The 72089-nt window shown below is 37.5% G+C and overlaps 1 protein-coding gene across 1 annotated transcript; it reads right to left on the minus strand.

Annotated features, from left to right (window-relative positions):
• Positions 1 to 13267: 13267 nt before the first annotated feature.
• Positions 13268 to 15817, minus strand: LOC143530564 (putative carotenoid cleavage dioxygenase 4, chloroplastic). The gene is made up of 2 exons (XM_077026059.1): positions 14387 to 15817; positions 13268 to 13673 (listed from the first exon to the last, which is right to left on the minus strand). The coding sequence occupies exons 1-2, from the start codon at positions 15790 to 15792 to the stop codon at positions 13313 to 13315; spliced, it is 1767 nt and encodes a 588-aa protein (XP_076882174.1). The 5' UTR covers positions 15793 to 15817; the 3' UTR covers positions 13268 to 13312.
• Between the last annotated feature and the right edge of the window lie 56272 nt (positions 15818 to 72089).

A 72089-nucleotide genomic window follows, 5' to 3' on the forward strand; every position in this document is an offset into this window, starting at 1 on the left:
AAACTTTGTGTACAATAATAAGAAACAGACACTCTGATTAAGAGTATACATGTGTCTGGATCCAAACATACATGGTGACTCGGCATTTCCCCGAGGCCATGCATATCATCAACATACCTCTGAAGGTCTACGAGACTATTTAGAGAAATGATATTTTGTATATAATTAATTGTACAAGGTACTTAGGGTAATTTGATCCCAATTTAGTTGAGTGCCTAATGAGTAGTCACAAAGGTATTATTGTTGGTTTCACAAAGGTATTGAAAAGAGATTTTAGAGTCAGCGTTATTCACCAGCTTTGTGTTGACGTATTTTTCCCCCATGTTACAGGGAAACAAGAAAGGTTAGAACAGACAAGCAAGAAGGAATAGAAGATTGGAGTTATAGTCATTAGATGCTATCTGATGGCTCAGATATTTTATTGAAAAATATTATAAAAGAGTTATGTTTTATAAAGAATTGTATTTGAAATATCAAGCGGGTATTTATACCCGACTTTTTAATAAGTTTTCAAAGTAATAATATTTTTTATTATAGACTTCCGCTGAAATAAAACCCGCAACTCTGATTTATTTACAAAACAGGTACCAACTTGTGGTCACACGCCTAGGCCCTAAAGTGGGGTGTGACACGGCGCCTCTTTTATAAATCGAAGGTGGGTGAGATGGTTAATGAAGCGAACGAGTTGAGTAAACAGATGAATACTCTTATTGTGCTTCGGATTAAAGTGGAAGATCCGGATTATTGTGGTTCGTCGCGTATATTTTATTCGCGGTTCATAGGTATTAGTGACATAATAGCGACATGATATCTTCGTATATTTTCTTCGTGGAAGATCTTGCTGATGTGTTGAGGTTTCTTTTTAGCAATTAGACCAAAAAAAATGACAACAATTGTTTTTTTATTTCTTTTCGGATATTCGGATATCCGAAGTTTCGGATTCGGATTGTGATTTTCACTATCCGAAAGGTTCGGATATCTAGTTTTGAACAGCCCTAGTATTTGATACTACATACAAGGTGAATTCATATGACATGCCATTTGGCATATTTGCGGGTATTGAAAATCATGGAAGAACCATATTATTTGGGTGTGCACTTCCCCGTAACGAAAAACTAAAGACATTCGAATGGCTCTTTAAGGTAACTATATTTATGTTTGATTTTGAAACTTTTTAGTATTAGTATATGACTTAAAATTTCTTAAACTTACTTTACTTTCAGAGTTTTACTCTATTGATGAAAAAGTCACCAAAAACTATATTAACCGATCAAGATCCTTGGATGAAACAAGCAATTGAAACAGAGATGCCTTATACTAAACATGCATTTTGTATATGGCATATCACCAATAAGTTTAGTAGTTGGTTTACTTCAGTATTAAAAAGTGAAGTTGGTGCACCGAGTTTTACAACTTATATAAGTTAGAGTCAGTTGAAGAATTTGAGCAAAAATGGCCGTTAGTAATTGCAAAATTCAATCTCAAAGAGAATAAACATGTGACAACGTTGTATCAAATTAAAACATTTTGGGTTTCAATTGTCTTCATGGCTTTTTCTTTGGTGACATGACAACTACCGGAAGATCTAAGAGTATAAATTCGTTTATAAAAATGTTTATATCTTCCTGTACATGTTTAAGAGAGTTTATTAGATAAGTGAGTACAAGTATTTAGTTTATTGCATTTTTTTAGCTCAAACATTTTTTTACTAATCTTTTTATTCATAATTTTTTGTAGGTTGATCTTGCCATTGAAGATGTAGGGCAGAAACAAATGCATGATAGTATGTTAGCTAAATATCAAGATTTGCATTTAAAATCATTATCACCCATGAAAAAGCTAGGGTACTGTTGGGTGTAGATTTTTTATCCTCGGGATTGACTATGATTCAAGGATTCTGAGCTATTCTGCCGACACGAATATTCTGAGGATGATATTTGACTAATTCAATTGTCCTATATTATTGTTCTTTGTTTTGCAGATAAGACCACGTGATTAATGTGATTATAAGAACGTGGGTGTGCAACGAATATTATTTGAACTTCGTCAAACTCGAACGTGGGCAAGAAAGAATCATGGGAGAATTAGTCTAAGTTTCCGTATTATTCGGAATTTATGTTGTAACTTTTTCTTATTTAAATGAGCTGATACATTTAGAACACACACCTCACTGCTTTAGCTACTAGCATTCACTGTAACACTTAGCTTACGATTCACTATCAGCTCCACCACTTGTAACCACCTTTTTGTTATTAATAAAAGTGACGGTAATAGTTTTCACCGTCCGGGGGTTTTTTGTGCCGGAGATTCTCACAATCAAGGGCTTTTTCCCTCGTAATCAAATCGTTGTGTTCACTTATTTTCTAATCACACACCATACCTCACGTACTAATTTGATCAAAAGTTACTTTGTTAAATTTTGACCGAAACAATTTGGTGCCCACCGTGGGGCAAATGGTGCTTTGATCATTATCAACTCTCAAACTAAACCCTACTTTCAATATCCACAACATGTCTTCCCAACCAAAAATTGTTTCTTTTTCTGTCGCGGCTTCAGATTCCTCTGTGAGGCCTTCTATGGCTCCTCCTCCTGCTGGTGGTATCCCGAAGAAACATGATAACGCTCAGAAGAAAGCTGCTACTCCGGTGTTCACGGGATCGAGGCCGTCTCCCCAGGATCCCATCATGGTGTCCAACAACGACCTTCTGTCTTTGTACAAATGGTTACAGGAACAGATGGAACACCAAAATAAGACCAATCAGATGATCGTGAAGGAACTGGAAGATTTTAGTAAAGCCAAGAAGCCGGAGAAAGAATTCACACCACTAGTCCCGAGATCTCTGGATTTCACTCCTCCAGGATCTTCAGGATTGGTGCGTCCAGAGTTGACCTTGGCATACAACTCTGGATCCTCATCTTTCCAGCACTCAGGGTCTGCGGGATTGCACTCGTCAAAATCCCAAGGATACTTGTATGCATCCTCTGCTGGACCGTTTCAACATGCAGGATCCTCAGGATTGTTCCATTAGACGGGATCGTCAGGTCCTTATCAGTAGGCAGTATCCTCAGGATTACCCACACCAGGGTTCCCTCATCCTCAGCAACCACTTGCTCAAGCTCAGCAGTTCACTGGATCCTCTGAGGTGCACCAGGGAGACTTTATCCCGATGCAGGCTAACACTTCGACCACTCCATTTGCCACTCCGGGAAACACAATGTTTAGGAATGCCAGCTATAACACCCAGACCGTTCCTCAGAATATTAATCAGGGTAACACTTTCAATACAATTCCATTTAATGCTAATCAAGGATTTTTGCAAAATGCAGGCATAAATTCAAGTTTAGCCCAGCAATTACAGAAACTTAAGGACATGATATCAAATGTTCCTGGTGTAATCCGTCCCATAGCTGAAGTTCCCACTTACAGTCACAGAATATCCCTATTTGTGCCATCAATTGGTGACGTACAGGTCCCCAAACGGTTTCAAACCCCAAATATGAAGCTATATGATGGTTCGACGGATCCTGAGGAACACGTTGCACAATATAGAGAGCGTATGGAGATCAACCCAATCCCTATGGAAATCAAGGAAGCATGTCTTTGCAAGGGGTTTGGGTCTACCTTGACCGGAGAAGCCATGAAATGGCTACTGAGTATTCCTCTTAATACTACCACTTCCTTTTCTCATTTAATTAGCTTGTTCAATAACCAGTTTTCTTGCAGTAGAACATTTGAGAAAATGACAGGCGATCTTTACATGGTTACCCAGAATCCTGGGGAATCCTTGAGAGATTTTATTACCAGGTTTAGTAAGGAATCACTGGAGATTCCAAATCTAATCCCGGCTTCGGCGGTGGAAGCTTTTAAGTTGGGGTTAGAAAAAGACTCATCTTTCTATGATGATCTTGTTATGACTCCATGCAGTTCATTAGATGAAGCAAGAAGCAGAGCCCTAGGGTTTATCAGGCTAGAAGACGATAAGAAAACTATAAAAAGATCGATATCCCAAAGTATGATCAGAAGAACAGGAAGGCCGAATCCCCAAGAAAATAATATCGATCAAAGCCTTACTATAAGCCTGATAACCCCAGGATCAATGCAGTAGATGATGAAGATGATGAAGAATATCCTAAGATTTCTGTATATTGTTTTTCTGTTGATAATGGTGGATTAATGTGTGCTATGCAGGATTTAGGTGAGAAAGCCAAGTGATCAAAGAAGATGGAAAAACAAGGAGCCTGGAAAGACAAATCAAAGTGGTGTGTCTTCCACGAAGACTTTGGGAACTTGACCGATGATTGCATTGCACTCAGAAGGGAGATAAGCTATGTTGTCAGCAAGGGCCACTTGAAAGAGCTACTTGGCAGGAAAAAGGGAAGAGAGCAAAATCCTGAAAAAGTTCCTGAAAAGCCGACTCCTCCACCAACGGATGCAAAAACAATCCTGTTCATATCCGGATGACCTGACATCTGTGGAACCTCTTATTCTGCTGCAAAAAGAAATGTTGACCAAAGAAAGTTAGAAGTGGTTGACAGACCAACAAAGACATACATCCTCACTCAATCAAAGACCATAACCTTTGATGAAAGCGATAGAGTCAATATTCAGGATCCTCACCATGATAGTTTGGTAATAACATTATATGTGGCTAACCATTATGTGCGCAGGATCCTCATAGATGGCGGAAGCTCTGTCAACATTATTCAACTAGATGTGCTGAAAAAGATGAATATTCCTGAAGATGAGATCGTTCCCAGTTTCTCAGTATTGGTTGGATTCAGCGTAGAAACTAAGAACACTATTGGGGATATCAAGCTCCCAGTATATGTCTAAGGGGTAAATAAAATGCAAAAATTTTGTGTTATTGATTGTTTATCTTGTTGCAATATTATATTAGGCAGGCCCTGAATACACGACATGGAAGCAGTCCCCTCAGCTTACCACCAATGTGTGAAACTCCCAAGTCCGTGGGGAGTTATCAAAATCATCAGTGATCAACAAGATGCAAAGAATTGCTACACCTCTTCTATGAAGTGTACTACCAAATCCCAACAGGCGTAGCAATTACAGAAACCAGCATGAGACGTAATGGAGGCCAGGGAACAAGAAATTAAAGAAGTACTTCCTTATCACGAGGATCCTGAGGTCAAAGTGCTGATAGGAACAAGCATTCCTGAGGATATTGAGTCAGAATTGCTCGATTCCCTCAAGTCAAGGCTGTCAACATTTGCATGGAAACATGAAGATATGACAGGTATTTCCAAAGATATTATAATACATAAACTTGGAATTGATAATTCTTTCAGGCCAATCCATCAAAAGAGAAGAAAGTTTGCACCTGAAAGAAACATAATCATTCAAGAAGAAGTAGAAAGACTCTTGAAGGCAAAAATGATTAGGGAAGTTGAATATCCCCGATGGTTAGCAAACGTGGTGGTTGAACAGAAAAAGAATGGAAAATGGAGGGTTTATGTGGATTTCACAGACTTGAATAAGGCTTGTCCTAAAAATCCATTCCCCCTACCACACATCGATTCAATGGTAGACGCTACAGCCGGCCACGAGATGCTGAAATTTATGGACGCATCCTCAGGATTTCATCAAATCCAGATGGAGCCCTCAGACCAAGAAGATACAACCTTCATGACTCCCACAGGTATTTATTGTTATATTGCTATGCCATTTGGACTTAGAAATGCAGGTGCGACCTATCAGAGGTTAGTTAACATGATGTTCAAAGAGAAACTGGGGGACACGATGGAGGTCTATATTGATGATATGGTGGTAAAGTCCAAGAAAGCTGAGGATCACCTCCAAGATCTCAAGACCGCATTCGATATCCTCGACAAATACAACATGAAGCTGAATCCTTCAAAGTGCCATTTCGGAGTAAAGGCTGGTAAATTCTTGGGATACATGGTAACAAAAGGGGGATAGAGGCGAGTCCGGAGCAGATACAAGCTATCCTGAATCTGAAATCCCCAGCATCAGTCAAAGATGTTCAAAGGCTAACTAGCAGGATAGCGGCGCTAAACAAGTTTATATCCAAATCCTTTGAAAAATGTAAAGAATTTTATGATATCCTGAGGAAAAACAAGAAGTTCGAGTGGACCAGTAAGCATGAGGAAGCTTTAACATCCTTAAAAGCTTATCTTTCTTCAGCTCCTCTACTGGTAAAACCCGAGGAAGGTGAATCTCTATCTCTATATCTAGTTGTATCAAATAATGCTGTAAGTGCAGTTTTAGCCAAGGATCTCGAAGGTCAACAACATCCCATCTATTATGTAAGTAAAAGTCTTTTGGATGATGAATCCAGGTATTCTTATCTTGAGAAATTAATTTTAGCACTTATTATGGCATCTACTAAACTTAGACACTATTTTGAAACACACCCTATATGTGTTAAAACTAATTACCCTATTAAGTCTCTTTTGAGAAAACCAGAAATGTCAGGTAGAATGGCAAAATGGGTTGTGAAGCTAAGTGCATATGATATAACATATAAACCTAGGACTGCCATTAAATCCTAGGCATTAGCAGACTTTGTGGCTGATTTCACCAGTGAACTTAAAGAAAAGACAGACTTGGAAGTCCAACAACTTGAAGAAACCAAAGATAAGTGGACTCTATACACTGATGGTGCTTCAAATGTTAGAGGAACAGGTCTCGGGATCCTGCTGAAATCGCCAGAGGGGGACATTATACCTCAATCCATATCCTGCGGATTTCAAGCCATAAATAATGAGGCAGAATATGAAGCTTTGATAGTAGGATTACAACTAGCAATCGACATGAAAATCAGGTTTATTCAAGTACATGTTGATTCATTAGTATTAACTAATCATTTTAATGGTTCGTATACTGTTATAGGAGAAAAACTAATGAAATATTTAGAGCTAGTTAAAAAACTAGCAAAGTGTTTCGAAATGTTTGATATTTCACAGGTACCTAGAGCAGATAACGTTGAAGCAGATGCCCTAGCATATTTAGCTTCATCCTTCAGGATGCCGGAAGATGTCAAGATCCCTATCATACATACCCTGAGCCCAGCAATAGAAAAGTAAGGTGTCAATGAAACATCGGAAAATAATGAAAAGAATCCTGAGGATAATGAAAATTCTTGGATTATCCCGATCAGGAGATATATTCAGGATGGAGTTATCCCCAAGGATGAAAACCCAAGAGCTTTTCGCACAAAGGTAATCCCATATACTATAATAAATGATATATTGTACAGAAAATCTCTTGCAGGACCATATCTTAGGTGCTTGGAGAAGACAGAAGCTCAAGAAGTTCTTCAGGATATCCACGAAGGAGACTGTGGGAATCACACTAGGGGCAGAACACTGTTCTCCAAAATCCTAAGGACCAGATACTTTTGGCCAACGATGAAGAAGGATGCTATGAATTATTCTCAGAAATGTGACGCATGCCAAAGACATAGCAACATTCTGCACCAGCCAACAGAACCCTTGTATCCTATTATATCCCCTTGGCCTTTCATGTAGTGGGGAATGGATATTGTGGAAAAGCTACCAAGAGCTCCGGGAGGAAAAGTCTTTATGCTGGCTATGACAGATTATTTCTCGAAGTATATTGAGGCTGAAGCTTTTGTTCAAGTTAGAGAGAAAGAAGTTATCTCATTCATCAAGCGCAATATCCTGACAAGATTCGGAATCCCAGCAGAGATAGTGAGTAACAACGGCTCACAATTCATCGGTAAGAGATAAACTAACTTCGGTGCCAGTTGGGGAATCAAAATGATCACTTCAACACCTGTCCATCCTCAGGCTAATGGACATGCCGAATCAAGAAACAAAATCATTATCAATAACCTGAAGAAAAAGTTGGGGTTTAAGAAAGGAAAGTGGGCCGAAGAACTACTCTTTGTTCTTTGAGCAGATAGGACCACTTCAAAGAATGCTACTGGTCAGACTCCTTTCTCACTAGTATTTGGAGCTGAAGCAGTTATCCCAACGGAGACGGTTATCCCTATAGCCAGAGTCAGTCATCAAAATCCCAAAGATAATACTCGAAGTCTACTTGAAGATGTGGATGCAGTAGAAGAACTCAGGGATTTAGCAAAGATCAGAATGGCCTCTTATCAGCAGAAGATAGCAAAGTCCTACAACAAGAATATCAGGGTTCGTAGATTTCAAGAAGGGGATTTGGTTCTCCGAAAAGCTATTCAGAATACTACAAATCATGCGGATGGAAAGCTCGCACCAAAGTGGGAAGGGTCTTACTTGATTGAATCACAAATAGGAAAGGGGGCATACAGATTGTCTACTTTGAATGGTGACTTGTTACCAAGGGCTTGAAACGCTATCCACCTCAAAAAATATTTTATGTAAGACTTATATCCCGAGGATAATTGCTATCCTGAGAAATTTAACAGTGATAAACGACTAAGGTATGTATTCGAATTTATATTTTTATTCATTTTCAATATTATTATACTTTTATCATGGTACTGACTTAAGCATCGGAGGGGTGTTAGCAAGGCTAACACCCACCCCTCACTTAGATTTGAGTGTTTTGTAGCCTGAAGACATGTGGTATCCCCACATGGTATGAAGTTAATTTGGGCCTTGTCGCCTGTATATTTGGGCCTTGTCGCCAGTCTTTTTGGGCCTTGTCGCCAGTTTCTTCGGCCTTTGTCGCCAGTTAAGGTATTGTTTAATGCCTTCTAAGGTTTAAGGGGTTTTCACCTCTTCTTAAGATCGATTGTAGCGCACGTTTATTCAGCCATAGTTCGAGAGGCGGGGCCAACACATGAAATATAGTGACTTGTTACCTCGTTATCCTCGGCTATTGGTTTGAATCTAAAGTTAATGGTAGACGTACCATCCCTAAGGGCCTTGTCGCCAGTTTATTCCTAAGGTTTAAGGGGTTTTCACCTCTTCTAAGGGCCCTGTCGCCAGTTTATTCCTAAGGTTTAAGGGGTTTTCACCTCTTCTAAGGGCCTTGTCGCCAGTTTATTTAGGCCTTGTAGCCAGATCGATTAGGCCTTGTTGCCAGTTTGTTTGATCCATGCATTATCAGAGTTAATCGCTATATGATTCTGGTATGATTTCATATTTGTCAATATCTTATATTTCATTTATAAGATGAATTTTATGACTTGGTATTGGTTTATTGACTTAAACTTAAACTGTTATTAAAAAATTCCATTACTAATTGATTTGAGTTTTTCTCTAAAACTTTAACAACACAAACAGGGAAAACATTACCAATATAAGTCATCAAAGGTTGTCATACTAACATCATAATGCAGGAAAAGATGATTCAGGTTTCGCTCAAAACAGAGCCCATCCACCTGAATCATCAGATTGTTCAAAAGCAGAAAATAAAAGTTAGTTTGGGCTTCGTCCTGAACCAAGATCCCTCCACCCAAACCATTGTCCTAGGCATATTATATTATCCATACACAACCAAAATAAAAATTGTTCAAACAACCATAAGAAGCACATTAAAACAACTTGGAAACCAGGTTCAAACCTTGTCACCTTCACCATGATCACCCTCCTTCTTCTCCGACTCAGTCACCTCACTAGCCTTATTTTCCTTCATCTCCTCACTAGTACCTGTCTCCTTAATCACCTTAGAGGTACCTGCCACATCAGCTTCTTCAACCTTCTCACCCCTCAGCATCTTCAGCTTCTTCCTCTAAGCCACAGAATTCCAGGAATCCATCACATAGCCCTTCGCTTGCACCTCCTCTGACATCTTGAGCATTGACTCCAGGATACTGGTGGCTGCAGATTTCTTGGCATCTTCAATGAACTCAGTCTTCTCCAACTCAAATGAAGTTCTGAGGTCCACAATCTCTTTGTCCTTCTTTTTGGGAAGCTTGTTCTTTATGTCAGCAGCATGTAGAAGATCGGCAATCTTAACCTTAGCCTCTTTCAGAGCCGATTCAGTTTCCTGGGATCTCTGATGGTAACCTTCAACTTTCTGTTATCCCCAAATTAACATAAGTTTTTCTGCAGATTACTATTTTCAGGATAAACAAAGATACTTACTGTTCCAAGAAAGTTGGCAAGAGCTTGCAACATCTCTACAGAATCGGTAGTGCTCATGTCGGCAAAGGGCTCGGTTTCAGCTGAGGTGGTGGCCTTCCTTTTCTTCCGGGCAGCGCTCTTTTGACGAGTTGTTGGAACCCTTACTTTTGGAGAAAGGGTCTTGAAGTGTTCATGTTTCACCACGGTCCTATCCTCGATGAGATCGTCCAGGTCAACTAAGCTAAAGGAGGATTTTGGCTTTGGTATCTCTGCACAATGATTTATCAAGTTATTCTCAAAAAGGTGAAATTCTAAGAATTTTGTGAAATACCCAAGATACTTACTAGAAGCCACCCTGTCAAGAGACTTCGCAGCGGTCACACTTGTTTCCCCTGTTTCTTCTTCTAACCAGAATTCCCAATCTTCTGCCGGGATTTTGAACAACGCCTTGAGCCTTCGATTTATATCTTTCCTATACCTTATTATATCCTCAAACACAACTGCAAAAAAGAAGTCGTATTAATACAAACTCTTTGCAAAAATAAATTCTATCCTAAGGATTTCCTACCCTTATGAACCCATTTAACAGGCAAGTTCACTCATCGGGAATAGAGTCACGGCGAACGAAAACGAATTTCTTCTTCCAATCGTGATCATTACTGGACACCTTGGGAAACATGTAAAGACGGCTGGATTTGGATTGAAGGCAGTAACGGCGAGACCCATGTGTACGGAGGTTATAGGTTGCGGCTATCTCAGGGACACCTATGGACAGCCCGTAGGTTCTATTCAATTGATCTACTTTGGCCAAGACTCTCCACACCATTGGCATGACTTGGGAGTAAGAGAACCCGGTGACATCAAAGAACTCTTGAATAAGTGGAGAAAATGGATACGAAAGGCCAATCGAAAAGGGGTAATGGAAAAAGCAAATCCAGGTTTTAGAAGAGAAGTCAACCTTAATTTTAGGGTCATATGGTCTAATGATGGCCTCAACGGGTAACAAGCCTGAATCTTTCAAAAACCTAATGTCGAGATCTTTAAAAAGACATTGGTCTTCATCAGTGGCAGGGATGTGACCCTGGTCAACGAAATCTTCCGAGGTTACGAATGAGTAAGGATTCGATGATCGAGGAGTTCTTTTCCTCATTATTATTTCGAATTAGAAGAAAAGTTTCAAAAAATTAAGAAGACAAGGAAGAGAGACTGACCTGGATAACGGAGCGAAGAAGAGAGTATAATGAATTAAAAATTGATTAAAGGTTAATTATAAACCACAAAGGCGGTTATAATTTTTCCTCGATCAGCGTGCACGTCCTTTAAAGCAGCAGAAGATATAATTATTTTTGAAATTTGAAATTTTTACAGCTGTCACGCGCTAACTGTAAAATTGAGGGCAATTGTTGGGTGTAGATTTTTTATCCTCCGGAATGACTATGATTCAAGGATTCCGAGCTATTTTGCCGACACGAATATTCTGAGGATGATATTTGACTAATTCAATTGTCCTGTATTATTGTTATTTGTTTTGCAGATAAGACCACGTGATTAATGTGATTATAAGAACGTGGGTGTGCAACGGATATTATTTGAACTTCGTCAAACTCGAACGTGGGCAAGCAACAGATCATGGGAGAATTAGTCTAGGTTTTCCGTATTATTCGGAATTTCTGTTGTAACTTTTTCTTATTTAAATGAGCTGATAGAATCATTTAGAACACACACCTCACTGCTTTAGCTACTAGCATTCACTGTAACACTTAGCTTACGATTCACTATCAGCTCCACCACTTGTAACCACCTTTTTGTTATTAATAAAAGTGACGGTGATAGTTTTCACCGTCCGGGGTTTTTTGTGCCGGAGATTCTCAAAATCAAGGGCTTTTTCCCTCGTAATCAAATCGTTGTGTTCACTCATTTTCTAATCACGCACCATACCTTACCTACTAATTTGATCAAAAGTTACTTTGTTAATTTTTGACCGAAACAGTTACCAAGTGTTGACTCCTTATGCATTCAAAAAGTTTCAAGATCAGCTTTCTCTAACGATTCAATACTTGGCTTGCAAAGAAAATGACACAAGTTTTATTGTCAAGCATTACAAAGCGGCTCAATGGCATAAGGTGGTTTGGGATGGTAAGAGCTGAATGCACTTGCAAAATCTTTGAATTTGTCGGGATACTTTGTCGCCATGTTTTGGGTGTTCTTCTCCAAACGGGCTGCTTTGAAATTCCTTTTAGTTATTGGCTATCACGATGGAGATGAGAAGAGGCTCAATTCAATAACATCTCTCAATTACGCCAAGAAGGAACTTTGGATATTACATCATCTTTGGTAGAAAACAGTGATCCTATAACTAATGCAATTGAGTTGGTTCAATGCCCTGTTATTTCATAAACAAAGGGACAGCCTAAGCAAACGCGAATGAAAAGTGGAAGGGAATTAGCGAAACAAGTAAAACATTGCAGACTTTGTAGATCTTCTAGTCACAATTGCAACACATGTCCAGAGCGACATGCTTCTGATGATGCTAATAATGCTTAACATCTGACTAAAAAGAGAAAACATGATATGAACAATGAAGTAGATGACAACCCCATATTTAATTATAAATGTTGAAAATGTATCTTCTTTTGTTATTGTATAATAATGAAATTACTTATTCTTTTGCTTTTTAAAATTTTATATTTTAATATTATAAAGTCAATGTTAGTTTGAGTATAAAAAAAATCACTTTTATATTTGAATATTTTTTACATAAATGAATAGAAAAATGATGGAAGATGAAATAGTAATTTTAAAGGGAAATATTTTATCTAGTAATCATCAATGAAGGAAAGATTTAGGAGGGGAAAAATATAATCTTAAATATGATAGTTATCATGAGATAATTGTAATGAATAGATAATTATAATGTCAACAAGAATATTCACCTAATTAATGTTCCTTACATGTGCCCTAAGGACACATGTTAGAAAATCACTATAGTTAACATCAAAAGTCGTTAACACATACTTAAGTAATAATTTCCATATATACTCGAACATATTTTACATGAAAAATCTAAGTGTCCGTGTTTTCCTTTATTGATTCGATCACAATTGCAATATATACTTATATACACATACATGGATATATGCATATATATATATATATATATATATATATATATATATATATATATATATATATATATATATATATATATATGTGTGTGTGTGTGCGCGCGCGCGCGCGTGTGAGAGTGAAAAATATCTATAGCATCTACTTTTTACAATAATTTTGGACCATTAATTCAATCATCTTTCACAACTTGTTAATGTCACTTTCCCTAACAAAGAGCCCATGGAAGCCATATGGCACCCGTTGCGGCAGCTTCACGGCAGCAACGATCTCAAGCGTCGGTGACTTAGCGTCCATCACCACGAACCTCGACTCACCGATGTTCTCGTTATGCACATAAGAGACCACATACCCATCATCCTCATCGGCATCAAGGTTGTCTGGCTCCCTAGCCACAAAAAATGGTTCACCCCCGAAACAACCAGGACCGAACATTCGGCTAGCGACTATGCATTCGCAACGGTCTACTTCTGACAGTGACACATCTAGCTTGACCACACCGGCGATCTTAGGCATTGGATCACCAACTCCACAGTAGATATACCTGAATGATTGGTATTACGTCTTATTATATTTTTATATATGGCGATATCATTGTAACGAAAGAATTAAGCGTCTAATTCGTTTTATTTTCATGCACATGAGTATGTTTCGTATATTAAACTAGCCATCATAGGATATTTGTGTTTTAGTTTTGTACGCAAAAAAACATTAATCAAACTACTTTGTTTTTGTGTTGTGTTAAAATTTTTTAAAGATTAAAAAAAGAAAGTGAGAGATAATAGCCGTTGTACAATTTTTTTCAATTTTATATCTTGTAACTAAGTGGAAAAAATAAATGATTTAGTTAATTTATTTATCCACCAATAACTTGGTGTTATTCATGCATACTTGATTTAGTTAATTTATTTATCCACCAATAACTTGGTGTTATTCATGCATACTTCAATATTTATTATTAAAAATATCTTCTAGGTAGTAGGAAAGATGGAAACATATCAACCATCCAAAAACTAAAATTGGAAAACATTCTCTTTATGTAAAAATATTTTCCACTATTGTCATTATTGTGCTACCTGTTTTCAAAACATTGATTTATATTCATTCAATATTTAAATAGATGTCTGCAATTTATCAAAACAATCAACAAACAAAAATAAATAATTTTCTGATTGATTATAGTACCAATTTAACGTTTTCTTAATTAACAATAATAATTTAAATATAGTTTTTTATAAAGTTTAGTAACGAATTAACCTGTTCTTTGAGGCAACAAATGCGGGATTAATGACAGCAAAATCAAGATTCCGGGTTGAAAGTGGGTGCCTAGATACCATCCCAGTTTTCAGATTAATCTTAACTTTCTCAACAGATGCATGAATCAAATCCATTGTTTCCAACGTATGCTCAACCGATAATATGTTCGGAGCCACCATCACCACCGTATCTCCGCCGTCCTCCTCCCACGCATTGATACAATGTATCACATTAAACCCCGGAACCTCGAACCACTTCATCTTGGACTCGTCCTTCGCGTACCGAAAGATCAACCCGAGCCGAGGGATCTTCCTGGAGTCTGCATTGACCGGGGACCCTCCCCCGAGCATCTCCATCGGGCTCATCCCGATTTGGATCTCGGAGAAAATGGCGTAGTTTTTGGATATGGCGAAGTCGTGAAGAAACGACGGGCTCGTCATTGAAAAGATCGGGACGTCCGCTTGTTTTTCTCCGTTCTTGTTGAAACGGAAAAATGTTAGGAACGGAGGAACGGGGCCGTAACGAAAGCTGAAAGCTTCTTTCGTTACAGGATCCACTTTCGGGTGAGCAGTCATGCTCATAAACAGCTTGCCGTCAAAATCTTCACGTCCAATGGTGATAATATCACCGTCAGGCGTGAGTTTGACGGCATATGGGAGATCAGACTCTCCAAGTGCAAAAAGCCTGTTGCCAAAATAGGCTAGACTGGTATTGGCCAGACCAATACCTTTTGTGGGGTCAAACTGTCCAGCCAAAAACCGGCCAGCTGTGACTGCCATGCGTGCAGCAGAGGCAGTCACACCATTAAATCCTGAAAATACATTCGGGATAATTGGGAATCCCGCTTCTTTCTCTATCGAATATTTATACGTTTTCACGTATCGACTACACAAGGTAGCCTTTCCATTTGATATACTAATCGCGTGGAGCATGCCGTCCCCGTCGAAGAGGTGGTAGGGCCCACGAGGGAGAAACTGCGGGTTTGGACTGTTACGAAAGTAGGTACCATTGAGGCTAGTTGGAAGCGTGCCCTCGATGACTTCACACTCAGTCGGGGGGAGCTCTTCCACGGGCGAAAAGTTATCCGACAAAACATGTTTCGGATCAACTGATACCCTAGTTGGCGGATCAATGAAGTTGTTAATAATGCTATCAAAAACATTGAAGAGAGTGGCGGGTAGTGATTGATCCGCCACAACCGGTGAACTTTCACGTTGTTTTCTAATATTCGATGAAGTTGTTGGCTTTTTAGCTCTAGTGGTAGCGGTGGTGACGACGGTTTGTGGTTTTTTGACAGCCGAAACCCTGAACGCAGACGGTGACAGCGAAGACGGTGATGGTGGGTGGGAAACAGTTGGATTTGGTTGAGGAAATATTGAAATGAAAGATGAGGAAAGAGAATCCATAGTGTGAAGTGAATGAGATTCCACATATTGTTGACACATGTTTTTATAGCAAAACCTTGAAAGGAACTCATCATAGTCTCATCAACCATACAAAATACTTCCTATTACGATATTTGTAATTATTCCTTCAATTATTTGTTGTATCCATACAAAATTCATGAAAATATTTATGATACAACTGATATTTTTGTATCAATTTTGTCTAGTTGTTTATATACCATAGATCTTAAATGTGGTTATCAGGTCGTATCTATAAAATGATATAAGTATATTATAATTTTAAATCGACTTTATTTGGCTAAGATGTTTCATTCATACAAATGACAAGATATTATATATGCAAGGATGTAAATAAACCAAATGCTCACTCAAACTTTATGTGAAAACTTCACTTATTTAATAAGTGAAATGAATGAGTATGAAACATATTTGTTTGTTTGTTTATGCTTGTTCATTATTATATGATTTATGTATGTTCATTTACATTTGTTTTTGTTTTACGTACACTTATATTCGTTCATTTACTTTTAAAATATAAATGAACAAATACGTTCACTTTCTTAACAAAAAAAATAATCAAGTTTTGGATTTCACATCTATAGGACAACTTTCTGAATCGTGTAATGAGACTATTCATATTAAAGTATTTCACATCTAACGAAATCAATTATTGACTAAGAAAACGAAGTGAGAAGAGTGTTAGAATAAATATATTTATATATTTATTTATGGCCCTTATGATTATTTATATTATTATAATTGATCAAATAATATCATAAGCCTTATTAGATAATAGGTAAAAGCTTGATGGACGCTTTTACCCTTAAGACTAATTAAAAGGTTTCCCCTTGGGTATATATATATAGAGAGATAATTAGAGAGTCTAAGGTTGGTTAATTGGCTAATCATAACACCTCAGAGTCACCCCACAACTCTCTCTCTCAAATCGTGTTCATCAAGAACACATAACTCCATCCTAACCGATACACCCTAAAGGGGAACCGAATCAGATTAAGAAGATGTCGATCTCCAACATCACTGGATTATCAGGTATTACATCCTTACTCGTTTCCATTATATCATCAAATAGAAGAAACTGATCAACATGTGGTATCAGAGCATGATGTTGATTAATCAGTTTCTTCGATGTCCATAAAACTGGAATTAAAATCGGAAACGAATTTTTGTTTAAAACCCTTATGTTTACGGTTTTGATCATCATCATAAAATTGATTGGATTTGATGTTCGTATTACTTCCAACGAATTGTCAGGTCTGATTAAAACCTGTTTATTATCAAAACCTGATTATTTTCGAAATCTGTTTTACAAAACGTTAAGATTTCGATTCCAGTGTTATTAATCTGATAAAATAATCGAATTATCAGTTTCATTATTTTTTGAAACTGTTCTTATTTTCGAAGATGTTCTTGATGAACATCATAATTTTCGAAAAAAACTAACACTAATTTGGATTAACTTGGGAAACTAAAATCTGTTAAAGAGATAATGTTATCTCTAAATTTAATTTCAAAATCTTTTAAATAAAATAAAAGATATTATTTTGAAATCTTATTAAATTTTGAGATAATCTAAAATTTTAACAGAATCTCCCAAATCCCTTAAAATTAGGAAATAGGTTATCAGGTTGATTAAAATTAATTTTTCGAATTCTGCTAATGTTGCGAATCAAGGCATCCATTCGCAACAAATGGACTCCAATCGCAACAAACAAGATGTTGCGAAATCGCATGATGTTGCAAGTACTCTTAATCGCAACAACTATGTTGCGAGTGCTTTAAATCTTGCGAGTAACATGTTGCTATTATCCACTAATTATGTTGCGAATCAGAACCTGGCATCACAAAAATGTTGCGAAAGGGACACATGTTGTGAAAGGTCACTAATGTTGCGAGTGCTTAAGATGTTGCGAGTATTACCTATGGATGTTGCGATCAGCCTTGAGATGTTGCGAGTATTACCTTATGTTGCGAGTACTCTTAATCGCAACAATTATGTTGCGAGTACTTCAAATCGCAACAATGCTGATTACATCGCAACAACATCATTCGCAACATCTCTTATAAAGCATCAATCGCAACATTACTTATGACCTCACTATCCGCAACATCTAAAATCCCCTAACCAAATTCGCAACATTATTTCGAAGTAATCGCAACTTCTCTTATATCTTAGATGTTGCGAGATGATCAGAAACCCTTATGATAACCTAACTGATTAAGGGGCCCTGTTTGTTTTTTTTTAGGGGTAGCAAGTAGGGGGCGCTGCCCCCCGCACCCCCCATTAAATTACTTAACTTAAATAACACTTCTAGTTCACTTCTGCCCAACGGTGATGTGTAACCTAATATTGTTATTTAAGTCTAATTAAGTATGTCACTTAAAAGTGTATGTCCTAACATTATCAGACATTCGCGTGATTTTAGTTTTGCCTTAAATACACAAAAGTTTTCACTTCTGCCCAACGGTGATGTGTTATACTTAGTGCATTGCGAACCTACTTAGTGCCTAAAATCTTAATTGTCTCACTTCTGCCCAACGGTGATGTGTTACAATTAATTTTGCACAAAACTTTAATTTTCATAATTGCTTGAATATATTCACTTCTGCCCAACGGTGATGTGTTTTTTTATTTAAGTAGAACTTAATTTAAGTCTGTTATTTTGGTGTTTTATAATAGACTATATCACAGCTTCCTTATATAATGGTCCTTACTTGTTTGCCTGCTTTAGATTAAGTGCCCTTAGATCACTCTAAATTCTTCCTTAAGTTTCCAACTAGATGCCTTATTTAGATTAGTATCTTATTTTCTCATCTTATTTCCATCAGCTCCCAACTGTGGGATTGAAACCTTGACTGGCGCTAACTTTACTGCTTGGAAAGACTCCCTTACGCTGACACTTGGTATGCTGGACTATGATCACGCGCTCAGACATGAAGCTCCTCCTGCTCTGATAAGAGCACAGCTGAACAAAAACTTGCTCATGAAAGGTGGGAGAAGTGTAACAGGATGTCACTTATGCTGATCAAGAACTCTATTACTGCTACCATCAGAGGAGCCATTCCTGATTCAACTATAGCCAAGACTTATCTGGGTTCTGTGGAGGAACAATTCAAGGGAACGTCTAAGGCACATGCTTGCACTCTTATGCTTAAGTTGGTGACTACAAAGTATGATGGAAGGAGCGGTATTCGTGAGCACATCATGATGATGCAAGACACGTCGAACAAGCTTAAAGACTTGGACATGTCAATCAGTGAGGGTTTCTTAGTCCAATTCATTATGACTTCTCTTCCTGCTTCTTATGAGACTTTTAAAGTCAATTACAACACACAGAAAGATAAATGGTCAATGAGTGAGTTGATCGTTATGTGTGTCCAAGAAGAGGAACGTCAGAAAGTGGACAAACCTGAGATGGCTTACCTTATGACTACCGATAATTCCAAGAAGCGGAAAGGAAGTTTCAAAAAGAAAGCTGCTTCTAAGTTCCAGAAAAACAATCCAAGTACAAGCACTGCCTCCAACTCTAAGAATCCTTCAGGGAAGTTTTTCTGCAAGTTCTGTCGTCTGACAGATCATAAGCAGAAGGACTGCCCAAAATTTAAGGAATGGCTGGCTAAGAAAGGTAATGATCTCTTTATGATACTTGAGTCCTTTAATTTAGAAGTTCCATCTAATACTTGGTGGGTTGATAACGGTTCAACTGTTCATGTATCCAATTCTTTACAGGGATTCCTTACAATCCAGAAGCTGGAGGGAAACCGAAGAACACTAAAGATGCCTAATGGAAAGCCTCTAGTAGTCAAGGCTGTGGGAACTTTTGAATTACGCATGAGAACTGGGTTTTGTATTAAACTTTATGATACCTTATATATTCCTGAAATTACCAGGAATCTTGTATCAGGAATAAAGTTAGACAATGACGGTTATGTAATTTCTCATGGTCATGGCAAACTTACTATTAGCTTTGAATCTAAAGTTGTTGGTTTTGGCTATCTGGATGGTCTCTATAAATTAGAATTGGATGATTATTTTACCAAGTCTTTGTTATCATATAATCTTAATGAATCACTAACAAAGAATAAACGAAAACGAGACTTAGAAACCTCATCTAAGTTGTGGCATGAACGTTTAGGCCACATTTCACGAGAACGATTATCTCGACTCGTGAAGGATGAAGTCTTACCATCTCTCGATTTCACTGATTTTGGAACTTGTGTCAAATGCCTTAAAGGTAAAATGACATCAGCGAATAAGAAAGGTGCTACAAGGAGTTCTAATTTATTAGAAATTATTCACACTGATATCAGTGGTCCTTACACTATCGCTGGAATAACTGGACATAATTCATTTATCACTTTCATTGATGATTATTCACGCTACATGTACTTGTATCTCATTAAGGAAAAATCTGAATCATTAACAACTTTTAAAGACTATAAAACTGAAATTGAAAAACAATTAGGTCTTCAAATTAAAGTTGTTCGATCAGATAGAGGAGGTGAGTATTATGGTAGACATACTGACATTGGACAAGCTCCTGGCCCATTTTATGAATTTTGTAAAAGCCAGGGGATTGTGAACCAATATACCATGCCCGGTACTCCTCAGCAGAACGGTGTTGCTGAGAGAAGAAATAGAACCCTAATGAACATGGTTCGCAGTATGTTGGCCAACTCTAATTTACCTCAATTTCTCTGGACTGAGGCCTTAAAGACAGCTGTTCATATACTAAATAGGGTTCCTTCCAAATCTGTCCCTAAAACTCCTTATGAACTTTGGACAGGGAGGAAACCGAATCTAAGATATATGAAAGTATGGGGCTGTCTTGCTGAAGCAAAGCTTTATAATCCTTTTCTAAAGAAACTTGACCCGAAAACGATCAGCTGTTTCTTTATCGGCTATCCTGATCACTCAAAGGGTTATCGCTTCTATTGTCCTTTTCACATTACTAGAATTGTAGAAACCAGGCGTGCCGCATTCCTTGAGGATTTTAAGGTCAGTGGGAGCAGTGAAAATCCTAATGCTGATTTGCAAGAAGCACAAGACGCGGGGGAGAGGGATTCCTCGCTCACATTAACTCCGATTACTCCTCTTGTACTCAATGCTGCACCGCATGTCACTGCACCAAATTCTACAGAACTTATCATACCAGAAAATGAAGTCACATTAAACGATCAATATCAACACAATGCTGAACCCGATAATCAACCCAGAAGGTCATCTAGGCCCAAAAAGCCTACTAATTTTGGTGATTATGTAACCTTTCTGGCTGAAGCTGAAGAAATGGATGATGGAAAGCTTAATGATCCTACCTCTTATCATGAAGCCATTAACAGTGATCAATCTTCTAATTGGAATAAAGCTATGACTGACGAGCTTGAATCCATGAAGCAAAATGACGTTTGGGATTTGGTTGAATTACCCAGCGGTGTCAAACCCGTAGGATGTAAATGGGTCTTCAAAACAAAACTGGATCCGAATGGAAACGTTGAACGCTATAAGGCGAGATTGGTTGCAAAAGGCTATAATCAGAAAGAGGGAATCGATTATCAAGAGACCTTTTCTCCAGTTTCTCGAAAAGATTCTTTAAGGATTGTCATGGCTCTAGTAGCTCATTATGATTTGGAGCTACATCAGATGGATGTCAAAACTGCTTTCCTTAATGGTGACTTGGATGAGGACGTGTTCATGACACAGCCTGAAGGTTTCAAACCCAAAGGGCAAGAACACTTAGTCTGCAAGTTAAAGAAATCTATATACGGGCTAAAGCAAGCATCGCGTCAATGGTATCTAAAGTTTGATGAAGTCATGAAGAAACAGAGTTTCGAAAAAAATCAAGTGGATCAATGCACCTACCTCAAGATGAGTGGGAGCAATTTTACTATTCTTGTCCTTTACGTAGATGACATTCTACTGGCAAGTAATAGCTTAGACATGTTGTGTGAGTCGAAGCGCTTACTTTCGCGAAATTTTGACATGAAGGATCTCGGAGAGGCTTCTTACGTTATTGGCATCGAAATACACCGAGATAGACACAATGGGATCTTAGGTCTATCCCAAAGGGCCTACATTGAGCGTGTCCTAACCCGTTACAACATGAAAGATTGCAACCCCTCTGCAGCTCCAGTAGTTAAAGGAGATGTTTTTGGCTCATTCCAAAGTCCGAAAATAGAGGCTGAAAAGGCGCAAATGAGAATGATACCTTATGCATCAGTAGTTGGAAGCCTTATGTATGCTCAGGTCTGTACTCGTCCAGATATCGCCTACATCACTGAAATGCTTGGGCGTTATCAGACTAATCCTGGTCTGGCTCATTGGAAAGCAGCTAAGAAGGTCTTAAGATATCTGCAAGGGACGAAAGACTATAATTTGACTTATAGAAGAAGTGATCATTTGGAAGTGGTGGGTTATTCTGACTCTGACTTTGCTAAATGCAAAGATGATAAGAAATCCACTTCAGGGTATATCTTTATGTTAGCAGGCGGACCTATTTCATGGAAGAGTCATAAACAACAGTTGACTGCAACTTCTACCATGATGGCAGAATACATAGCTGTTTACAACGCTACCTGTCAGGGAATGTTGCTTAGGAATCTTGTCACTGGACTCAAAATTGTCAATTCCATTTCTAGACCATTGAAGCTTTACTGTGATAACTCAGCTGCCGTTAGTTTCTCGAACAGTAACAGTTCGACTGGCGCTGGACTATTTCTTGATACAAAGTTTTTTGTTCGTACGTGAACGAATTGAGGAAAATAATCTTTGTATTGAGTATATAAGTACTAAAGATATGCTTGCGGATCCGATGACAAAAGGTCTCCCATCTAAAGTATTCGAAGAATTTGTTTCGAGAATGGGCTTATTTAAAGATCTTATTTAATGGCATATTGTACTTACTTACGTTTATTAATAAAAGTTTCCTCACTTACTTGATTTACTTGTCTCTTAATATGTTCACGCTAGCCTAATGACATATAGACACTAATATGTAAGTCAAAATTAAGGGAATGATTTGATCCTAATGTTAAGTTTTAAATTTGGATTGTGGTATGATTAATGGGGGTCTTGTTTCGATTACTGATTCAATGACTGTATTTCTCTGCTACATTTGGGTTTAGAACTAAAATGAGTATTAATTCCTGCGCAGGCTTACCTAATGCTCATAATAAATAATCACTCGGCCAAGTGGGAGAATGTTAGAATAAATATATTTATATATTTATTTATGGCCCTTATGATTATTTATATTATTATAATTGATCAAATAATATCATAAGCCTTATTAGATAATAGGTAAAAGCTTGATGGACGCTTTTACCCTTAAGACTAATTAAAAGGTTTCCCCTTGGGTATATATATATAGAGAGATAATTAGAGAGTCTAAGGTTGGTTAATTGGCTAATCATAACACCTCAGAGTCACCCCACAACTCTCTCTCTCAAATCGTGTTCATCAAGAACACATAACTCCATCCTAACCGATACACCCTAAAGGGGAACCGAATCAGATTAAGAAGATGTCGATCTCCAACATCACTGGATTATCAGGTATTACATCCTTACTCGTTTCCATTATATCATTAAATAGAAGAAACTGATCAACAAAGAGGTGTTAAAAAAGGGATTTGGGGTTGTGGTAGTGAATAATCACCAGGCCAGATTGCTTTTGATCTCGGTTTGTGAAAAGATATTGAAAGTTCTAAAAGATGATACTATGAAATTGGTTGGAGTTTCTTCCGTTTGGCTGGATTCTAGACGGTTGTAACTCATCATTGTTTACATTGATCCCAAAGGTTGCAAGTCCTTTTTATGTTTGTTATTATGAGCCTGTTTGTTATTATGTTGTTGGCTAATAGGCTTGCTCATGTTATTGTTTCGGTGGTTAGTCTGCCATTGTTAAAGGGAGACAAATTTTGGGATTATTTTATTTCAATAACTAGGATTTATGTTCCCGTGCTTCGCGGCGGGACCGTTAAACCGAAAAAAAACATACGTGAAAACGTTAAACCACGATTGCGTCGTGAGTCGACACGAAGTCAACTTGTATAAGGTTATGACGTCAGAGCTAAACAAAAGAAATAAACTCGTCAATGCAAAATTACAACAAATCATCACATGTAGAACAAAAAAACCCGGCACGTTACTGCTACGAACCAACGCAAATTCGGTTAGTATCAACGAAATCAACACAAATTCGTAAACATAAGCAAGCCAAAAAATATTTTAAAGGCACGTTATCAAACATCGAGACACGGATATAAAACAATGCGACAATGAGATATTTTTAGATCATGGAAAAAGTTTCGGTTACTGTAAAGACGAACTATAAAAAAAAATCAAAAGCAAAGTTTATGAAAAACGTTTAACCGACAAATAAATATGTAAAACTGACACTTGTCCAAGAATTTGTAAATATATAATTTGTATAAATAATATAATTCGTTGAAAAAAAAGTAAAATGAATGAAATAAAGAGAAAATTACCTAAATAGCCCTTTTGAAGAGAGAAACACAAAATAGCCCGTGAGATTTCGTTTCCAAAAATAGCCCTCGAAATCCAACTTTCACGTGACATTGGGATTTTCCCTGTGAGTTTTCGTGGACCAATCAAAATCTGCCATGTGTCAAGCATTCTCACCTACCACGCAAGTTTTCATCCCAAATCCGTCTTAAACGTTACTTTTCACATCAAATCTAACATGATGAAAACCAACTTTAACGTGATGTTTCAAGCCGTTTCCGTCTCCGACGTGAGTTTTCAAATAAGATGATTTTTAAGTTTTTTTGAAATTCATCTCCAAAGATGAATTTCATTTGAATTTCGTCTTTTAAAAAAAGTCATATTCATTATCTTCTTCATCTTCTTCATCCAACTCCAAGCAGTTCATCCGCCCCCTAATGGTACCGGACACCACCACCACCACAACCACCCACCACCACCATGAAACCGGTTAAATCTTTTAAAGCTTCAAATTCTTTTAGAACTTATGCTTCGTTTAAGTCGTATATAAACGTGGACAATCGGGTCTTACCTGAGGAATTCTTCCTGATCTGAATCTTGATTCGACCATGTACCGAAAGCGAAGACCCGCGTATGTTAGAATAGTAAGTAAGCAAATGGTTGGTGTGTGTATAACTATTTGGGTGCGTAGACAGTTGAGGAAACATATACAAATTGTACACGTGTCGGCTGTTGGTGTTGGTGTTGGTGTTGGTGTAATGGGGTACATTGGTAACAAGGTAAGTTTAGGATTATGTGAAGTTTTGTTAAATTATATGTATGTATAGTTTGATATTAATTACAATGAAAAGTTGTTTTGAAAATTGAATGATGTTTGCTTTGGTTTCAGGTGTGACCGCATACTTTCGCGTGGGAAAGGAATAAGGCAGTTCAGTTACAGACGGTCTGAACTTAGGTTTTCAGACCATAGGCCGGTGAGTGCATCGTATATGATTGAGGTTGAAGTTTTCTCTCCAAGAAAGTTGCAAAAGGCCCTCACATTCACTAATGCCGAGATTGAGAATGACGATGAGATTGGAATAGTAGAAGCTGACATAAGTTGTTTAAGATTAACAGCCGAGGTTGGTCTTCAAAATAATAATAAGTAAAGTAGCCATTTTGATCAGGATCATTAACTAAATAGCGTTGACTTTTTTGAAATGGTGGTGGTGGTTGGTTGTGGTGGTGGTGTCCGGTAGTATTAGGTGGCGGAGGAAATGGTGGGAGTTTGATGAAGAAGATGAAGAATATGATTTTTTTTAAAAAGACGAAATTTATTTGAAATTCATCTTTAAAGATGAATTTCAAAAAAAACTTAAAAAAACATAATTTTGAAAACTTACGTTGCCGACGAAAACAGCTTGAAACATCATGTTAAAGTTGGTTTTCGTCAGGATAGATTTGATGTCAAAAGTAACGTTTCAGACAGATTTAGGATGAAAACTTGCGTGGTAGGTGGAAATGGAAAACACATGGCAGATCTTGATTGGTCCACGAAAACTCATGGGAAAAATCCTAATGTCACGTGGAAGTTGGATTTCTAGAACAATTTTTGGAAAATGAAATGTCACATGCTAGTTTTGCTTTTTTCTCTCTTCCAAAGGGCTATTTAGGTAATTTTCTCATGAAATAAATCCTTCATGTTTATTTATAGACTAGTAATTAAATAATTGTAATAAATACAATATTAAAAAATAGAATAGTAAATTAAATACCGTAACTGTGAGGAGGAGTGAATCCTCCTTTTAACATATATAATAATGTCTTTTCTTGGATTTGGATAAAAGTGTTGGAAATTTATTTTAAGATGAATGAATATTTATTTATTATTTTAGTGAATTTATTAATAAAACTCTTAATATGATGAATTAAAAATAAACTCTTGAGTTGATTCCGACCGGATTTTCCCAGAGCAAAAAACCTGTCGTGCCTTCGGGCGGGGTGAGCCAACTGGGTTTTACCGGGAACGGTCAAGCCAAACTCGGATGCCAGCGTAGATCCCGATTATGTCAACATAGTCTGGCCCGAGTGGGGTGGCGGAGCTCCTCCTCCTGTTGGACCGAGGAGTGTGATATATCTTAACTGCGAAAGTCACCGTTTCAAAAAAAAATAAACAAACTCTTGAGTAGAGTTTTATTTATGTCACTTAATGTGTTTTATTAGAGTTTATGTCTCAAATTAAGTGAGACTTTTCACTCATCCATGTCTCTTGTATAAGTTTTCCTATAGAGTATGATAGAAGACTTGAAACAAAAAATTATGATCATCAAGAAGAAGGCTTTGTATAATTCTTTTTAAGAAATATTAGAGATCAAAATCTCTCTAAACTTCATATTTATATTATCAAGTTCTAGCACACTAAAGTATCTGGTGTAGCCTCGGGCGGGTAGCCTTCCTGTAAGGCCCCGTTACCGGTAACCCTACTGTCGTGTCGGATTTACTCATAAACACAGTTCTTCAAATCAGAGTTTATTAAAACTTTTCGCGGAATATAAAACGTCAATCATTTGTTACAAAACATTAAATCTTTTCCTTGATACCATAACACCAAAACTTTATATTTAAAACATCTTTACTTCTTTCTTCAGATGCCAGCCGTTCAATCCATGCCATGTGCCATCCTCATGCTAACTCTATAATCAGCTCACCTGCGTGCATACTAAAAGTCAGCTACGCTGAGTGAGTTCTAGTTAATCACATAATCATACAATACATTCTTGCATTTCATACTTTCTTACCTTCATACTTTTATACATTCATATATTCATACTTTTATTCATTCATACTTCTATACATTCATATATTCATACGTTTTAAAGAGCCTTTCGCCCTATAACCTCACAGATATTATAAGGGTCTGGTCCCTAACATCACAGATATTATAAGGGTCTGGTCCCTAACATCACAGATATTATAAGGGTCTGGTCCCTAACGTCACAGATATTATAAGGGTCTGGTCCCTAACGTCACAGATATTAGAAGGGTCTGGTCCCTAACGTCACAGATATTATAAGGGTCTGGTCCCTAACATCACAGATATTATAAGGGTCTGGTCCCTTGTTTTCGAATATTAGAAGGGTTCGATTCCCTCTTCGTCACCATACAACCATACATCATACCTCGAGTATTAGTAGGGCTCGGTACCCTTTTCGTAACCATACATTATCATTTCTTTCTTCTATTATCTCTATCATGTTCATACACATAAACATACATATCATACTTACCTTACACATAGTGTTACAACCTGACAGTACGTGCAATATCCGAAGATCGTTCACGTACCATCAAGCAATCATTCCTATATATCATATCATTCACATAAGGCATACACTTATCTCTTAGGATAAGCGTATTAACAAACATATCGAGTATGCACACAGCCCCGAAAACATAACACATAATTGGGGCTAGAAACTCACCTGGATCCTGTTACGCTCGCCGTTGATCGTAATTCCTTTCTTTAACTGGGCTCGGCTAACTGTATAATATTTACATATATCAATTAACTACTACTACTCGTTTTGTATTTCTATCTATATATGACCCACAACGAACGGGGGTCCGGGGGCAGCGCCCCTGGCAGCGGGGTTCTAGGGGCGGCAGCCCCTAGCGGGGTCCAAGGGGCAGAGCCCCTGGCTGGGGTTAAGCTGCCAGGTCAGCTTGGAAAAATTTTATTTACATTAACTGCCTTAACACATTTTCCATTAGGTTTTTAATTTATTTTCTAAGCGAACTTCACTTTAGGCGAAGTTAAACCTTAGGCGAACTTGGCTTCAGGCGAAGTTTAAACCTCAGGCGAACTTGGCTTTTAGGCGAAGTTAAACCTCAGGCGAACTTGGCTTTTAGGCGAAGTTAAACCTCAGGCGAACTTGGCTTTTAGGCGAAGTTAAACCTTAGGCGAACTTGGCTTTTAGGCGAAGTTAAACCTCAGGCGAACTTGGCTTTTAGGCGAAGTTACCATTTAGGCGAACTTAGCTTTTTAGCGAAGTTGCCATCAGGCGAACTTGGCTTCAGGCGAACTTATCATCAGGCGAACTTGGCTTGCAGGCGAAGTTCATCAGGCGAACTTAGCTTGCAGGCGAAGTTCATCGCTTGAAGGCGAAGTTGCCCAGATGAAGGCGAAGTTGTCGCGCTGCAGATCTGTTTGCCCATAACTCCTTCGTTTCTTAGCCAAATAACTCGATTTTGGTACCCACGGAATCGTATGATCGGCGCCTACAAATCCCAACCATCAAATCGGCCTAAAATCGACGTTTTAGGGGTCCGATTTGGGCAGTTGGGTTTCGGGTCCGGTTAACCCATCCAATCCTAACCATTTTCAGTAATATTAGCTTTGTTGGATTAGTTCTTACCTTATCAACTCAGATCTATTCAACAGAATCTCGGGTCTCGGCTTCGAATCTCGGTCGGTTATGTGTGTGTTTTTGAGGAGTGTAAAAGAGAAAGATGGAAATAAATGATATTTTGGGCTTGGGATGGGTATTTATCTCTCTCAAGCCCACGGACCCAAGGCCCATTCTCATTTAACCCATCTTACGCAATCTAAGTCCAAGACCCACATACATTTCCCAACACTAGCCCGACCCATACCAACTCCTATTCTATTATTTATTTCCTGATAACCCGAGTAATCTTTCCCTCTATTGTTAAGTAATATAATTAATATTATCTCGAAATTTCGGGATGTTACACTTCCCCGACAGTACATACTGCTTCGGCTGTTGTACCCTGGGAAACAGACGTGTTGTCTAAGTAGATGCGCGAAATCTGTTTTAAGGGAAGCGTTTTAAACACGTGCCTTAGCCTCAACCGTCAACATTAGTTTGTTCATTCTTGTAGCAGTGGATCGTACAAGAAGAGGGCACGACTCAAGCACTCGTCATACAAGAAGATGTTAATCAAGATCTCGTTGAAGACTATTTAAAAGATTGTTCAAGAATATGCTATTCAAGCTTAGTAGAAAACCAAATGTGATGAAAACTCAAGACGAGCATATTATTTGAAGAACCGTTAAAGTACCCGCTAAAGACAGTTGTTCTAGTTAATTTTGGAATATGAAAAATCGTATGTTATATTCATTTGATTCAATTTTGTAAATGATGTTGTACTAAAATATTTTCCACTACTAACGAGAGTATCTTTAGCGTTTATTTTATTTTAAATAAAATGTGACCCATGTCCAACAATCTTAAAACAGATTTCGTGAGATTGTTGCTACAATCTTAAAACCTTATTTATATGGATTTTGGGTTCACTAAATGATTTAAAATACAAATATTTTAGAGATTATAACCTTATAAATATTTATTTTGGGAAATATTATGTGTAGTACAACATCAATTTTGGATATTTTAAAAGATTGGAGTACAATCTTATATCTAAAAAACAAATACCGCGCTACAATATAAATGTTTGATTGCCCTTTTGGTTTAGAAACAATTTTTGTCATCGTTTGAATTCTAACTATAGTGTTAGAAACGGTATTGGAAAACCATTGAGATTTTATTGGTTTTGCTTTAACGATTTTTGCAATCGTTTATGTCTAACATTTGTGTTAGAAATGATTATTTTATAAAATAATATGGTTAAAAAGTTTCTCTAAACACTTCGTTTCCACATGTTTAAATATCTTACATGCGTGTAAGATACGATATATTATATATATAGCAATTTATTTGGTTAAAACGTTTTATGTAAACGTCAATTTCTAACGGCCGTGTTAGAATTAAATGTGGTGAGACATCCATGTGTAATTTGGTGAAAAATGCACAAAAGCTTCCACGAGTGTCTTTTCGTATTTCTCCAATTAAGTTACCAATAATTCAAGTATTAACTCGATGTTAATGGAGCGATTTTTGGGCTATACACTAGAAAACCAGTAGTTTAAAAGGTTTTGCCTCAACGTTTAATGTTTCATTTATGTATAGTCTTTTTTCTAACTTGCGTGTTGGAAATGTTTAAGTCCTAACTTGTTTGTTAGAAAAACTGACCGGAAAGGTTTTATGTAAACATTTACTTTTCCAACGTATGCGTTAGAAATAATTAAAAATGGTTTCTCTAATAGACTCTATTCTTGGAAAATGTTATATGTGAACGTTCAAGTTTATAATGTGTGCGTTATAATATGTTTTTTTACTTGCGTTCTAGAAACCATTTTAGTACATGTGTATTAAACCTAAACCATATAAAACCATTTGATATTTTGGGTTTTGATTTTATAAACCCTTTTTGATATTATTAATATAATATATTGCAAAACTAAAGAAATGTTTTAAAATAATTTTTTGAACAAAGTTTTACATATTTTAAATAATTCAAAATGGTTCGATACTTTTGTTAAAAGTAGTATATGTTAAACTAAGATAAAGTTCTCAAGGATACTTTATGGTGGAAGACAACTTCGGGTTGTGTGAACAAGATAGATTGTTCAAGCCTTGCTACTTAAGTGTAGTAATTGTAACAGTTTGATGTTATTTTGAACATATTGTTCAAAAGTATGGTTTCAAAATTGAAACGAGGTTATGAGGATATGTGTGCATGGATTTATATTTGAGGGAGTGCCTTAATACATAAAATGATATCATTGAGATGATTTCGATTGGATGATGAAAGTGTTGAAGTTAATAACACTATTTGATGTCTTAATGTCGTATGTGTATTCATTGATTGAATTTTTAAAAGGTGTTTTACAATTTATGTTTAGTTTCAGTTGTATTATTATTTTGTGTTCAATATCTTCGGATAACACATGCAGTTTTACAACCAAATACAACAATATTAATCGTGACGAACAATTTTTTTTATATATAGATTTTTTTTACGAAAAAATTACGTTAGAAAAAAAAAGATAATTTTAAATTGATAGTTCAAAAAGAATTTTTCATAAGAAACAACTTGTGAGTTGTTACGTTTACTAAAGTCTACGAAGACACATCAAATGTATAAACACATCATGTGAGGGTCATGAAATAATGTGGTGAGTGTATTAAGATGAAATACACAAGATTATTATATTCAAATCCTTGAAATTCACTAAGTGTGAATTATAACATATGAACTAATATATGTTAACAAGAAATTAAACTTCTTGGAAATTCAATAAGTATGAATTATAACATATTAATTAATATATGTTGATGATGTATTTAAATCCTTGGAGATTCACTAGAAGTGAATTGTAACGTAACATTATTAATGAGATATTTATATCATTGGATATTCGTCTTTGAAAAATCGCCGAGTGTGAATCATAAGAGATATATTATGTTATTATTGTAAGTGAATTTAAGTAAATATTAATAGATTTATTATTATATGCTTACAATAGCGATGAATAGATAGATGTTTCTACTCCCATCCATTTTTGAACTATGTGAAAGTTTGCCTTTTATTTTGAGATAGCATCTCAATAAATATTTCAAGAGACAACAACAAAATGTATAAATCACTTTATGCTAGTTTGAATTCCAAGAGTTTGAGTGTCAATGTAATTGACTTTATCTCAACATAATAGTGATTGTAGACGAGTAGCGTTCATCTTGTTGGTAATAAATGTATTCATAAAAATGATTCGGATTAAGACTTATAAGTCAATGGTGAAGCCTTGAAAATCAAAGGCAAAAGAGTTATGTTCCTTAAATGAATGAAAAAAATTATTTATGTTCTATATACAATAACTTGTGAGACTTTCCTGAATATTAAGGTTTGAGAATTGTGAATAGGTCTCATAATTATGTCTAAACAAAGGGTTGAGTGTTTCGAAGTGACTTTGTAATGGCTGTGAAGGATCAGAATGTCACACCCCGGTTTAGGGCCTACGTGTGTGACCACAAGTTGGTACCTGTTTTGTAAGTATATCAGAGTTGCTGTTTATTTTTAGCGGAAGACTTTGGTTAAAATAAAATATTAATTTATTTGAAAACTTCTCGGATAGTAATACCCAAGTGTTTGATTTATTAATCATGTTTAAATCTTCATAATATTTTAATAATTTAAAATTGAGCCATCTTTACTTTGCGAGCATCTATCTCCATGAATGTTTATAATATCTTGCTATCTGTGCTAATCTGTTTCCCTGAAATGTGGGGAAAAATACGTCAGCTATATGCTGGTGAACACGTATGACTCTATAAAATATTTGAATTATACCTAGGCTTTGATCATAGATAAATATCAATCATATTATAGAGCCATCAGTTTCAACGAATTAGGTATTAATATATTAGTACCTAAGCTGTAACTTCTTGTTGAATAAGTAGGGATAAGCAAAGATTAAAAGTTTACATATCCCTAAACATAATCTGTAGCAATGTCTTATACAAACTACTTTAGGCATATACGCCAAATAGCTAGACATTCAATCACTGCATTCGAATCTGAGCCATCAGATATGGCCAGTAATAACAGCTTTTATACAATCTTTATCAGGAACAATCAACGGATCCTAATTTTCCATATAGAGGCCAAACAAAGAATCTTCCTGGCAATCCATAAATACCAATAGAAAGAGCAATCTTATTACATAATCATCAGTCACAATATATTAGATATTTAACAGAAAAATATCTAAACATTCAAATATTACGGATAAGGTAAATTGTACAAATAAGATAGGAACGCATTTCTACTTTCAATCAAATCTCACGCAGATTTCCAATCACAATAGTTATACCATTCAACCTCAATCCGGTAAAGGAAAGGGATGTATTGGAACATCTCTACTCCCAATTTCCGTGTCTAGTAATGAAGACTCATATCAAACGACAATGGAAGAAAATTCAGAATCATACGATACTGAGACTCCATCAGTTCCGATAAACAGAAATCAGAATATACAAGGAGCATGATTCAATGTTGTCCAAAGGACAATTATCAGGAACAACAATATTTTTATCCAACATTTCAAAAATCTTATTTGGTCACACACAAGATGAATGCTTGATTACGGATCAAAATTCCTTAGAAGGAATACATGACATTAAAGATAATTCTATTTAGTATGAAATCAATATCACCAAATTAGCAAAAGCAATGGAAAATGAGGAAATACAAAAAAAAGAGGAGATAAGCAAAAACACCAAGAAGGAAAACAAGAACAAGAAATTGGTCATTCGCTGGAAGAAGTAGACAATAAGTTGTAATAAGTATAGCAATAGTAGTTTTGTACATTGTTACTACTACAACATAAATAAAAGATATGTTTTACTTTCTTCATAATACTAAAATTATCTTTAAATTATGTCAAGAAGAAGAAAGCATAAACTCTTAAAGTAATTGTCCCAACAAATCTGGAAAAAAATATCATCTTAAAGGAAAAATCCAGGTGGACAAAATTCAGAGAATAAATAACTCCAAATCAATGCCAAAGAAGTATTTAGTAAAAGAGACATAAACAAACCTAGAAAGAGAATTAGAAATTCTCATGGGCCGTCTGTACACAAGATATGTATTAGTCATTTCAAGAGCATACAATAAATGACAAACTAGTAATATCTAAGTAGAACCTTATCAACAATCATTAAGATATTCAGAAAGAGCTATGGTAATTAAGAGATATATGGATATATCATCTAATAAAAGTTCTTTAATATCATTTATGAGTCAAAAGGGCAAAACATATGGATTGTGCCCAACACAAAACAAATAACCTTACGGAAAAGTTATTTAAGGTCCAAGAAAAGTTAGAAAGAAATTCCTTTAAGAGTACAACATACTTATCAAACGTTTCATAGATTTCTTATAGCATTAAGTTCACATGTCACGCAGTTTATCATCAGTATCTAAGTTTCTTTCATAACTGATGTAATTCCATTTACAGAATGTTGAACCTAAACAGTCAGTAAATAATGATGAAATTTCCCATCAAAGAAGCAACAAGAATATGACACAATCTGACCATGAGATTTCTAAACAATATTTAGTCAAAATACAAGAGAGGATTCATGACATAATGATCCCTCTTATCGATATAATGAAAGAAGAGATATACAAAATTGAACATTCAAATAAGATTGTTAGAACCCATCCAAGCCAAAATCCTTCTAATCATAGGAAAAACCATCATAGCTCCAATACGGATAGCAAGAACTTCAAGAATCATTTAGTAACTCAAAGTTGTAGTTTTAAGGACTTCAATACCAAAAGAATATTTTGAAAAATTAAAGTGTTATATCAACTTTACGATTTCTTAAAGAGATCGAGTCAATCGTCATCATTAGTCAATGTACTGAGATTCAAAAGATTCAGTATCCATCTCTGAAATTTAAAGGTAAAGCTCTATAATGATGGAACACACTAGTCATGAGAAAGGGTAGAGGAACCTTGTATCAAATAAATTGGGAAGTATTTAAAGAACTCGTATTACAGAAGTTTTGCCCCATACATGAATTCAGTTATATTCAAACCAAGTTTCTAAACCACAAGATGAATGTTATAAATCTCATAGATTATAATACTAAGTTTCTTGAATATTATCAATCAACTCCGCGTCTAGACAACTCAGAAAACAAAAAAGTTTTTCAATACATATATAGATTACCCAAAGAGATAATAGATATAGTGAGAACCTATATGCCACAAACTACCTTCTCGGCCATGGAATTGGCCAGATATTTGATCGATAATATGGTAAGAAATACGGAGGTTAAAGAGAAAAATAGTGTGGGAAAGAAGGAAAAGGCAACAATCAAACAAGAGAATAACATCAACAAGAAGAAACCATTTGAAATTCAAAAGACCATATGTCAGAACTGTGATAAACAACATTATGGAAAGTGTCGAAAACAAAACAAGAACAATACATCAGTCACATGTACTAACTATAACAAAACCGGTCATTCTGAAGACGACTGTAGAAGGAATGCAGTTGCATGCTCCAATTATGGAGAAAAAGGACATTTTTAAAGGGAATGTTCAAAGAAGCAATTAAAGGATCAACAACAATAGGAAGAAAGGAAACACAAAGGGCATCTGGCAATAAGAAATAGTTAGTTAACTCTTATAAACTACTTGTTAACTCGTGTTTAAACGAGAAGTTTTGTAACAACAAAAGGATAGTTAAATCCCTAAAGGAATAGAGAAAAATATTAACATAGATATACTATTTTTATACAAGGAAAAGAGATAGTTTCGAAAGTTTTCAAAATATAAGAATCTTTGTTATTTAATCATCATCTATAGAAAGATGAAATAAAGAGAATGATGAATTTAACTAGACATAAAAGTATGTCTTCTCAAAGGAGAATCAGTTAGCAGACCTTTGAAAGTTCAAGGGTATAACTAATGGAAATAAACGGAAGGAATCCGTCAAAATCATGAAGTAAAGGATTACATGATTCAAGAATGGATATCTTGAAAGTTAATTAAAAGGATTCGGTGGACTGAATTCAAGATACAATCTAGTTAACATAAGTAAATGTTTAGAATACACAAGGTAAGGTAAATAGTTAAACACAACTGGCCACTGTGCTTAGCAATTTACAATTACATATGACATTCTGAACTATTAACTGAATATATCGTCCAAAGATGTGAGTTAACAACAATTCAGGAATTTCTACCATTCAAACAGTTCGAGTTAAACTCGAGAAACAAATTAGAAAGAATCTGCTAGTAAAGCAAATGAGTAAGAAATCATTCACAATGAATCTCGAGGACGAGATTCATTCCAAGGTGGGGAGGATGTAACATCCCCAAAAGTTTGGTCCAAATTTGACAACTTAGTTAAGTTGAAGTATCAAAATTATTCTCTAAAATAAGTAATGAGAAAATTTAAATAAAGAAAATATAAGCATTCTATAAGGAAATAAAAATATCCCATAAATAAAGCAATCTCATGTTAAGGATATGGAATAAGGAAATTCCATCCCACATTGAAAGATGTAAGAAAGTGGAAGCATTCCACATGGGTATAAATAAGGAAGTTAAAATCCATCCCACATGGAGAGTGGTAAAGATTTGGAATCTCTTTATAAAGAGATAAAATTCCATAATAATATTCTTTTATGCCTAACATGCACCCAGTGGTCCTATCGGAGGGTGCGAAGCACCCAACGCAGGGCGATGGGCGCAATGTTGCGCTTTGATGGCGCACTTTTCACTTCGCACGCTCGCATCGTCGCGAGCCGCTTGAAAGCCGCCTTAGTATTTTTGGACAACGAGAGTTAGACCAGATATAACAAGCTATTAAAGATAAGGGGCTAAAAATGAAAAATGGTATTCAGGGACCCATCGCGATACACGATGAGTCCAAGAAAACGATCATCGCGTATCGCGATGGTCCGTGATAACTCAGGGACACGCGTCACACCCAGGTGACACGTGGCAGCATGGAAGGACATGTGGCAGACGTGTCAGGCCACATGGCATGATCTCAGGAAAAAGGGTGTCGCGATACGCGACACAGGTAAAGAAAAGGCCCATCGCGTATCGCGATGGGACCAGATTTCAAGTATAAAAGGGAGGGCCACGGGCTCATTCATTCTCACACCAAACTTTCTCTCTCTAGATTCTCTCACTACCTCGGTTTCCGTACCCTAACTCGACAATCGTCACCTCGTAATCTGTGCCATATATCGATGATACTTCGAAGTGTTTGCCGCCCGAAAATAACCCGACATTCTACCTCAAAATACGTGCACGTTATGACGGCCACCATATGTCACCTCGTTTTGCGTGCCAAACTTGAAGTTCGTGCTAAGACCCGAAGTTCTGACAATTTAAGAACCCGTATGCAACATAGAGTAGAAGTGCTGCTCATACAAGCTTAGGTATATAACTTCGAATACCCGTGTAAGATAGGAGTTCTGCCTAAGTCATTATTTTATTATATTACATGGCTTAGACCATAGTCAGGGGTATAGCCCAAACCTTGATCATAATTGTGTTTACATAAGCTTTAAACATACACAGGATTAGAGTAATGTTTCTTCACAATTAAGAAACACAAATTTTACATTCATAAGGATATATATAGTTTCTTCGCGATTAAGAAACGTGACATTTTATATAGTTAATATATTGTTTCTTCATGATTAAGAAACATAATATTTTACATACAAAGGTAGCAATCAATGAATGTTTCTTCTTGAAGAAGAAACAGATTATAAATATTTCTTCATGAAGAAGAAACTCAGCATATAATTAATCAATGAACTGAAAGACTACAGGTCTAAATATTTTATTCAAATAAATGATCAATCAAGGTTTAAAGCTATCAAAACTAAACTAAAGGTCTATATCCGGATCAAGAGACGATCCGAATATTTATATACCTATTTTATTATAGGTCAATCAATCAATCAATCAGTCAATCAATCATTCATTCACAGTCAAGGTTTCAAACGAAATCACCATATCATTCAGAACAGACAATCACAGGTGAATACGTTAACCTTTTTAATCAATTAAAACATATTTATACTCGATAAGATGAACGGGTGTTTGTCTTAAAGAGTCAGTCAATGTTTTTATGAGATTATGTGATCTCTAAAACGTTATAATACAAAGTAGAGAATAAAATCAACTCAAACCGAATACACATGCGTCTGGATCCAAATATAACCGTTCAGACTAATCAATTAAAGGCTACGTGGACGCGGGCTAATGATCATAACTAGTTTCCCATTAAGGGCTATGTGGCTCGGGAATAACTGTGTGTGTAGGGCAGTGGTACATAGACCGGAAGTAGAAATGCTTCCGCTGAGCTTTTCGAGAAAACTATATTTTTATTGTAATGTCATTCAAATATTTTATAGAGTCATACATGTTCACCAGCATATAGCTGACGTATTGTTTCCCACATTTCAGGGAAACAGATTAGCACAGGTAGCAAGATATCAAAAACATTCATGGAGATAGATGCTCGCAAGGTAAAGATGGCTCAGTTTTAAAATATTAAAATATTATGAAGATTTAAACATGATTAATAAATCAAACACTTGGGTATTTATTATGCAAGAAGTTTTCAAATAAATTAATATTTTATTTTAACCAAAGTCTTCCGCTAAAAATAAACCGCAACTCTGATATATTTACAAAACATGTACCAACTTCTGGTCACACGCCTAGGCCCTAAACCGGGGTGTGACACAGAATGATGCATCTTCTGTTCACATGCTAAAGTATTATAGTCTAAAGCATGCTAGACTAATACGTGTTAATTATGGTGCTTTATGGAGATTAATTAACGCGAAAATATGAAGCATCAACAACACAAGAATTGTGTATAGACAAATATAAAGAAATTTTCATTCAATATAAGGTAACAATGTGACTTATGAGGATCTTGAGAAGACCGCAACTTTCTAGGATTGCCTTAGAGTGTGATTTAGAATCCTTCTAAGTTGGTGATGTTTGATAACAAACTTTTAACAAGTGTTACTTTATTAGTAAGAAATGATGAACTCATTGATACAAAGACATGGTCTTGTTCCAATCATGAGTGTCAAGCTGTCTTCATAAGTAAAGTTAAATGCAAGAAATGTGGGGGGAAGTCATTTAAGAAACTACTGTTTAAAAGTGTGTAGAAATGATAATTGATATGATTTATCATACTTGTGTAGAAAAGAAGGAACTTTTTTTTAACCCATTATTTATACAGGAGCACTAAATGTGAAGGTGCCTTGCATTTGAACTTGGAAGGTTTAGCAATGAGGATTATTGTAATCCAATCTAACATTGCAAACACACGACTTAGTGGAGGACAAAAAGGTCGTAGTGCATAATGGAGATGTGTTTGCCTTAATGATAAGTGTATCGTACAAGACAAATATTATAACCAGATTCAGGTGGCCATTGAGGTTATAGTCTTAGAAAGTTGACAATAGGCAAAATTAACTTATAAGTTAAGAACACATCATGACAACTGATCTCAACTATGCAAGTTATCTGTAGTGACTAGACAGAGTCAAAGATAATGTTATGGAACCAACAACCTGAGGGTTTAGTAGAGATCAAGTTGTGGAATGAGACTAAATCCCATGAAAAAGGGTATATAAAGGAAGCCTAACTTAGTTGATTGGAGATCCCAAGATCTAAGTTCAATAGGACAACCTAATTATATATCTAATGGTGGGTGGTCACTGTGGGGGTGTAGCTTATGTATAAGTTGACACGTAAGCTGATATATATATATCCTCATAAATTATAAAGGGAGTCTAGTTACTTCCTAGTCCATTCCTATAACAACAGTGACATGTTGTAAGGCTAAGCATAATATATGGTTAATGATTTGTGTAAATCATTATAACCTTAATGCTTTTAATGATTTGTGGATAATCACCTATGTGAAAGAGAAGTGGGGTCGCTTCGAATGAAACTGTGGGGTGCGCAGTTCCTAGAGCTTTCACAGAACCAGGCTAGTGTTCCAGGACCATAATGGACACGACAATGAGGGGATGTGCCTGGCTAGGGAGAGTATTGTGTGAAGTTTTTTTCGTCTACATAAAAGGGGGTTTGTTCAAGGACATCGCGTTTACTAACCGCTAGGTGACTAAGTATACTTCACAAAGGAAGGTTCAAAGCTAACACCTACCTATTCTGTAATACTTAACCGTCGAGGCTTCATTGGATATTTTATGTGCTTTGATCAATCTCCATTCATGTGGGGGATTGTTGGAAATCTATTTTAAGATGAACGGTGTTGGTACATGTGTGTCAGTAGTTCATAGTCTAGCATTTGTAATCGAGTCTGTAATGCAATTATGTTTTGATTATGTTTATTTGCGTAATACGCGAAGTTGTCAACAAGTTCGCTATGGCGAACTTGTTGAATCGGCGAAGTTGTCGTGTATATAAACTGTTTCAGACGAAACAGTTTGATGTTGGTCGTTTAGGGTTTTTGTTTCAGTTGTTCAGTGAACGTGTTCGTGTCATTGTCTGTAATAGTGACCTCGGGTCACGTGTTTGTTATCAATATAACGTGTTTGGTTTATTGCTTGTGTGTTCGATCTCTACATACTCTACACTCGTATCTACCTACGCAGGGATTCCGCACCTGCGTTGATAGCGACGTTCCGTGTACGATCCGATCAGGAACCTACAATTGGTATCAGAGCTTTGAATGGTCTTTGTCTGATTGGATTCCACTAGGCAGGGTACGGGACGTATCGATCCAAGACCAATTGGTCTTGGGTCCCAAGATTCTAACTCTTTGTTTTATTGTGCAGGAACAGTTGAACAAGGCTGCCAACAATCTTTGGATTGTAGATAGCGGCTGTTCCCGGCACATGACAGGCAACAAACACTTGTTGCAAGACTTAAAACCTGTTCAGGGAGCAAGAGTTAGTTTTGCTGGTGAGAGCGGAGGTAGGATTACCGGAAGAGGAACTGTGTCGAATGGGAGAATGACACTTGAGAATGTAAACTTTGTGGAGGAATTAAAGCACAATCTGCTGAGTGTGTCGCAGATTTGTGATAAAGATTACACTGTCCATTTCACGAAGAATGAAGCGATCGTATTGAAGCCTGGTTTTCAAATACCAGACGAATGGATAGTAATGAAAGCTCCACGTGAAACGAATACATATGTGATGGATATGAGGTCTACTGAAATGGCCACTGGAGAATCCTGTTTAATGACAAAAGCAAGCGAATCAGAATCAGAATTATGGCACAGGAGAATGGGACATATTCATCTTCGGAAGATGAACTTCATTGTCAAAAATGGGCTTGTGATGGGCGTTCCCTTAAAAAGTTTTAACTTTGAAGACAAATGTATAGCATGCAAGAAGGGAAAGCAACACAAGAAATCCCATCTCACCAAGAAGATTAATTCTATTGCCGGTACTCTAGAACTACTTCATATGGATCTCTTCGGTCCCGTGAATGTACAAAGTCTAGGAGGTACCTCTTACTGCTTGGTGATCACTGATGACTACTCGCGATATTCGTGGGTATATTTTCTGAAAACGAAAGATGAGACGGCTCAGATGGTGAAGAATCTAATTACAAAAGTTGAGAACCCGTCATGAGTAAATCAGTTAAATACATCAGAAGCGACAATGGGACAGAGTTCAAGAACTTTGAAATGGAAATCTTCTGTCTTCAGAAGGGAATTGAACATCAATACAGCGCTCCGTATACTCCACAACAGAATGGATTGGCTGAAAGGAAGAACCGAACGTTAATTGAAGGAGCCAGAACTATGCTGGCAGACTCGAAGCTTCCTGTGATGTTCTGGGCTGAAGCAGTTGCTACAGCCTGCTATGTTCTGAATAGGGTGTTAACCGTTAAGAGACTTGGAAAAACTTGTTACGAGCTTATGCACGGAAGGAAGCCCAACTTGTGCGGTCTTGAACCATTTGGGTCTCCTTATTCGATTTTGAAGACTAATTCGAAATTTGGTGAAGTAGCCGATGAGGGAATCCTAGTCGGTTATGTTGTTGGGACTCCCAACAGACGGGTCTTCAATACATCGACTTGCAAGGTGGAGGTGGTTTGTAACACCGACATTACTAGTTACCAACCGCCAAAACCAAGCAATGGACCTGCTGAGCTTTTCGACTATGTTAAACTTTTTAAGTCGTTTAACGTACCTGATTTGGAAATTTCTGAAGAAGACGAAAGAGCTGTGACGAAGATGATACTTGATGAGGAAGAGAATCTATTGCAACATCAGATGTTTGAGAAATCTCAACCTTCCACATCAAACCCTATCGATACCCCTGCGGCCTCAACTGAAGATGAATTTATTAATCCTTTTCACTCTCAGCCAGAAACAACCATAGATGAGATCTCTTCAAATTTGGAAGATAATTTGCATGTCGGTGCTGTTCCGACCACGAGAATTCACAAAGATCACCCATTGGAGAATATTATAGGTGATGTGTCCTCCGGTGTACAAACCAGAAGTAGCTTGAATGAGCACACCTGTGTTTATACAAGCATTAAGGAAACGGGTATATTGAACGAATGTTTGTACTCCTGCTTTATAAGCCAAATTGAACCAAAGAATTATCAAATGGCTTTAAAGGACAGCTCGTGGGTCGAAGCCATGCAAGAAGAGTTGGCTCAGTTCAAGAAAATGGAAGTTTGGACTTTGGTTGAAAAACCAAGGAATGTGCACGCTATAGGCACAAAATGGGTGTTCAAGTGTAAGAGAGATGATAAGGGAATTATCGTAAGAAATAAGGCGAGGCTGGTTGTTAAAGGTTTTAATCAGCAAGAGGGTATTGATTACAATGAGGTTTTCGCTCCTGTTGCCCGGCTAGAAGCGATTCGATTGTTTTTGGCGTTTGCTGCATTTAAAAAGATGAAGGTATTTCAGTTGGATGTGAAGAGCGCGTTTCTAAACGGGAAAGTTGATGAGGTTGTGTATGTTGAGCAACCTCCGGGTTTTCCTGACCCAGACTTTCCTGATCACGTATACAGGTTGAGCAAGGCGTTATATGGGTTACATCAGGCACCTCGTGCCTGGTATTCAACGTTATCGGACTACTTGCTGGAAAATGGTTTTGAAAGGGGATTGATTGACAGTACGTTGTTTGTGAAGAGAGAAGGATGTGACTTCCTACTGGTTCAAGTCTATGTGGATGATATCATTTTTGCTGCATCAAGAGTATCCATGTGTCAGGATTTTGAGGCTGTCATGAAGAAACGATTCGAGATGAGTGCTATGGGTGAACTAACTTTCTTTCTAGGATTGCAGGTTGATCAGAAGAAGGACGGGATGTTCATTCATCAAACGAAGTACGTTCATGATGTGCTGAAAAGATTCAAGATGGAGGACAGTTCTCCATATGATACTCCAATCTGCGTCAATCACAAATTGGGTGCTGAATCAGATGGTGACGCAGATGTGGACCCAACTCTGTATCGGGCGATAATAGGTTCATTAATGTATTTAACTGCTTCTAGGCCAGATATAATGTTTGCTGTTTGTCTTTGTGCACGTTTTCAGGCAAATCCGAAAGAATCTCATTTGAAAGGTGCAAAGAGGATACTACGGTATCTCAAGGGCAAGCCGAAGCTAGGGTTGTGGTACCCAAAGGGAGGAGACGTTGAACTGGTGGCTTATACAGATTCTGATTATGGGGGATGCAATCAGAGTCGGAAGTCAACAACAGGAGGCTGTCAGTTTCTTGGAGGAAGATTAGTTTCCTGGCAGTGCAAGAAACAGACATCAGTTGCAATTTCAACATGCGAAGCTGAATACATGGCAGCATCAAACTGCTGCTCTCAGGTTTTGTGGATTCAGCAACAATTGCGCGACTATGGTCTGTATTTCTTACTCACTCCTATTTTAATTGATAACACTGCCGCCATCTCAGTAATTAACAATCCCGTGAAGCACAGTAAAACTAAGCATATTGACATTCGTCATCACTTCATACGGGATTGTGCTGAGAAGAAACTGATCAAGATCGAAAAGGTTGATACACTGGAAAATTTTGCTGATCTGTTTACAAAAGCGTTTGATAAATCCAGATTTCAAAACCTAATTGAGCTGAACGGTATGATCAATCCCGAGTAACCATGTCTTTGTATTTATTTTTTAAAAAAAAAAAAAAAAAAAAAAAAACTGTGTCATTATTGCTTAAAATTAGTCGGTTACCTCAGTTTGATGGACATATCCTCGGATATGTTTTGGTCCTCGTCTCAATTTAGAGAATGAGGATAGCCATTAACTGGAAGACTGAAAGTGACCGGGGCAGTTATGACGTGTGTTTTTCAGTTGCTGAAAATTAGTCGGTCAGTCTTAGTAAGAAGGACACATACTTGTATGTGGTCGGTCCAGTTGATCCATTGGATCTTCAGGATTGCCGTTTACCTGACGACTTTGACATGATCGGGGCGATTGAATTCAAAAATTTTATTGGGAAATGAAATTACTTTTCAAGTCTAATACTTCGTAAGAAGTTCTTTGCTGTGTTTAACAGAAAATTGATCCAACCTTGGAAAATGATATATATACTGATTGTGTGTGCCTAACTAGTGAAGTTATTAGGCTTAAAAGGCTTTAGAACAGTCATTGTATGTCATGGTAATTTTTATGGTGCGTAAAAGTGTATGTGATACTAACTTAAACTACTCGAATTTACGTGGAAACTCCTTAAGAGTTTTGTATGTCTTCATACATATCTTTTCGAAGGATAGGCAGAAAAGCAACTACCCAGTCATACACGAGCCCGTGAGTGTTCTGATTCCCGTGAAGAAAGCATTTCAAGACACTGCAGTGATCCAGATTCGGGACTTGCAGTAGTTTAGTACTCCGAAGTCAATAAGAATGTTTGGTTTAAAAAAAAAAAAAATATTATTATACATGTATATTTTTAGTACTTATGAGACATAGTAACAATCAAGACTTCTCAAGTCTGGAGTAAGAAGAGAACGGGAAGCAGACAACGAGAATATACAAGTTAATCAGACACTATGGGTCGAAGTCAATTCGGGGTGACTTGGGTATAGCCAAATACGCTTTGAGAATAGATAGAAGACATCATTATCTTTGAGTTGTTGCCCACTTAAAATTTTGAGCTTAACTGAACCTTAATCCGTATCACAGAAACGATGAAAACCATTTCAGTTATTTACATGCTTACAGCCTGTTTCTCTATGTCATAATACAGCTAAACATGGATCCAAGTGACAGTCACATAGTTAGTATGATTCCTGTTAGGATCTTTTCTAAAAACGTAGTGGTCCCTGAGTAGACTGAAATTTGATCCCTTATTTCGTTAAAATTTTTATAAGTTTTTCTATTTTTTGTAGTTGTGTTATTGTAAAACTGGTTACTGGACATGATCATTTTTGTTTAATTCTTTTTGGAAACTTCTAATGTTAAGTGCAAGATTATTCAAACTTAAAGGGCTGATTTTGAAATTACGGGCGAAGTTGTTGAATTCGGCGAAGTTGTACATAACTTCGCCTAGGCGAAGTTAAGAGTAACTTCGCCTGAACCAACTCAGCCCTATATAAGGACTTTGAAACAGTAACAGTACCATATTTTCAAATTTCCGGCGAACATAAAAAATCAAAAACCGTATAATCCGGCGATTTTGTTTACCTTCCGTTTTCGATCTTTGTTTCCTGTTTCTAGTGTTTATTCACGGTATGTGTTGTCAATATCATTCCCAAACATACTCGTTAGTTATAGTTTTACCCGGTTCGAGACCTCGGGTCGTCGAACCTTCAAAACCTAGTTTTTCAACCGAGTATTACGTGTTCATGGACGTCCTTTACGTCTCAATATCATTAATCTATGTTGTTCTTCACTGCTGGATCGTCAAATCGGTCCGAAAACATCGGATCTAAACCTTTGAATCTGAACAGTCGCCGTTTCAGATTCAGGCGAAGTTAAGGTTTAGGCGAAGTTATCCACAACTTCGCCAGGAGATTAATTTCGCCTGTGGCGAAGTTATCCGTAACTTCGCCTTGAAGCTTAATTTCGCCTGTGGCGAAGTTATCCGTAACTTCGCCTTGAACTCAAGTTCGCCTGTGGCGATGTTGTGATACGGCGAAGTTATCATCAACTTCGCCTATACCAATTTACTTAACAGTTTTTAGACGAACTTACAGATAAAGCGAAGTTGTTCCCAACTTCGCCTCACCTATAAGTTCGCCTGTACAGGTCTAATCACAACTTCGCTTGTGGTACTTAGCGAACTTGTGAGTTGCTTACACACTGTCTAACTTGTTTTGTTTGGTGCAGATATGGCTGCTATTGGCGGTGCTGGTGGTGACGACGGTGATGATCAACGACAATTCTTTCCAGCCCATAACCAGTACATCACTTTAGATCCAGACGCACGAGGCTTAGAAGACTACAGGGAGATTATCACGTTTCTCCTGCGATCAAGAGTCTTTCACGCGCTCACAAATACACTGCCCATTTCTCTGCCTAACATTGAAGACTTTTGGCAGACAGTGTACTATGATTGCAGGCTTGAGCCTCCGGTGACGCGGGCAACCGTAAATGGTCATAACATACAGTTTTCCTCGGAAGACATACGGTTGGCTCTGCAGTTCGGTGAAGAAACAAGAGATGACCCAACGGAGTTCGTAGCTCCTTTCCGGGATGGAGCTTATTTGAGGATGGGTTATTCGGGTCCGCTGGGGGACTCGCAGAGGAGGAAAGGGTTTCTGCTAGATCAGTGGCGCTTCCTGATGCATGTGTTGATTGTATGCATGTCCGGCAGGAAGGCAGGAACAGATGGGATGGGCGCGACGATGCAGTCGGCCATGATAGCGCTGACTTACAACCGCATATATTCTTTTAGTCAGCTAATATTCTACGAGATCGATCGTCAAAGAAGGGCTGTGGCGCGCGAGCGATTCACTATGTATCCTCGTTTCTTACAAATGATTTTAAATCATGTCGCTCCGTCGCTACCGCAGAGACGCCCAATAAGATACGTCGAATGCGTGACGAAACGTATCTTTGCGCAGTGCCGCACCTCGAGCACTCGTAGCAAGCCTGAGCTGCGTCCCAGGCATACTCCCTTATTCGGATATCTCATCAATCCGGAGTATGTTCCTGCAGGAGGGGACGAGTTCAGAGAAGTACCTCATGCTGTATCAGCTGCGCCTGTTGTATCTACTGTTGCCTCTGCTGCTGTGCCAGCTGCTGTATCTACTGCTGTGTCTACTGCTGAAGACGTTGATCTTAATGCTGCCTTTGGCGTACACGGTGTGTTTGATATGGATGTCTCGGGTCCTCAGTTTGTGGATGTTACTAGAGCAGTTACTTCGGTAGCTGACTCCGATCTAGACGAAACGTTTGCTGAGGTGAGACGACTTATGGTGTCTCGGGAGAGAACTACGGGGAAGAGGCCGAGAACTGTAGACGAGGATGAGGACGAAGTTGATGAAGAGGAGGCAGTGCAGATTGTGCTCAGACGTTCACGAAGAGAACGGACAGGTATGGGTTCCGGAGCTGGAGAATCTTCGAGGCTGGTACGTTTTGCTCCACCTGCCTTGTCTGGTATGTCTCTTATTCCTTCCACAGCACAGGTTACTGCTGTCGAGACGTCGGCCCCAGCAATTGTGTCCCTACCACCCCAACCGCTTAATCCACCGGTGGTAGTTGCACGATTTGTGGAGTCGACCATCACTACTACTGCAGGGTTACCAAGTGTACCACCTGCGGTCACTTCTGCTGCTGATGTCCCGCCAACTCCAACGCCTACTTCAGATTCCGAGAGGATTACATCACTAGAGCGGATTGTTGCTGATCAGACAAAGACCATTCAGAGCCTAGTGGAATCCAATCGACTACAAGCAGCCCTCCTGGTGGAACACGGAAAAGTAATAGATGCCTTCAAGGCATTCTTGGCATCTCAGGGGGAGAAGACGTGTAGGGGTGATGAGTTGAGGACAAAACGTAGAGAAGATCATGACGATGATCCCAATGCACCGGAAGGTGCAGGTGGTGAGCTGCCAAGAACCTCTCAGGCTCTTGGGGCTTCCACAGCTGAGGGGGAGTCTACAAATGCAGCTGGTGACGACGTGGTAGCTGGTGATGATGATGCTGATGTTGAAGATGTTATCGACGCATTGAAAGAGTTGGATGAGGAGGATGATGAGTTTATGATTGAAGATGATGTGCTGCCAGTTGATGAGATTGAGAGGATTAGAGAGCAGATTACGGTTGAAAACGTGTTAGAGGAAGGTGAGATTGTAGATGACTCCATGGAACACGAGATTCCGGAGGTTGAGAGACCAGAGATGGGTGATGAGAATGTGGAGGAAGATGCTGAGTGGGAGGAACAACCGAAATGGAAGGAGGGTTGTGCCCACTGGTTCGTAAAGACGAAGAAGCCGGCGGTCCCTAAGATGTTCAGAAAAAGTTACAATATTAAGGGATACGCGGAAGCCAAGAAAGGTATTATCTGCTGGTTATACGACGAGCAGCTGCGGCTCTTCGTGATCAAGAGATACGATGGCATTCAGTACTTCCAGAGAAAGTTGAGATCTCTAAACACACTGCCAGAATGTGAAGTAAAAGATTTAGCCAGATTGGGATTGATAAACAGAAGTGAAGACAACATGGCTAGAATCATTGCGAAGATCGTGTGGAAAGAGTGCGTTAAAGAGAAAAAGTTTGAGCTACTGAAACCACAAAAGGGAAAACTTGTCGAAGACAAGGATAGAGGTCTGAGAGTTGATGGAAAACCTTGGATGGTCATGAAATACAAACCGATCCGGTGCCTTAAAGAAGTACCGATGAAGTTCATGCCCAAGGACGTGCTCAAAGATCTAAAATGGTGGTACGTGGATTGTGAGACAGCTGAGGCGGTAATGGAAGATGAGGATGAACAAGAAGTACTTCGGGTTTACGACCCGATGCATCTTGTTAATCTATCGAAGGCTGATCTGAAAGTGCTCAACGAGAAGAAGATCTTCTACATTCCTGCTTGGAAGGATCAAGCTAGGAAATATCAACGGGTGGTGTCGGTATGTGTTAGAGAAGGGGCGCATGCGTAGAGATGCAAGACTACAAGACTCAAGATTTGAAGATCAAGATATGAAGCTACTGCCAAGGGGGAGTCTGTTGGTACATGTGTGTCAGTAGTTCATAGTCTAGCATTTGTAATCGAGCCTGTAATGCAATTATGTTTTGATTATGTTTATTTGCGTAATACGCGAAGTTGTCAACAAGTTCGCTATGGCGAACTTGTTGAATCGGCGAAGTTGTCGTGTATATAAACTGTTTCAGACGAAACAGTTTGATGTTGGTCGTTTAGGGTTTTCGTTTCAGTTGTTCAGTGAACGTGTTCGTGTCATTGTCTGTAATAGTGACCTCGGGTCACGTGTTTGTTATCAATATAACGTGTTTGGTTTATTGCTTGTGTGTTCGATCTCTACATACTCTAAACTCGTATCTACCTACGCAGGGATTCCGCACCTGCGTTGATAGCGACGTTCCGTGTACGATCCGATCAGGAACCTACAAACGGATATTTATTTATTATTTTAGTGAATTTATTAATAAAACTCTTAATATGATGATTTAGAAATAAACTTTTGAGTAGAGTTTTATTTATGTCACTCAATGTGTTTTATTAGAGTTTATGTCTCAAATTAAGTGAGACTTTTCACTCATCCATGTCTCTTGTATAAGTTTTCCTGTAGAGTATGATAGAAGACTTGAAACAAAAAATTATGATCATCAAGAAGAAGGCTTTGTATAATTCTTTTTAAGAAATATTAGAGATCAAAAACTCTCTAAACTTCATATTTATATTATCAAGTTCTAGCACACTAAAGTATCCGGTGTAGCCTCGAGCGGGTAGCATTCCCCGACAGTACATACTGCTTCGGCTGTTGTACCCTGGGAAACAGACGTGTTGTCTAAGTAGATGCGCGGAATCTGTTTTAAGGGAAGGGTGTTAAACACGTGCCTTAGCCTCAACAGTCAACATTAGTTTGTTCATTCTTGTAGCAGTGGATCGTACAAGAAGGGGGCACGACTCAAGCACTCGTCATACAAGAAGATGTTAATCAAGATCTCGTTGAAGACTATTTAAAAGATTGTTCAAGAATATGCTATTCAAGCTTAGTAGAAAACCAAATGTGATGAAAACTCAAGACGAGCATATTATTTGAAGACCCGTTAAAGTACCCGCTAAAGACAGTGGTTCTAGTTAATTTTGGAATATGAAAAATCGTATGTTATATTCATTTTATTCAATTTTGTAAACAATTTCGTACTATAATATTTCCCACTACTAACAAGAGTATCGTTAGCTTTTATTTTATTTTAAATAAAATGTGACCCACGTCCTACAAAATGTGGAGATTGTGGGAATCAACTTGTTTGTCATCGGCTTTGGCTTCGGCTTCGGCTTCGGCTTCGGCTTCGGCTTTTGTTTCAGTTGAGGGAAATCATACCAACAGTTTTAGTGTGCGTGAGGTATTTGTTAGGGTGATCCGCTATCTCTTTATCTGTTTATATTATACTATAGAGGGATTACATGTTGCTATATATTAAAGATATTACCCATGCCGGTCTTGGTACTTATCTCACCTTTTTGATGGTGATGATGATGTTATGATTTTAGGGGTTTGGAACTTGTGTAACGTCATTAATATTCAATATTCACTTGCCTCTTAGACAAAGTGTAGTAATAAAGCCCCATCCCTGGACGATATGCGTCATGTGGCGCCCAGTCAGAGTTATGGTCTTTTAAGAAAAATAGGGTGTAGTAATAACTTGTTGAAAATATTAACTGTCCGGGTCAAGTTAATGCGGGCCGACCCGATTATGACCCGTAAGAGTTACACCGAGGATAACGAACATCAAGCCCACTTAGTTAAGTGGGCTAGACACAATTAAATGAGATTATTGGTGGATTAAGGCTTTTAATGTGGTGATTGGGCTCAAATACCATTGGGTTTAATGAAGGATTAAACCCTAATCTATTTATATATAGCATCTTTTTTGTTATCTTATTGCTTAACCAACTTACCAAAAATAAACCCTAATCACTATCACCTCTACACCGCCGCCGCCACCCATCCGGCGGTGCCACCCTCCGCCGGCCGCCGCACCACCACCGGAGCCCGCACCACCACCGGAACCCCCTGCCACCACCGCTGCAGTCTCCGGCTACTGCTGCTTGCTGTTGCTGTCCGGTTTGTTCCGCAACCGTCTGACGCCGCCTGCCACCGTCCTCAGCTATCTGTCGCCGCATCACCACCGTTAGTTGATGTTCCGTCGCTGTCTGGTTGGATCTCATCTTATTGTGTCACCTTCTAGCTACGTTTGTTACTCCTTGGTGTCTCTACCGGTTGTGTATAACCGAGGTAAACTTAAATACAATTATTTAGGTTTAACGTTATTTGGTTGCCAGATCTCGTACTCGTATCGTTTGTAACCCGATCCTAGTTTGGGTTTCGTTATAGTGGTTATTAGTTTTATCTTCCGCTGCATTTTATTCGTTTACTTGTTAATATTATTAATATATATTAAACGAATATTAAAACCAGCTTTAAACTGTTAAACCGTTTCTTTTAACCACCGTTGAAACCCAACAGTGGTATCAGAGTCGTGATTAAAACATACGAGTCGACTCTGGTCTTTTTACCGGATCTACATCATAAACTTTAATCGGTTAAAGTTTTTGATCTATATATTATTTTGGGTAATTTTGGATTTGGTTAAAGTTTTGTTTATTTATTTGACCAAAGTATCACCCGATCTTATTTTTGTTATGAATATGTAAATACGGCCCCGACCTTTATATGCTTGGTTGTTTGAGTTTGGTTTTTTTTGGCCATATGGATGGTTCAAAGTTGTATTCGGTTATATTTTAATTTTATGGTTTTCTTTTGGCCATATGGATGGTTCAAAGCTGTAATAGGAAAAATTGTTAGTATTATATATTTTGTCATAAAGAAGACCCGAAGATAACCGAGGACGAGCTCACGGAGTCGTTGGAGTTAGTGGGAGTTTGGACAAGATGACGGGATGCACCAAGAGTCCATCGTTGTGGTTGTTTTGTTGTGTCCCCCTTGACCCGATCGGTCTTGCTAATTGGCTCTAGCAAGACCGATCACCTCTTTTGGCCATTATGGATTTACATATTTATTTGCTATTGTGGTTGCTTGGTTGTTTATAATAGGTTATAATATCACCAACCTAATACCAAATATATTTAAAATAAATATCTTAATTAACCAATTATGTTTTTGCAAATTAAAGGCTATTTAATTTCCAAAACTAATAACTTAATAAATTTTCTATTAAAATAATAATTTGTTAGTCATATCGCGACAAACTTAGTTTTAATAGGATATTTAAAACTAAGTGTCCTGAGAGATGAAATGGTTCATCAAGTTGTCTCGATAATATACAATAGATTTTGACTTTTACTCTATTTAGTAATTTTAAAATTAATCCCAATTTAAAATCAATAGTTTATGCCATCCTACTATAAGTCACACTTGAGGCATACTGCTAAATTTCAAGTGTTTGGAGCTACAACATCGCACTTGATTTCTAGCCTATCCCATCAAGGTGAAAGCGTTTCGTTGACACATCTGGCCCTTTCACATATGACTGTACTAGGACGACTATTACTTTACTCTCCTGTTACGTGCTACAGTTGTATGGAGACTTAAAGTGGGAATATATGACGCTAAACGTATCTATATAGGCAATCGTTGTCTTAATAGGCCTCATAACCGAGAGTTGTGCTCTATTTGCAATTGGCAATCGTTGTCAGTCTGCCTAACCACTTATTAATGTTGTGTGCTACAGCTGCCTTTAATAACTGGAAGCCAGATTCCCAATTTCCTATTTTATTAATGTTTATTGGGTCATTAATAATACGATTACAATATCGAAATACTAATAAAATTTACTTTTGTTTTATTAATCAGATGTCAACTAATGAAAACTCACCCTACGCCCTTAAGTCTATCCTTGAGAATGATAAACTAAACGGCACCAACTTCATCGAATGGCACCGCAACTTGAGACTTGTTCTCACCATGGCAAAGAGGTTGTATGTTCTCGATGGACTTGTTCCAACCGATCCTGAAAACAACACAGGCACTACTCGAAAAGTTCTTGAGAAGCATAAGGATGACTCGGCTGAGGTCTCCTGCATTATGCTAGCCACCATGACTTCTGAGCTTGCTAAATGCTTGGAAGACTTTAGTGCCCATGAGATGCTTGAGCAACATAAGGGCATGTTTCTGAAACAATCCCGTTAAGAACGTTTCGACACCATGAAACAACTCATTAGCTGCAGGATGGTAGATGGGCCTTCCGTCAGTGCTCATGTCGTTAAGATGAACGGGCACATCGATCAACTCAAGAAACTTGATTATCCCCTGCCAGATGAGATGGCAGCGGACTTCATCCCAACCTCTCTCCCCAGCTCTTACGACCAGTTCGTAATGAATTCCAACATGAATGCCTGGGTGAAGACAGTGCCGGAGCTTCACAACATGCTCAAGACGGCTGAGATGAACATTCCATCTAAAACCAATCAAGTTCTGATGATTCGATATGCTGGTGTCAAGAAGCCTAAACCCAAGAGTCAAGGTTATAAAGGCAAGAAAAAGGTTACCATTGCTGCCCCTCGTGCCACCAATGCTAACAAAGGGGTTTCGAAGATACCACCGCCGTCCCCTGAGGAGCGCTAGTGATACCGATGCAACCAAATGGGACACTGGAAGCGTAATTGTCCCGTGTACCTTGCTGAGATAAGAAAAAGGAGAGCCAGTGGAGGTGAAGGCTCATCTCAAGGTATTTCCATATACGTTATTGAACTTTTCACTGTCTCTAGCAACACATGGGTATTTGATACCGGATGTGGTTTCCACATTGTTAATGTCTTGCAGGAGCCTGAGAAGTGGAGGAAGCTGAATAAAGGCAGCATGGAACTCATCGTTGGTGATGGGAAGAGAGTGCCAGTTCTGGCAACTGGAGCATTTCATTTAACTTGTCCATCTGGCCTAGTTTTTCCTTTGAATAATTGTTTGTATGCTCCTGGTTTTACCAGAAACATCGTTTCAGTTTCATTGTTGTTTGAACAAGGCTTTAAGTATGTTTTTAATTGCATGAATATTTCTGCTTACTTAAATGATATCTTTTATTTTGAGGCTAAACCTCAAAATGGTATTTATGAGATTGATGTTCAAACTAATAATAACGTATATAATCTTTCAGAACGTATCAGATCTAGCATCAATGATACATTTCTATGGCATTGCCGACTTGGTCTCATAAGCAAAGCAAGAGTTAAAACACTCCAATCCAAAGGGATTCTTGAATCCACAGGACCAAACTCTTTTGACGATTGTGAATCTTGCTTAGCTGGCAAACTCGCCAAGGACTCCTTCACTCACAAAAGTGAACGAGCAAGAGTTTTGTTAGGATTCATACATACTAATGTGTGTGGACCTTTCAGAACCATATCTAGAAACCATGAAAGATACTTCGTTTATTTTATCGACGATTATAGTCGATACACTTATGTGTATCTCATGAAACACAAACATGAAACTTTTGAAATGTTCAAAGAGTTTCAAAATGTAACATCCTAATTTTTTTAATAATAAATAACGAAAGCTGTGTTAAGTTGTCGTGTGATTAATAATTAATTGATATTAATTAAAGAAAAGGTCATGGACTTGGATTAATTAAGGTGGATTAAAGGGTAGTGGGCCTTAGGTTCATGGGCTTTAAGGGATATAAATACCCCCTTAAACCATCCTAAAACCCTAACTCTCATTTCCATATTCCATAATCTCTACATGTTAGTGCACGGTTTTGCGTCTTAAGTCTTTGTATTTATCGTTAACATATTTTTCGTTTGTTTAATGTAACTGACTATTATTATTTCATGTAATTCATTAAGGTATCAGGCTAGTTCGCTAAGGATGTTTAGCGAACTGGTCCTTAAGTTAAGTCTCCTCTGATTCGTTAGGGGATGTTAACGAATCAGGGGGTTATTGTATGTAACGAAGTAGGATCTGGTTCGCTAGGGGATGTTAGCGAACCAGACCTATCTTCTATTTATAGTGAACTCAGTTCACACATAATTTAAGTTTTGAGAGTAATTAACGAAGTGCTGTCCAAATCGCTCTCGATCTTCACCTTAATATTATTCACATATACAACCGTAATATTATACTGATAATATATAAACATACACAACACCTAATCATACGTAATTATGAGTTAGATCTATTGTTAAAGTATTAATCTATTACGTTCAGATCTGAGATCTGTTAGTGTTATTGAGATTGATACAATTTCGGGATCCAACAAGTGGTATCAGAGCTTTCGGGCTCAGTTACACTTGATTTGGTGTTAATTTGGAATATTAGTTTGTTTATGTTCTGTTTTCGTGAATTTGATTTAATTCAGAGGTGTTTGGATTGATTTATGGTTATTTTGGATTGGTTTTGAGGTGTTAAAGGTATTGATAAGGTATTGTGAATCGGAATTGAGGTTTGGATTGATTTTGGTGTGATTTCGGGGTTAACCGAAACAGAGGTTTAGTTTTGGTGTGATTGGATTCACGAGTTGTGTTAATTGGTTCCGAGGATTGGTGATTTGGTTTCGCGTGTTGATAACGAGTAATTTGGTAGTCAATATGTGGATTTTGGTTAAGAATCGAGTGTGTATTATGTATCTGGAATTTCTGGGTTTCGTGTTCATCATTTCCAATTTTCTGGAAATTTCAGTTGAAGATTTGAAGATTCAAAGATGAAGATGATTCGCTATGTTGATTTGTTATCAATTTCACTTTGATTCGTTCATTAAATCTGTCAATTCGTTACTTTTTTTACGTGATTCGCTAGTTAGTTCGCTATATTAGCTTATTCGTGTTATCTAATTCGTTGTCTGGGTAAACTGATTCGTGAGACACGTGTCCACCTTGGGATTTGTGTCATAACAACCTTTGCCACGTGGCATAAGGTATCAAAGTTTGTTACAAACTGTTGTAACAACCTGATTCGTTATAGTTGATTCGCTAAATCAACTGCAGCTGATTCGTTACAATCTATTCGTTGCAAGAAACCTTTAGTTCGCTAAGCCTGCAGTTCGTGATTGACTTAATCAATTCGTTAGTATTGACTAGTTCGTTGACTGATTTTTTGACCATATGATTCGTGGTCTGAGTTGATTCGTTAATCACTTGATTCGCTCAAATCAATTCTTTTTCGTTAACATTAATCTTTATTTCGTTAAGGATTGATTTGTTAATTACTGTTCACAGTTCGCTATAACTATTTACAGTTCGTTAAATCTTATTCTTTATACCCTTGAAGTTTTAATCCTTGTCAAATATGGCTGGTATGTATGCATTGGCTTCTCAAAACATGTTGATGCAACAAATGTTGCAACTTGATACCGAGATAGGTTCACATTCTAAATGTCCAAGATTGATGAAGTTTAGTGACTTTGCCAAGTGGGAACCTCGGTTTCGTGCACATTTGGGGTCTGTTCACCCTGACTGCTCATATTGTCTCGATGAAGTTTATAAGGAACCGTTGATTGGTGATGATACTATTGGTTTTGTTCCTAAAGCTGTTTCTCAATATTCTCAAGAAGAAAAGAAAGCTTTAGAAATCAAAACAAAAGCTTATTCCACTCTCACTATGGCATTTCCAGAAAATATCTTTCATCAAGTGGGTAACATAAAGAGATGTGCTTCTCTATTACAACATCTTCGTATGAGAAGTATGGGGAACACAGCTGAAAGTAAGAAAGTGATGCTCAAGTTTCAGTTTCAAAACTTTAATCTATTGAAGGGAGAAACAGTTGAAGAGATGATTACAGGGTTTATTCACTTAATTGCTGAAATGGACAAGATGAAATTGGAAATTTCTGAAACGGATAAAATAGACACTATTAAGAGTGTGCTTCCAAGTTCTTATTCGACATTTCTCATGGTTTTGAAAGAGATGATTATTTCTTGAACGAAGATTTGACCGCACTTGAATTTTTACAAAAGATCGAAGCCAGAGAATATGATCTTAAGTGTCAAAAATCTTCCAAGGAAAATCAAGATCCAGCTTTCTATGGTGGAAGTATGCCTCTTAGTTCATCGATTTCTCCAATCAATGCTTTTCTTACTCAAGCTGCAAGTGAAAAAGAATCAACTATGTTTAATGATCCAAAAGTTTGTTTTTATTCTGCTGGTAATTCTGGATTGTCTGGTGGTTCTGGAAGTTCAACTACTACTAATCCATTTGCTTCACCATCTAGTGTTAATATGAAGGAAGCTGAGCAAAACTTTGCTTTTCTGACAGCTTTCATGTCTTCATATGAAAACTTGGTAAGTAGTAAGATTGCCACAAGTGATTTAACTGATGAGGACTATGATCAGATAGATCCAGATGATTTGGAAATCATGGATTTAAAGTGGAACATGGCTATGATCGTCCGTAAGGTTAAAAGATTCATGCAGAGAACTGGAAAAGATCTTCCGGCTTTAAACAACCAATTGGGTTTTGACAAGTTGAAAGTAAAATGTTATAATTGTCAAGAATTTGGGCATTTCGCAAAGGAATGTGACAAACCAAAGAAAGAATACACTGGTTCTCGTGGTCAACATTCTACTACACCACGAGGTAATGATGCTGAAAAGAAACCATCCTCCTCTACAACACAAGCAATGTTAGCAGATGGTAATGACTGGTCACAACGGTTATTATGTAATGATGCTCAAGAAAATTTGGCTATGTTTGGGTTACACAATTATTGTCAAGATACAAGTGGGAGTGAGATGTCTTCTGATAATGATTCTGGATCTCATTCTGCCGACTCTTGCGACAAGCCTCCAACAGTATTTGCTTGCATGGCCAAGATCAATGAGGTTAGTCATTCTTTCTCTGCTACTTCATCTGTTAAAGTATCATGTGTTGATTGTGAATATAACAAACCTAAGTTAGAAGCTTTGAAAATTCAAAATGATAATCTTGTAAGAGAAATTGCTTCTCTGAAGGATACTTATCTACAATCTCTTGAATCTCAAATGAAATTTCGAGAAAAAATTGAAGCATTGTCGACAAGTAACCATGATCTCAAAGCTGAGTTATCTGTAAAAATGACGATAAATGACCAAAAGTTTCAAGAAATTCTGAAACATCGTTCAAAGATAACCGAGCTTGAGAATGAGGTTCTTGAGTTGAAAAACAAACTGGGAAAAATTAGAAATTCTTCTTTTCTGTTGAATTAAATTATTGAAGTATCTGGTAAACAAAAGGATTCAAAGAAAGGTATTGGTTTTGTTGAAATTCCACCACCATTTCACAATGATTACAAAATTAATCCTTTTGCTAGAAAAGAAGAGGATTTGATTGAGAAAGAAACTGTGATTTCTGAAAAACCTAAACCAGTTAAAACAGAAACAGTTAAGACCCAAGTTGCTCCTCAAAAACCTCATGTTCAAAGTAAAAAGGTCTTTGTTGAGAATGATGACAAAGTGATTATTGAGGACGTGTTTGAACCTGAGATAATACACAAGAATAAGAACATCCCAAGTTCAAATCATATTCTTTGCGAACCTCAAGAATTTGAGGAAGCTGTGTATGGTTCTTTCAAGTCTCACATGAAAAAGGAAGAATCTGTAAAACCTAAACCAGTGAAAGCAAAGAAGTGAGATAAACCAAAGATTTCTGATGAGGACTTAATGCGATTTGTTAATCCTCCTAGTTCTAAGCCTTCACCTGTTAGAGTTTTTAAGTTAAAAGGGATGGGCACGATGTTCACGGAAAAAGATATTCCAATAAGTATCATTAAACCTGAACTTATTGAGAGTGTCTTTATCAATGAAACGTCACAGATTCAACATCTTGAACGTAGATATGCTCAAGCAAAAACATCAGTTCCATCTGATCCATTGACGAAAGCAAAACAAGTTTTAAAACAAGCCAATAAAATTAAATTTGTGAAGTCAACTGGGACAGATACGTTGAAGAGTTTCTCAAACTGTTCTAATTTAGATTTTTACTTGAAAAAGAAATCTGAATTATCTGATGAGTTTGCTAAGAGCATGACCAAAATTATGAGTCATCATCAAACTTCCGCGTCATTAATTCCAACTACCTCTCAACATCATCGTGTAGACATGCAAAGCTGTTTTCTTTGCGGTCAACATGGTCATGTAGTGAGAAATTGTAGTCAGAAGAGCTATCAGAATCTTCATCCTTTTATCAAGGACAACTCTAAGCCAATTCCATTGGTAAAGGAGATTCTGAAACGATCTGCGCCGTATGCTGATGACACTCATATTATGTTCTCTAATGTGAATCCACGGAAGGTTATTCATGTTAATGAGACACATGGTCTGGTTAAACCAAAGTTTGTCCCACATGAGCCAATTTGTAGGAACACGAATTCAAACATTGTTCAAGCAGCTTACTTAAGACGAAAGTCTAGGAAGCCGGTAACTTATTCACAAGTGGCTGAACAACATTTGAACTCTGTTAAAGTTAATGATCAAAGAGAAAACCAAAAGGTGCCCAAGACTAAGGCCTGGGCTGCCTTTTTGAATTAATCATCTTTATTTTGTGTGTAGGGTACATCCAGGACTGTGTCTGGTGAAAATTGGATAATGGATAGTGGATGTTCTCGTCATATCACTGGGAATCTCGACCTACTAACCAACATGAGAAATATTCAAGGGGGTTATGTAGCATTTGTTGGGAATTCTGGGGGCATGATCACACAAGAGGGTGAAGTTTCAAATGGTCACATCATGTTTGAGAAAGTAAATTATTGTGATAAAGTGGATCATAACTTATTAAGTGTATCACAGATTTGTGACAAAAAGTACACAACAATATTTACTGACAAAGAATGTCTTATCTTGAAACCGGGATATGTTATTCCCGAGGACATGGTTGTCATGCGATCACCATGATCGAATGATATTTATGTCTTAAACATGAGCTCTAAGATATCCACATCGATCGAAACATGTTTTGTCTCGAAAGAAACCGAGAAAGACTCAATTCTATGGCATCGTATAATGGGTCATATACATGTTAGAAAGATGAATTATTTGATGGCTAATGATTTAGTGGAAGGTGTCTCATTGAAGAATTTTAAATTATCCGATCACTGCGTTGCATGCAAAAAGGGCAAGCAGAAGAAGAAGACACATCCTTCTAAATTATTGAATTCCATTAGTACTCCTCTTGAACGACTCCATATGGATTGATTTGGTCCTGTGAATCGTGCGAGTATTTCTGGGGATTGGTACTGTCTTGTGGTGACTGATGATTATTCAAGATACTCATGGGTGTTATTTATGAGTACGAAAGATCAAACACCGGTTTTGGTACAAAACCTTATCACCAAGATCGAATCTCTTTACAAACAAAAGGTGAGGAGAATTCGTAGTGATAATGGTACTGAATTCAAAAACACTATCTTGGATTTCTTTTGTGCTCATAAAGGAATTCAGCGAGAATACAGTGCACCTTATGTACCTCAACAAAATGGTGTTGCCGAACGAAAGAATCGAACCTTGATTGAAGCTGCACGTACAATGCTCGCTAATTCTAAGCTTCCCGTCCAATTCTGGAATGAGGCGGTGAATACAGCTTGCTATACTCTTAATCGGGTTCTAACAATTAAAAGACTCAAAAAGACAAGCTATGAGTTATTGAATAATCGAAAACCTAATTTAAAGTACCTGGAACCTTTTGGGTGTCCATGTACGATGTTGAAGAAAGATGCGGGTAAATTTGAAGAAAAAGCTATCGAAGGTTATTTCTTGGGATATGCATCTCCAAAGAAAAGGGTATTTAACTTTACATTCGGTTGTGTTGAAGAATGGTACCATGTGGACTGTCAAAAGTACACAACTCCTCCTCAAGGGAAAGGTCCCGATTGGATGTTTGACTACGATAGTTTATTTAATTCATTTACTCCATCAACTGAACACATTGACGAAGACCTGGTTCGAGCATATTTTGAAGATCATTTGGCAATTCCAAGATTTTCAAGTTCTAGTGATGTTGCAGCTCAATCTGATGCTCCAACTGAGGAACCTCAAGTTGCTTCTCTAGTGGCTATCGATAATGTTTCCACTTCTTCTGATGATGATCAAGCTGAAGATCAAGTTATTAACCTTGACAGTGATAATGTTTCATCTCCTGAACTTGGTGAACATTAAACTAACTTATTTGATAATATTGTTGTTCCTGAGAATCCCACTCTTCGGATTCATGGATATCATCCACAGGAAAACATCATTGGAGCACTTGATGTGGGCGTTCGTACACGTCATCAAGTTGCTTCGTCAAGTGATAATAACATATCGTGTGCTTACACTGATTTACATTCATCGTGAATTCTAAATCTTGCTAAATTCACTTGCTTTCTATCTCAAGTTGAGCCAACGACAGCTCGTAAGGCACTTGAAGATCCTTCTTGGGTAGAAGCTATGCAGGAAGAATTACAACAATTTGCACGATTGGGTGTTTGGGATTTAATCGATAAGCCTGCTAGAGTCAAGAAAGAGATTCCGACTAAGTGGGTATTTAAGTGTAAAAAAGACGACTGAGGTGTGATTGTCAGAAACAAGGCACGTCTAGTGGTGCAAGGGTTTCATCAGCAAGAGGGTATTGATTACACAGAGGTATATGCTCCAGTTGCAAGATTAGAGTCGATTCGAATCTTCCTGGCATATGCTGCTTATAAGAATATCAACGTCTACCAAATGGATGTTAAGAGTGATTTTCTCAATGGTGAACTACACGAATAGGTGTTTATCCAACAACCACCTAGTTTTGAAGATCCAGAGTATCCGGACCATGTTTACCGATTAAACAAGGCCCAGTATGGTCTACATCAAGCCCTGAGTGCTTGGTATGGCACGCTCGCCGACCATCTGACTGATACTGGCTTCAAACGAGGGACTGTCGACTGCACTCTATTTCATAAAACTGTTGGTGATGATCTTCTCCTAGTCCAGATTTATGTTGATGTTATTATTTTTGGGTCTACAAACGACACATTGTGTAAGGAGTTCGAGAAGTCCATGCAAACAAAGTTCGAGATGAGTTCGATGGGGGAGATGAATTTCTTTTTAGGGCTGCAGGTTCACCAGTCTGCTAACGGAATCTTCATTCACCAGACTAAGTATGTGAACAACGTCTTGAGCCGATTCAAGATTTCTGTCGGAAAAATCCCTTCTACTCCTCTCCCCGCAGGCCACAATTTATCACCGGATGAATTGGAGGATACCGTTGATCCTACCCTCTATCGTGCCATGATCGGTTCTTTAATGTATCTAACGGCTTCTCGCCCTGATATTATGTTTGCTGTTTGTCTTTGTGCTAGGTATCAAGCAAGTCCACGAGTGACTCACCTAGCTGCGGTCAAGAGAATTCTTCAGTATTTGAGGGGAAATCCAGACATCGGGTTGTGGTACCCCAAGGATGATACTTTTGATCTTACTGCTTATTCCGACTCGGAATATGGAGGTTGCAAGATCAACTTCAAATCAACGACTGCAGGATGTCAATTTTTAGGAAACCGGCTTGTTTCCTGGCAGTGTAAGAAGCAGACAACGGTCTCCACTTCAACCGCCGAAGCTGAGTCTGTTGCAGCCTCGAGTTGCTGTTCCCAGATTTTGTGGATACAACAACATCCCCGCGACTACGGTTTGAAGTTTCTTACTACTCCTATTCTGATTGATAATTCTGCTGCAATTTTTATTACAAAGAATCCTGTACAACATTCGAAAACGAAACATATCGAAATTCGATATCACTTTATACGGGATTGCTTTGAGAAGAAAGTGATTGACCTTGAGAAAGTTCATACTGACTTTCAGAGAGCCGATCTGTTTATCAAAGCTTTTGACAAAATACGTTTTAAATTTTTGCTTGGTTTAAACGGATTGAAGACCCTTGCTGATATCCTTAAACAAGGATGACTATCTTTATTTTCTGTTATTTCTTTTAAAATTTATTTTGGTTTTAGAGGGTGAAAATCTCGAAAATACTAAAAGATTGTGTTTTTCGTTTGTATAGATAAAACCCAAAAACATTAAAAAAATTCTTAATCCAAAAACACTAGAAAATTCAGAAAAATCAAAAATATTGTGATTTCGTTTCTTTAATGTTTTCCTTTAAAATATTTTGAAAAACCAAAAACATTTTAAAATTTGAAAATCCAAAAAGTTTTCAGTTTGTACAGAAAAAAAAAACCAAAAATCCAAAAAGAATGTGAAGTTTATTTTGTTTATAAGAATATTGAAAAAGACAAAAATATTGTGTTTTTAAAGTATGTATAGAGAAAAACCAAAAAGATTTTTGCATGCGTTTGCTGAAAATTATGTCAATTATCTACATTTGACAGACATGTATGTGTATATGTTTGGTCCTGACATTTACTTGTAAATGTTCAGGTTAGCCATTTACCTGATAATGGAAAATAGTTGGGGCGTTCGTTATGCGTTTTTAGATTATTTTCTCGCTGAAAATTATGTCGGTTATTTAAGTTTGTGAAGCATGCTTGCATGACTTGGTCCTATTATTCACTTGTTGAATTGATAGAACAGCCATTTATTTATAGACTTAAGTTAACTGGGGCGATTAAATTTATTTTTATTTTTATTTTCTATGCTCCTCAAAATTTTGAGTTTTTTGAAGCAAAAAGAGAAAATGATAGTACATTGATTATCTTGACTCCAAAGTAAGCTTAAAAGACTGTGTGCTTAATTGCATTGGTAGGTCTTAAAACAACCAAGTAGAGTAAAGTATGTGATATAAACATAAAGAAACGCCAAATTGAAAGGGGTGTTAGTCTCTAGCAAAAGTCTCGGTGAGGATGGCAGAAATGTAATAACCAGTCATACTCAAGCCTTATAGTTGTTGATCTCCAAAAATATAATAAAGCAAATAACAAGCGTTAGGATTCTGGACACTGTGAGTCTTTATGCGGCTTAATCATCTGGGTATTCATAAGCATGGATATTTCCCTCGCTTTCTAGAGAAAACCCAAAGTCATTAAACTTGATCACTGCTGTACTTAGTACAAACTTCCAAATTACTGACTTGATCAAAATCCGTTGTTAGTCATACATTTGTCCCTACCTTGCGTGCGTCTTAATACCATTAAGAAACAGACCCCAGGGGATACAATGTATGTAAGCCGACAGATGGACTCGTGCATACTCACTCAAAATAAAGGAAACTTGATGCATTGCTCAACATTTCTATAATGTATCAAAATTTTTGATCAAACACTATAATGGTTTAAGTCAAGTTGGGGTGATTTGGCAAAAATCATATTAAGCTTGAACCGAGATTAGAGGCTAATAGTTTCTGATATTCTGTGCTATAATTGTACCAATTAATCATATCACAAAAACACTTGAAAATTTGTTATTAGATTTAAGTGGACAACAATACCAATGACCGACTTAACGCCAGTCATAATATCGCTGAAATATAAAAATTTGATGGAAGGGCAATTTGGTCAATATTATTCTCTGCTCAAACTAAAAAAAAAACACAAAAATATGTATTGCTTTTGTTAAAATCATAGAAAAACACAAAAAGATTGTTCAATTTTTTAAACGGCTCGGATATTTCTTTGTACATACATTCTTTAAAATTGTTTACAAAAATACCAAAACTATTTTATTTTTTTTCTTTCTTTACATATTATTTAAATAATTTAATTTATGTTTCGTAAAAGTGAAACGTTTTTAAAGTATTCAATTACCGGGATAAAAGGTTCTTGGTAATCCTTTTAAGTTAAATCTATTCATTATTTAATTCATTTAAGTTAAAATTAAATAATGATTCTTAATTCGTTAAGAGTTAATTCGCTAAATATGAATAACGAACTAGGTGATTCCTTAGCAAACTACTTTCTTGTTCGCTCACATAATTCGCTTCCGCACTCTGTAACGAATCATCCCTACTTCGTTATACATATTTAATGAATCAGGATATAAGTCATGTCTGTTGAGGCAACGAATTAGAATAGCGAATTGTCTAATTCGTTAACTTGTCTAATTCGTTAACTTAAAATTTATACGAATCGTTTGATTCGTACAAAAGGTGCTTTGGGAATCGTGTAAGGTTATATAAGACAAAGCAAACGAATCGTCTATTCACTATTCATCTTCTTTCTTCAACATTAAGTCACCCTTTTCAAATTTTTTCCTCTGATTTTCGATCTTCAAATCTTGACATTTCAAGGATATCATTGTGACACTAAGGTATAAACGATCAAAACGATGTGATTTTCGTCAAAAATTATGGTGTTTTACTACACTAATTCTGGACTTTTGTGTTCAAGGGTTTTTCCGAGTTTTAAATCCTAATTTATGTTTGAAATACTGTGATAATAGAGCTTATTTTTGTGTCAATGTTACTGGAATGTGATTCCAAGACCTTTGGTAGATGTTAATCATCAATTGATTATCGTTTGCTAGGTTGATTGTCCATTAATCAGTTTGGGGTTTTAGCCTCTGTTTAGCTTATTTATTCGTGTTGTTTATATCATGGTGTAAAGCCTCAATCTTCACACCTTGAGCTTCGGTTTACGATTCCGAGTTGGATACACCTATTGCTTTGATTACTCAACGATATGCATGAGTGATTTGCATCTGGTTTGGCTTAGTTGACCGTCGATGTTCTTGGTGATTTTGACTTTGACCAGGAGAGTCAAAGATTAAGCTTTTATGACCATTCGTTAACTTTAGCGAATTGGAACTATTTCGTGTCCCATTCGTTAAAGAATCAAACGAATTAGAATAGCGAATAATTTATCTAACGAATCAGCTGTGGATTCGTCAATTCTTAACGAACTGGTTTCTAGTTCGTTCTCTTTTATAGTAATTCGCTAATTTTAATTCGTTAACTTATTTACCTGATAGCGAATTGCTTGATTCGTTACTAGATGGTAACGAATCAGAGTAATATCTCACACGAATGACATTATTTCTTTTTAATTTTAATTATTTATTCATTTTTAAGATTACATTAAAAATAATAATAATAACAATAATTTTTTTAATTAAACATTACTCCAACCGTCTAAACGGGTAAATAAATTAATTCCACATATCGTATGAAACTAAATACATCTTTTAGAATTTATATATATATGTATATCACCTTTTCATATTACTTATCTTAGTTTATATTTATTCAGTAATATGGCTGAACAAGTGAATCAAGATCCACCGATTGTTGATCACGAACAAATAGAACAACCTGCTGTTGATCAAGGGCAACAGGAACAACCACCACAGGAACAACCACCACAGGAACAACCACCACAAGAACAACCTCCTCAAGAACAACTTGACGATGTTATCTTATTGCCGTATGATAAGAAACAAAACATCTGTGCCTACGTTGACCAAGATGTTACTGATGTTGCTAGATTTGGAGATATGTTAACTTTTCTAAGACGATCAGTGATACTTTACGCCATCACTGCTAAAACTAAGGTGTATCTGAGTATTATAAGGCAGTTTTGGGATACTGCTGAGTACGTTGAGGAGGAAAAGCATATTCGAGCCATGATTAATGAAACTCCTATTACAATTGATGTTGAAGTAATTCGGTGTGTGCTTCGATTTGCTGATATTGATGACAACTCTAGTGAATAAATCTATGTTGAACAAGAATGGATTATGCCCACAATACAAGTATCTTCTCCATGTTCTTATTCACTGTATAAGTGGTCGTCGTGGTGGCTTTGATGAATGTCGACTCAGTTTGCAATAAGCCTTTGTGGCTTTAATCCTTAACAAGCCATTCAACTACTCTGAGCTTGTATTCGATCATTTGGCAGAACAAGTTCAGCAGACAGACCAGAAGAAGAAATTTTTAATGTATCCTCGGTTTTTACAGTTGATTATTCAAGATTTGATACCTAATTTAGCTATGGATCAAAGCTTGGTGAATGATAAGCTTCATATGGAACACATGACGGCTGATATAGTACGTAGAATGGAAATTTATCGAAAGGCAACGCCAGCGGATAAACGAATGATTGGTCATATCGTTAATCCTAATTATGTATGTCCTTCCGAGGATCGCTGGATTCATGATGATTCAGATTCCGAGCGTGAGGAAGGAGAAGGTGGGAACCATGGTGATGATGGGAATGATGGTGATGGGGGTAATGAAGGTGTAAATGATAATACTGGTGATGCAGATCTTAGAGAGCAACAGGCCGCAGTTGATGCTGCATTAGCTGCCACCATTGCTGCTCAATTAGAAACAAAGAGAAAAGGGAAAGGTGTGGCACCTGGTGAGCCATCTAAGAAGAGACGTGTATCTGCTGGGGCTGGTGTAATTATTGTTGTGCCATCACCTCGTCAACCAAGGCCTCCACGCCCGGTAGTGCCAATTACAACTAGCACTCCGGCGATGACCTTGACGACGACGATGGTACCACATGAACAGTTGGGTATGATACCTCAGTCAGCATTAACTGAAATACCTTTGCCAACTGATACTGTGGCTACAACTCCCCAAACAACATCTATGAGGCCTCCTCCTCCTAGTGATCTCTAATTTATGAGAATTACAAGGCCTTAAGGTCCAATCCAACCAGTTCATCCGTCCTTGTATGCTTTACCACCAAACCGTCAGACAGAAATGCTTTTAAATCTTCTGCATTTGTATGAGAATCAAATGTCTGCTGATCGGTTGAATCAAGAACACTTAATGGAGAATCAGAAGAAACTTGCCAGCTATGTTTCTTTCTGTCAAAAGGAAACAAAGGCCTTACGTGAGATTGTTGAGTCTCAGGGGGTGAAGATTAAAGAGCAAGAGGATCTGATCCTGCAATTGACTTGCAAAGATGATGCTTTGAAGAAGATTAAGAATAATGAGGAAGATCCTGATGATGATGAGTCTGGTGCTGGTGGTGAGCCTAAACAAGCTCAAGACTCTGCGTCTGGTGCAGGTATGAGCTCTGTTGACGATTCTGAAAAACAGATTGTTGTTTATCGTGATTATTCGGCTGCGAAGCCAATTGAGATGATTGAAGCTGACACGGTAATATTTATGGATGGAACGGGGGTGATTAGAAGTATGGTGAACAAGGATGAGATAGAGGTGGGTGAGTTTGTTGACAGGTCTCTGACACGAGAGCAGATTTCCATATTGCTTGGGTTGAATGACGAACAGCTGACCGTGTTAGAAACTAAGCCTGATGTCGAAGTGGTAAATGAGGAAGATATAGAGGAGGATCTGTCTATTCAAATGAATACAGATTTTATTTATGAAGATGAGGATGTTGAGATGGAAGACGTCACTGCTGAGGAGTATCCTGACTTATATCAACACACAAACGTTGATCAAGGTGCTCCGGTTTTTTATGAACAGACTTTTAAAGCAGCTGAGGATGATTTGGAGAAGATGTCTATGGGAAAGAAAGTTGTGGATACTCGTTTTGACTCTATTGTGAACCCAACTGATGCTGATATTACTAAATGGTTCAGTCATAAAGTTGCGGGTAAGATTATCAAGGTGTGTCGATTTCTTGATCAAGAACGGAATGACACAGCAGCTGCATGGGTCAAAGAGAATCAAGTAACTACCTTCAAGACTGTACCCAAGGTTCATGGTGACATCGTCTCATAGCTATACGATTCCGAGCTTAAGGTATGTATAGTTAAATGGGAGAGGGGAGTTCAGTACTACGAGAGGATAATGGATGTTCTTACACTACCGCGTTGGGATGTTCGTACCCTCGCGAGGCGTCCATTTATCAATCGTGGTGGCATCCGGACAGCTGAGTGGTTTCATCAACACTTGCTGTTCGAAGTTAATCATGGGTTCAAGTTCTTCAAGCCCCAGGTTCCGAGACGTAAACGCATTGACGAGATTGATCCAAAGACTGGGTGGAAGAAGCTTGTTCTTAAAGTAAAGCCGTCGAAAACGATGAAACGAGTGCCGGTGAAGACGATGCTCCAACAAATGCATCTCTCATTCAACCGATGGTACTATGACAATCGTACGGGCGAGGCCGTCATTGTTCTTGGTCGAGGACTGGAGACTGAACTTATCAAGATAATCGACCCGATGTGGTTGGTTAATTTATTTGAAACAGACAATGATGTGCTACACAGGAAGCAGATTCTGATCGAGCGCCATGAAGATTACGACCTGGCTATGCAATTCCAACGCGTTGTGCGTGTTTGTCAAGAAAATGGAATTCATAGTTGCAGAGACTGGCGGTCCAAGCGCTTCAAGTAACTTAAAGACAAATAGCTCAAGACGAGGGGGGTGTCTGTTAGTGCACGGTTTTGCGTCTTGAGTCTTTGTATTTATCATTAACATATTTGTCGTTTGTTTAATGTAACTAACTATTATTATTTCATGTAATTCTTTAAGGTATCAGGCCAGTTCGCTAAGGATGTTTAGCGAACTGGTCCTTAAGTTAATTCTCCTCTGATTCGTTAGGGGATGTTAACGAATCAGGGGGTGTTTCGCCTATTTATTTTATGTAACGAAGTAGGATCTGGTTCGCTAGGGGATGTTAGCGAACTAGACCTATCTTCTATTTATAGTGAACTCAGTTCACACATAATTTAAGTTTTGAGAGTAATTAACGAAGTGCTGTCCAAATCGCTCTCGATCTTCACCTTAATATTATTCACATATACAACGGTAATATTATACTGATAATATATAAACATACACAACACCTAATCATACATAATTATGAGTTAGATCTATTGTTAAAGTATTAATCGATTACGTTCAGATATGAGATATGTTAGTGTTATTGTTAATGAGATTGATACGATTTCGGGATCCAACACTACACACACTCTAAAACACACACACCTCCTTATCATTTGCGGCCGAGAGAGAGGGAAGGAAGAACGAGTCCGAACAAAAGTGATTTTTGATATATTCTTCCATACACAAGATAAATACAAGATCTAAAGTTAATAAAAATCCAAAAAAACACAAAAAGGTAGGTTTTGATCTTAAAGTTTACGTTTTTATAAACATTTAGCCTTGACACTTAAACCGGGTTTATATCGGGTATAAACGAAACGTAAAGTAACGAACTTGATGTCGAAATGAACCCGTAAAACGTGTACGGCTCGTTAAAGAAAACCCTAGATCTAGTTTTAAATGTTTAGCCTTAAAGGTTCATAGTTTATGCTATAAACAGGTTAAGTATCGAGCTGGGGACGTTTAAGGAAGTTAATACGAGTTATATCGAACCCTTATAAGGTGTTGGGGTTATGGATGGGTCAAATACGAGCCAAAACGAGGTGATGGGATTGGAACGAATGGCTATAACCAACCCTACACACACTCTAAAACACACACACCTCCATATCATTTGCGGCCGAGAGAGAGGGAAGGAAGAACGAGACCGAACAAAAGTGATTTTTGATATATTCTTCCATACACAAGATAAATACAAGATCTAAAGTTCATAAAAATCCAAAAAAACACAAAAAGGTAGGTTTTGATCTTAAAGTTTACGTTTTTATAAACATTTAGCCTTGACACTTAAACCGGGTTTATATCGGTTATAAACGAAACGTAAAGAAACGAACTTGATGTCGAAATGAACCTAATGAACCCGTAAAACGTGTACGGCTCGTTAAAGAAAACCCTAGATCTAGTTTTAAATGTTTAGCCTTAAAGGTTCATAGTTTATGTTATAAACAGGTTAAGTATCGAGCTGGGGACGTTTAAGGAAGTTAATACGAGTTATATCGAACCCTTATAAGGTGTTGGGGTTATGGATGGGTCAAATACGAGCCAAAACGAGGTGATGGGATTGGAACGAATGGCTATAACCAACCCCGTAGCTGCTGCTGGATAACTTCGCCAAATGAGTTCATCTGCAGCTAAGTTGGCGTACTACTAAGTTCGCTTCTGTTAACCTCGCCACTTTCAAGTTCGCTGCTGATAAGTTCGCCTCATATAAGTTCGCTGGATAACAAGTTCGCTTATATCTAAGTTCTCTTATATCAAGATCCGGATACAAGTCGGCTGGTATAGTACACACGTGATGACATGCATTGTAAGAACTTAAGAGATAAAATACAATAAAGTTAAAATAAAGGAAAACCATAACTATGCTAAGTAAAAATATCTAATACTAGGCCATTATATTAGATCCGGCAAGCAATGATACGTATAACTCATATACAGTTAGCCGAGCTCACTTAAGGAAAGATTATCAGAGAAAGAAGCAGAGTTCTGGTGAGTTTCTAGCCCCATTTTCTTGTTATGTTTTCGGGGCTGTGTGCATACTCGATGTGACATTTAATAAACTTACCTTAAGTGGTAAGTGTATGCCATGTATGATAGATGTGATAGATACGAATGATAGCTTGTCGGTACGCGAACGATCATCGGAATATTTTTGCGCATACAGTCGGGTTGTAAATAAAGGTATGAATATTATATATGGAAGATGTATGATCGTTATAGATGAACACTTGTCGGGGCGTGAACGATCTTCGGATATTGTGCGTAGCATCATTCGGGAATGATCCCCAAGTGGTTGTTAGTTTGTGCAATGCTGTGATGTAACTTGGTTTTTATGTAAATGATGTAATGATATAAAGTGTGTTGTAGACAAGTGGAAGTAGAGTGTGATAGAAGTGGGTAGGGGTCTAGTAAGAGTGTTAAAGTGGCAAAGTGGCAAAGGGGCATAACGTTATTCGTTATTAAATTGGCTAAGCTGTATGGGTAAATAAGAGGCTAAGTGGTAAGGTGAGCAGGTCAGATAGTGGGCTATGTGTCTTCGGATACGTATATAATGCATGTAGTGGTTGTATGATAAGCTGCTTGATTAACTAGAACTCACTCAGCGTAGCTGACTTTTAGTATGCACACAGGTGATTTAACCAAAGAGTTAGCATGAGGATGGCACGTGGCATGGATTGAACGGCTAGCATCTGAAGATGGAAGAAATTATGTTTTAAATATATTGTTTTGTGTTATGGTATCAAAGGAAAGATTTAATGTTTTCTAACGAATGCTTTAAGATAACGTTTCCGCGAAAGTTTTAATTAACTCTGATTTGTAAGAACTGTGTTTATAAGTAAATCTGACTCTAAAGTAGGGCTACCGGGTACGGGGCTTTACACAAAACGAAGTGGAAAATCAACTTGGGAAAACTATTAAGGTACTTCGATCAGATCGAGATGGAGAGTTCTCAGCTCAGAGTTCATCGGTCATCTAAAAGAGCGTGGAATTTTTTCACAGCTCACTCCACCCGGTACACCCCAACATAATGGCGTGAGCGAGAGAAGGAATCGAACTTTGCTAAACATGGTTCGATCGATGATGTGTAAAACTAACTTGCCTCACTCCTTTTGTAGTTTCGCCAT

Source organism: Bidens hawaiensis, unplaced genomic scaffold (assembly GCF_021521415.1).
Source record: "Bidens hawaiensis isolate Kalapana, Puna unplaced genomic scaffold, B.hawaiensis_p1.1 tig00008950_1, whole genome shotgun sequence".
In the NCBI taxonomy this organism is placed as follows: Eukaryota; Viridiplantae; Streptophyta; class Magnoliopsida; order Asterales; family Asteraceae; genus Bidens; species Bidens hawaiensis.

What these genes read in the sequence shown, in the direction of transcription:
- LOC143530564 (XM_077026059.1), bottom strand. Translation starts at nt 15,792, where the DNA reads ATGGATTCTCTTTCCTCATCTTTCATTTCAATATTTCCTCAACCAAAT. An exon ending in TTTGTTGCCTCAAAGAACAG is followed by an intron (nt 13,674 to 14,386) that starts GTTAATTCGTTA and finishes CCAATCATTCAG; the next exon opens with GTATATCTACTGTGGAGTTG.